This window comes from Salmo salar, chromosome ssa17, assembly GCF_905237065.1.
Source record: "Salmo salar chromosome ssa17, Ssal_v3.1, whole genome shotgun sequence".
Taxonomy (NCBI): domain Eukaryota; kingdom Metazoa; phylum Chordata; class Actinopteri; order Salmoniformes; family Salmonidae; genus Salmo; species Salmo salar.
Window position 1 is genome coordinate 51,793,464 of NC_059458.1, and position 70,606 is coordinate 51,864,069.

The window sequence follows — 70,606 nt, forward strand, 5'->3', positions numbered from 1 at the left end:
ACTGTTTGTATACTTTCTGTGAATTACTTAGTTTAGTAAATAAATGATTTTAAGACAATTGATGTATGGATGATTTTAGTAAAGACTGGGTTTGTGCAGATACAACAATTTACGACGTTTGGAATGAGACTGGACACGAGGTAAAATACACCATTTAAACCAGAAGATAATCGGCCTATACTATAATAGAATATAATATATAAGGTTATAATGTAGGAAAGTTATATTAGGAAAATTATAACTTTGTAATCTGAATATTTTCCTTGGTGCCCCGATCTCCTAGTTAATTACAATTAAACGATTAATCAGTTTAATCGCGTGATAATAATTACAGGGAGTTAATTGATAAACATGTCTTCAGTTTAATGGTACCCCAAAGACATGACATTAGTTTGTTGGTGATGTAGACACCAAGGAACTTGAAGCTCTCAACCTGCTCCACTGCAGCCCCGTCGATGAGAATGGGGGCGTGCTCGGTCCTCCATTTCCTGTAGTCCACAATCATCTCCTTTGACTTGATCACGTTGAGGGAGAGGTTGTTATCCTGGCACCACACTGCCAGGTCTCTGACGACCTCCCCTATAGGCTGTCTCATCTTTGTTGGTGATCAGGCCTACCACTGTTGTGTCGTCGGCAAACTTAATGATGGTGTTGGAGTCGTGCCTGGCCATGAAGTCATGAGTGAACAGGGAGTACATGAGGGGACTGGGCATGCACCCCTGAGGGGCCCCTATGTTGAGGATCAGTGTGGCAGATTTGTTGTTACCTACCCTTACCATCTGGGAATGGCCCGTCAGGAAGTCCAGGATCCAGTTGCAGAGGGAGGTGTTTAGTCCCAGGGTCCTTAGCTTAGTGATGAGCTTTGAGGGCACTATGGTTTTCAATGCTAAGCTGTAGTCAATGAATAGCATTCTCACATAGGTGTTCCTTTTGTCAAGGTGGGAAAGGGCAGTGTGGAGTGCAATAGAGATTGTATCATCTGTGGATCTGTTGGGGTGGTATGCAAATTGGAGTGGGTCTAGGGTTTCTGGGATAATGGTGTTGATGTGAGCTATGACCAGCCTTTCAAAGCACTTCATGGCTACAGATGTAGTCATTTAGGCAGGTTACCTTAGTGTTCTTGGGCACAGGGACTATGGTGGTCTGCTAGAAACATGTTGGTATTACAGATTCATTCAGGGACAGGTTGAAAATGTCAGTGAAGACAAAACAGTTCTGTAGCTAAGCATCTGCGTTGTCTGACCACTGCTTTATTGACTGAGCCACTGGTGCTTCCTGCTTTAGTTTTTGCTTGTGAGCAGGAATCAGGAGGATAGAATTATGGTCAGATTTGCCAAATGGAGGCTGCATTTCTGTGTGTGGAATAAAGATAGTCTAGAGTTTTTTCCCTCTGGTTGCACATTTAACATGCTGGTAGAAATGAGACAAAACGGAATTAAGTTTCCCTGCATTAAAAGTCCCCCGGCGACTAGGAGCACCGCCACTGGGTGAGCGTTTTCCTGTTTGCTTATGGCCGTATACAGCTCATTGAGTGCGGTCTTAGTGCCAGCATCGGTTTGTGGTGGTAAATAGACAGCTACCTACGAATAATATAGATGATAAACTCTCTTGGTAAATAGTGTGGTCTACAGCTTATCATGAGATGCTCTACCTCAGGCGAGCAAAACCTCGGGACTTCCTTACTATTAGATTTCGTGCACCAGCTGTTGTTAACAAATATACACAGACCGCCAACCCTTGTCTTACCAGAGGTTGCTGTTCTATGTTGCCGATGCAGCGTAAACCCCGTCAGCCGTATGCTATTCATGTCGTCGTTCAGCCACTACTCGGTGAAACATAAGATATTACAGTTTTTAATGTCCGGTTGTTAGGATATTCGTGATCGTAGTTAATCTATTTTGTTATCCTATGATTGTAAGTTGTCCACTATATCTCTGTCTCTTTCTCATGTGAATCACAGGGATTTGGGTTGACTTGTCAGAGAAAAAATCTTTGTACAGTACCAAGTGAGTAATCTTTGTCCTGATATCTAGAAGCTCTTTTCAGTCATAAGAGACAGTGGCAGAAACATTATGTACAAAATAAGTTACAAATAACGCGAAAAAACACACAATAGCACAATTGGTTAGGAGACCATAAAAAGACAGCCATCTCCTCCGGCGCCATTATACATGCCATTATATTTGCCATCTCAATGTGACCTATTTCACCTGTACATATTATGTCTGAGATTGTAGGACATTATGCTGTAAAGATATGGAATATATAACGCGATCTGGCATGGGACTATATGTTTTCATATGTCACAAGAGCTCCACGCCTAAACCTAGGCTTATACCAGTTATTCTAAACATGTACATACAGAGAGTTTCCTTCAATAACGGATGTTTATATTAGACTTAGTTTACATATCAAGTACATATTCAACAGGGAGGGAGAGACAGAGAGAGATTGGGTGTATGCTTGTGACATTAAGAGCAGGTATAATCCATACACAGCCATGTTACAGTACCAGGCTGACTATGTATTGATATCACATTCAGTGGACTCTGCACCTTTATCTCTTAGATTTTATTCTCCCCTACCAACCCACACACTCACTCTGTCCATTACTATCCCCCGCTATCCTCAAACACGCAAGCTCTCCTGTCCATCAACTTGCCTTGTGCATCAGGAGCTGGACGTCTACTATATGGGAAGTTATGGCTGGGACACTGCTAATTATAACGTTATGGCTGGTAATGTTATCTACCAACAATTTTGCACCAAACCTAAATGTTTTAATGGTGTTTATTATGTTACTTCGTGCAATGCAATGTTTTTCACATTGTTTACCCTGAATGATGGTAAAACCGAATTCCCGATCAGTGATTGTGCTGTTACGCACCACAGATATGTTATACAGAAGTTGTAGTAGTTGGTACTGACTTGTTTGGCCTCCAGGACAGGATAGAGCTCCTGGTCAACTGGTAGGTCCTCAGGAGATTCCCCCTTTCAATGTACTACACTTGTCACGGATCCCTCTGGAAATTTCATTGCGCACCCCTGCCCCTATTCCCACTGATTGTATTTGTATATATGTGCCCTTTGGTCACCATAGTGCTGTCGATTATTGTTACAATGTCCGTCGGTGCGTGTCAGTACCTGTGCTGTGTGTTTTAGCTTTCGTGCCAAGATTGCCAGATGATTACTAGTCTCGTCCCGTGGGTTAATCATTGTGCGTGTGTGTCATTTATTTGAGGTACTCCTCGTTCTTTTGCTTGGGTTTCAACCCTGTGTTTTTTTTACGTGTTTGTTTGGTCTTCGTCCCTGTGCCCTTACATGGCGTGCCATAATTTGGGGTATGATTAACAAAAACGATTACGCATTCCGGTCTGTCTGAGTCTGTCTCCCGAATCATTGTTACCAATGTGACAACACTGAACAAAAATATTAACCTAACATGCAACAACTTCAAAGTTGAGAGAAGTCTGCTGCTCTGCAGGATGTTTCAAGGATGGGGTCTAACAACGCAGCAAGAGAGGCAATCAGTGTGCGGGAGATCTTCACCTCCTACTTATTTGAAGATGATGCTGTTCCCTGGCAACACCATAGACTACACTATGCACAACAAAGGCTCTTTTAACCTCTTTGGGCTAGGGGGCAGTATTTTGATGTCCGGATGAAAAAGCATGCCCAGAGTAAACTGCCCGCTACTCCGGCCCAGAAGCTAAGATGTGCATAGTATTAGTATATTTGGATAGAAAACACTCTGAAGTTTCTAAAACTGTTTGAATTATGTCTGTGAGTATAACAGAACTCATATGGCAGGCGAAAACCTGAGCCAAATCCAACCAGGAAGTGGGAAATCTGAGGTTTGTAGTTTTTCAAGTGATTGCCTATCCAATATACAGTGTAAATGGGGTCATATTGCACTTCCTAAGGCTTCCACTAGATGTCAACAGTCTTTAGAACGTTGTATCTTGCTTCTACTGTGAATGGGAAGAGAATAAGAGCTATTGGAATCAGGTGTCTGGAAAATTTCCATGAGCTCAGTCATGCGCACGGCCGTGAGAGCGAGCTGAGTTCCTTTTCATTTCTTACGACATAGGAATTGTCCGGTTGGAATATTGAAGATTTATGATAAAAAACATCCTAAAGATTGGTTCTATAAATCGTTTGACATGTTTCTACGAACTGTAATTGAACTTTTTTTACTTTTGTCGCCACTCACTATCTGGAGCGAGCAGTCGCGACCACGCTTCGCTCCACAGGTAATATTACACTTCACTACATTACAACGGCTTGATTTGTTTGATCTGAGCAATTCTTCTTAGCTAGCTACATAGCCGTCTTTGTATCAAAGATAATTGTGTAGTTTAGAGTAATTGAGTAATTATCGAGGCTAGCTATCTTCGTCCTCCTAACGTAGTCAACACTGCTAGCTGCTAGCTGCTAGCTAGCTAGCTAGTCATCACTGCTAGCTAGCCAACTTCTACCGACTAGCAGCACTGCAGAAACTATTACATTACAACGTAACGACTTGATTAGTGTGGTGTTAGTGTGTTAGTTAGCCAGCTACATAGTTGTCTTTGCTGTCTCTGTATCTAAGATAATTGTGTAGTTTGAGTAATTATCGAGGTGAGCTAGCCAGCGCGACGCGGCGCCAGACTTAGTCAACACACCTAGTCATCATTAATCCACTGCCAGCTAGCCAACCGTTACCGACTAGCAGCGCTGTACTAATACTTTACAACGGAACGATTTGACTAGTGCAGTGTTACCTAGCTAGCTACTTAGTTGTCTTTGTCATAGCTTGATAATTGTTAGCTAGCCAGCCATCGAGGTTAGCTAGCCAGCTATTTCCGTCCCCCACGACGCCATTTTTCCTAACCCAGCCAACTATTACCGACGAGCAGCATTGTAGAAACTAAATACATTACAAGGAACGTCTTGATTAGTGTTATGTTAGCTAGCTAGCTACAAAGTTGCTTTGTATCATGACAAGGTGTAGTACTGAAACTATCGAGGTTACCTAGCCAGCTACACGTTCAAAGTCAACAACGCAGCCACTGCTAGCTAGCCTACTCCACCAGCCAGCAGTACTATCATTTTAGTCAATAAGATTTTTGCAACGTAAGCTTAACTTCCTGAACATTCGAGACGTGTAGTCCACTTGTCATTCCAATCTCCTATGCATTAGCGTAGCCTCTTCTGTAGCTTGTCTACTATGTGTCTGTCTATCCCTGTTCTCTCTCCTCTGCACAGGCCATACAAACGCTCCACACCGCGTGGCCGCTGCCACTTTAACCTGGTGGTCCCAGCGCGCACGACCCACGTGGAGTTCCAGGTCTCCGGCAGCCTCTGGAACTGCCAGTCTGTGGCCAACAAGGCTGAGTTCATCTCAGCCTATGCTACCCTCCAGTCCCTAGACTTCCTGGCGCTGACGGAAACATGGATTACCACAGATAACACTGCTACTCCTACTGCTCTCTCCTCGTCTGACTACGTGTTCTCGCATACCCCTAGAGCATCGAGCCAGCGGGGTGGTGGCACTGGAATCCTCATCTCTCCCAAGTGGACATTCTCTCTTTCTCCCCTGACCCATCTGTCTATCTCCCTCATTTGAATTCCATGCTGTCACAGTTACCAGCCCTTTCAAGCTTAACATCCTTATCATTTATCGCCCTCCAGGTTGCCTTGGAGAGTTCATCAATGAGCTTGACGCCTTGATAAGTTCCTTTCCTGAGGATGGCTCACCTCTCACAGTTCTGGGTGACTTTAACCTCCCCACGTCTACCTTCGACTCATTCCTCTCTGCCTCCTTCTTTCCACTCCTCTCCTCTTTCGACCTCACCCTCTCACCTTCCCCCCCTACTCACAAGGCAGGCAATACGCTTGACCTCATCTTTACTAGATGCTGTTCTTCCACTAATCTCATTGCAACTCCCCTCCAAGTCTCCGACCACTACCTTGTATCCTTTTCCCTCTCGCTCTCATCCAACACTTCTCACTCTGCCCCTACTCGGATGGTATTGCGCCGTCCCAACCTTCGCTCTCTCTCTCCCGCTACTCTCTCCTCTTCCATCCTATCATCTCTTCCCTCTGCTCAAACCTTCTCCAACCTATCTCCTGATTCTGCCTCCTCAACCCTCCTCTCCTCCCTCTCTGCATCCTTTGATTTCCTCTGTCCCCTATCCTCCAGGCCGGCTCGGTCCTCCCCTCCTGCTCCGTGGCTCGACGACTCACTGCGAGCTCACAGAACAGGGCTCCGGGCAGCCGAGCGGAAATGGAGGAAAACTCGCCTCCCCTGCGGACCTGGCATCCTTTCACTCCCTCCTCTCTACATTTTCCTCTTCTGTCTCTGCTGCTAAAGCCACTTTCTACCACTCTAAACTCCAAGCATCTGCCTCTAACCCTAGGAAGCTCTTTGCTACCTTCTCCTCCCTCCTGAATCCTCCCCCCCTCCCTCTCTGCGGATGACTTCGTCAACCATTTTGAAAAGAAGGTTGACGACATCCGATCCTCGTTGCTAAGTCAAACGACACTGCTGGTCCTGCTCACACTGCCCTACCCTGTGCTTTGACCTCTTTCTCCCCTCTCTCTCCAGATGAAATCTCGCGTCTTGTGACGGCAGGCCGCCCAACAACCTGCCCACTTGACCCTATCCCCTCCTCTCTTCTCCAGACCATTTCCGGAGACCTTCTCCCCTACCTCACCTCGCTCATCAACTCATCCTTGACCGCTGGCTACGTCCCTTCCGTCTTCAAGAGAGCGAGAGTTGCACCCCTTCTGAAAAAAACCTACACTCGATCCCTCCGATGTCAACAACTACAGACCAGTATCCCTTCTTTCCTTTCTCTCCAAAACTCTTGAACGTGCCGTCCTTGGCCAGCTCTCTTGCTATCTCTCTCAGAATGACCTTCTTGATCCTAATCAGTCAGGTTTCAAGACTGGGCATTCAACTGAGACTGCTCTTCTCTGTGTCACGGAGGCTCTCCGCACTGCTAAAGCTAACTCTCTCTCCTCTGCTCTCATCCTTCTAGACCTATCTGCTGCCTTTGATACCGTGAACCATCAGATCCTCCTCTCCACCCTCTCCGAGCTGGGCATCTCCCGGCGCGGCCCACGATTGGATTGCGTCCTACCTGACAGGTCGCTCCTACCAGGTGGCGTGGCGAGAATCTGTCTCCGCACCACGTGCTCTCACCACTGGTGTCCCCCAGGGCTCTGTTCTTGGCCCACTCCTATTCTCGCTATACACCAAGTCACTTGGCTCTGTCATATCCTCACATGGTCTCTCATATCATTGCTATGCAGATGACACACAATTAATCTTCTCCTTTCCCCCTTCTGACAACCAGGTGGCGAATCGCATCTCTGCATGTCTGGCAGACATATCAGTGTGGATGACGGATCACCACCTCAAGCTGAACCTCGGCAAGACGGAGCTGCTCTTCCTCCCGGGGAAGGACTGCCCGTTCCATTTTCTCGCCATCACGGTTGACAACTCCCTTGTGTCCTCCTCCCAGAGTGCTAAGAGCCTTGGCGTGACCCCTGGACAACACCCTGTCGTTCTCCACCAACATCAAGGCGGTGACCCGATCCTGTAGGTTCATGCTCTACAACATTCGCAGAGTACGACCCTGCCTCACACAGGAAGCGGCGCAGGTCCTAATCCAGGCACTTGTCATCTCCCGTCTGGATTATTGCAACTCGCTGTTGGCTGGGCTCCCTGCCTGTGCCATTAAACCCCTACAACTCATCCAGAACGCCGCAGCCCGTCTGGTGTTCAACCTTCCCAAGTTCTCTCACGTCACCCCGCTCCTCCGCTCTCTCCACTGGCTTCCAGTCGAAGCTCGCATCCGCTACAAGACCATGGTGCTTGCCTACGGAGCTGTGAGGGGAACGGCACCTCCGTACCTTCAGGCTCTGATCAGGCCCTACACCCAAACAAGGGCACTCCGTTCATCCACCTCTGGCCTGCTCGCCTCCCTACCTCTGAGGAAGCACAGTTCCCGCTCAGCTCAGTCAAAACTGTTCACTGCTCTGGCACCCCAATGGTGGAACAAGCTCCCCTCACGACGCCAGGACAGCGGAGTCAATCACCACCTTCCGGAGACACCTGAAACCCCACCTCTTTAAGGAATACCTGGGATAGGATAAAGTAATCCTTCCAACCCCCCCCTTAAAAGATTTAGATGCACTATTGTAAAGTGGTTGTTCCACTGGATATTATAAGGTGAATGCACCAATTTGTAAGTCGCTCTGGATAAGAGCGTCTGCTAAATGACTTAAATGTAAATGTAATGTAAATGTCTGAACTTAGTGCTCGCGCATTTTGCATTTGGACTGAACGCCGAACAAAAGGGAGGTATTTGGACATAAATATGAACTTTATCGAACAAAACAAACATTTATTGTGGAACTGGGATTCCTGGGAGTGCATTCCGATGAAGATCAAAGGTAAGTGAATATTTATAATGCTATTTCTGACTTTTGTTGACTCCATAACGGGTATCTGTATGGCTTGTTTTGGTGCCTGAGCGCTGTACTCAGATTATTGCATGGTGTGCTTTTGCCGTAAAGCTTTTTTGAAATCTGACACAGTGGTTGCATGAAGGAGAAGTGTATCTTTAATTCTTTGTAAAACACCTATCTTGTATCAACTTTTAGGAGTATTTCTGTAAATTGATAAGGCTCTCTGCAAAATCAAAGGATTTTGGAGGCAAAACATTACTGAACATAACGCGCCAATGTAAACTGAGATTTTTGGATATTAATATGAACTTTATCGAACAAAACATACATGTATTAGTGATTAATTGAACGTTTCATTATTTATTTGAGGCTAAATAGATTTTATTGGTGTATTATATTAAGTTAAAATAAAAGTGTTCATTCAGAATTGTTGTAATTGTCATTATTACAAATAAATAAAAATAAATTTAAAACATTTTTAAAAAATCGGCCGATTAATCGATATTGGCTTTTTTGGTCCTCCAATAATCAATATCAGCGTTGAAAAATCATAATCAGTCGACCTCTACTAGAGACACTTATGTAATTGTGATGAACTGAGAGAATATATGGGTAACACTGATTCATTAGTCATATGCTGCCTTCCCTGCTCCTATATTCTTACCTCTTTCCCTTTCTGTCTTTTACACCTCTCTCGCCACCTCCTCTTTCTTCCTCTGTTTTTATAATGCCCCCCAAAGATGTGTATTGAGGTACAGATTGAACTTCTATTTATAATATTACAATTATAATATGTATAATGCATGTATTTATAACACTTGGATAATGAACTTCTTTCAATAAAGCATTTCACATTCTCTACTGGTTGAAATTAAGTCTCTCATTTGATGAAATACTACACCTATCCTGTGTTTATCAGATCAATGCATTATATAGACGTTGTTAATGACAACTTACATCAGCCTCGTATACTGTGGAAAACTTTAAAGGACATTGGCTTGAAAACTCCCCATAAGGTAAAATCCTGTAGTATTGGCCTGGATATTGATGATGTTTTATGTTATGACCAGACAAAGGTTGCAAATTATTTTAACACATTTTTTACCACTATAACCTCATCTCTGGTTAATAAGTTACCTAACTGCTCTGGACACTGGCCAGTCTTTCATTAACAACTTTTAACATAGCAAAAGTATCACAAATTATTTGTTTGAGCTGTGCATGGTAACAGAGGACAACGTTAACAATCTACTATGCTTAATGAGCACAAACAAAGCAACTGGGCTGGATAACCTTCCTGAACGATTCATAAGGATAGTGCTTGTGTCACTGCTAAAATGATGAAACATATTGTAAACCTTTCTATTAGTAGTGGTACATTTCCCAAGGATCTCAAAACAGTCCAAATGTAGGAAGCTACAGGCCTGTGTCAATCCACAGCACCTTATCCAAAGTTGTTGAGAGATTAGTTTTTAATCAACTTGAGGGATACCTTCTTGAGCACAAACTTCTTTATGAACTACAATCTAGCTTTAGAACAGCTCATTCCACTGTTACTTGCCTTATCCACCTTTTTGAACACATTAAGCAGGAAAGTGAGAAGGGGAACTATACAGGTATGGTCATATTGGACTTGCAGAAAGCTTTTGACACTGTAGACCACGATATTCTCCTGATGAAACTGAAATGCATGGGTCTAAATTATGTAGCAGTGAATTGGTTTAGGTCTTGGAACAGAACATAGATTGCTTAGGGCTGACAAGATAACAGTAAACTGTGCAGGCAAGGAGATTGAATCTAAAACAAGTGTAACTTATCTTGGTGTGTCCCTAGATCAATCCCTTTCTGGAGACCTGATTGCTGCTAAAATTATTTTTAAAATGGCAAACAAATTGACATTTTTATATCGTTACACTAGATATTTTATCATTAAAGTTAATAAACGGCTTGTCTCAACCTTGATTCAGTGTCATTTTGATGATGCCTGCTCTGCTTAGTATAGTGGGCTATCAAAAAAGCTGAAAAAGAGAACGCAGGTCATGCAAAATAATGTTATCAGGTGTATGCTGAATGTCCCCCCTAGGACCCACATAGGAGTTCTGGGAGGTTTGCTTGTTACCTTTGGAGTCCAGAGTGGAGCAACTTAAACTTAATCATATGTTTGACATCTTAAAAAAACACATTGATATGGTCTATAACCAACACAGCACGTATTTCCTTGCCAGGCATTTTTCTGTGGAATAGCCTTCCCTTGGAGATCAAGCAAATAAAAAGTAAAAATAGCTTTAAAAAGCAGGCAAAGTTTTTCATTTGGCAAGGTTGTCTAAGTAAGGGAAACCACTCCATTGCCCCTTGTGCCCCTTCTGCCTGTCAGGTGTATTTATTTGAAGGATTGGTATGATGTGCAATTAATAGATTGTTTAAATGTGAAATTAATATGGTTGATTTAAGGTTAGGGAGAAATGCAGTGAATAGTGCCACTTTTTAGGATGTCAATATAAATGAATGTATTTATGGTTGTTTGTTATTTTGTCTTGTCGTTTAATCATGTGTTATTGTTTTTACCATTGAGGACCACTTTGGAAATAAGTGTTTTAATTCATACTTTCAAGTGATATCCTCTGGGTCCACATTGTGCATATGTATGTTGCCCAAAATAAATTCAAGGGCATTAGATATTGAGATGAACTGGTTTTAGGGTATTTGCATAGGAAGTGTAGTGTACTGTTTTTTAAATTTTATTTCTCTATATATGAATTACAAATCAGCCTTTAACTAGTTAAATCCTGTTTCTAGTCTATTAGTTAAAATATGTAACCATTGATGTCCCAGGACCAAGATTGGTAAACACTGTTGAAGTGTATAATTGTAATACATACAGTTGAAGTCGGAAGTTTACATACACCTTAGACAAATACATTTAAACTCAGTTTTTCACAATTCCTGACATTTAATCCAAGTACAAATTCCCTGTTTTAGGTCAGTTAGGATCATCACTTTATTTTAAGAATGTGAAATGTCAGAATAATAGTGAGAATTATTTCAGCTTTTATTTAATTCATCACATTCCCTGTGGGTCAGAAGTTTACATTCACTCAATTAGTATTTGGTAGCATTGCCTTTAAATTGTTTCACTTGGGTCAAACGTTTCGGGTAGCCTTCCACAAGCTTCCCACAATAAATTGGGTGAATTTTGGCCCATTCCTCCTGACAGAGGAGGAGGTTTGTAGGTTTGTCAGGTTTGTAGGCCTCCTTGCTCGCACACGCTTTTTCAGTTCTGCCCACAAATTTTCTATAGGATTGAGGTCAGGGCTTTGTGATGGCCACTCCAATAGCTTGACTGTGTTGTCCTTAAGCCATTTTGCCACAACTTTGGAAGTATGCTTGGGGTCATTGTCCATTTGGAAGACCCATGTGTGACCAAGCTTTAACTTCCTGACTGATGTCTTGATGTTGCTTCAATATATCCACATAATTTTCTATCCTCATGATGCCATCTAGTTTGTGAAGTGCACCAGTCCCTCCTGCAGAAAAGCACACCCACAACATGATGCTGCCACCCCCGTGCTTCACGGTTGGGATGGGGTTCTTCGGCTTGCAAGCCTCACCCTTTTTCCTCCAAACATAATGATGGTCATTATGGCCAAACAGTCCTATTTTTGTTTCATCAGACATGGGGACATTTCTCCAAAAAGTCCAATATTTTTCCCCATGTGCAGTTGCAAACCGTAATCTGGCTTTTTTATGGAGGTTTTGGAGCAATGGCTTCTTTCTTGCTGAGCAGTCTTTCAGGTTATGTCGATATAGGACTCGTTTTACTGTGGATATAGATACGTTTGTACCCGTTTCCTCCAGCATTTTCACAAGGTCCTTTGCTGTTGTACTGGGATTGATTTGCACTTTTCGCACCAAAGTACGTTCATATCTAGGAGACAGAAGGCGTCTCCTTCCTGAGCGGAATGACGGCTGTGTGGTCCCATGGTGTTTATACTTGCGTACTATTTTTGTACAGCTGAACGTGGTACCTTCAGGCGTTTGGAAATTGCTCCCAAGGATGAACCAGACTTGTGGAGGTCTACAAATATTTTTCTGAGGTCTTGGCTGATTTATTTGGATTTTCCCATGATGTCAAGCAAAGAGGAACTGAGTTTGAAGGTAGGCCTTGAAATACATCCACAAGTACACCTCCTATTGACTCAAATGATGTCAATTAGCCTATCAGAAGCTTCTAAAGCCATGACATCATTTTCTGGAATGTTCCAAGCTGTTTAAAGGCACAGTCAACTTTGTGTATGTAAACTTCTGACCCACAGGAATTGTGAAACAGTGAATTATAAGTGAAATAATCTGTCTGTAAACAGTTATTGGAAAACTTACTTGTGTCATGCACAAAGTAGATGTCCTAACCGACTTGACAAAACTATAGTTTGATAACAACAAATTTGGGGAGTGGTTGAAAAACATGTTTTAATGACTCCAACCTAAGTGTATGTAAACTTCCGACTTCAATTGTACATGCAAGGACAGCATCACTCAAAGACTGGAATTTGATACTCCTGGTATTGGATTTGACTGAAAAATAATCTCAAAGACATTCATACCTAAACTGCACCTTTATTTGCCAAGGTAGAGTACATGATCAGTGAATATATTAAATGTACAGGCTACAATGTGGGGATCTCATGCATGGTAATAACTACATGTACATACAACTTGCATCCTTGACACAAAGTTATATTATATTCTACTCAATCCATAGCCTTCATTAATGTAATTCAGACTGTTTTCAAGTTGATACAACTGGCTATGATAGCTGAGGTTCATAGCTAGGTTCTGAACTAATATGTATACCACGTTTGGGTCTATACACAGATCGCTAGATAGCTAGCTACACATCCATAGGCATACAGGTATTTTTATCCTCCACTGTACAATAAGCAAGAACATAGCTAGCAACATTATTTCATCTATCTGCATTGCATGGCAAATATCAGCAAGGCAAGCCTACAAAAAAGTACATTCAATTTGCAGTAAATGCTTTAGCTAGCTAGATTCTTTACATCCACTGTTTCACAAGACGATAGCCTGGTTTGCTGGTTGTTTCAGGAGTCCCTAAAACATGAAACAACCAGAATTACAATTTCATACTCATGTCACAACACCCATAAAGCTAGTCAGCTAGCTTGCTAAATAGCGTTTTTTGTAAATTAACTTTATAATAAAAAAATATGTATAATCGTTTGTCGCTACATTAACTAACATATTTATGTCAACTGTAAAAGTTTTGCATGATTCGTTATGACGTTATAATCACTTACATTTGCTTCGATCCTAGGGTGACAAAAATACTATCTTTGCTGAGGAAAGTCTCCAGCCCTGGGTTGCATAGCATCAAATTCATAATGGGAACCACTCGATATGACTTTTATATTACGTGAGGTACTGTTATTTTGAAAATGTCCGAAATTCAGAGACCTGGACGTACGCTGATTAAGCAGATCCTCTTAACAAACAGTACATAAGCCCCTTCATTGTGTGGATTTCATCAACGTAGCCTACGGTCTATGTTGACATTATTAACCGGTGAAGTAAGTAATTGTCCTTTGAGAAAAATGTTGCGGTCTTTATGAAGGTGAATCCTGCAAAGGCCTACAGTTCACCGCTATGGGTTTCTAGTTGCTGTAACTTTGTGGGCAGTGCAGCACGGACTTTGTACTTTCATGCACGAGTAAACTTGTCTAATCGCACCTAGCTATATAAAGCGGTTGCCTATGTCAGCATAGGCAACCGATAATGCCTTTGTCATTATCAAACATTATCAAACTCAGTGTAAGTCATTATCAAACTCAGTGTAAGTACATTTGGACACGAAGTTTGAAGCGAATGGGACTCGTAGGCAATTTGTTCTGTCGCCAACCAGTTTTCACAGGTTAAAGCCAGGACAAATGGAATGTTTATCCCACCATCTTTATCAGTGTTCGGTTGTTTCTGTCTTGTCTTTTTCTACAGGTGTTTGTCCACCATGGTTGGGACTTTCCCGCTTCTGTCAGTGCAGCCAACACGGGGGCTCGTGGATGAGAAGATCCAGGTAGTTGTGAGGAATTTACCTCCAGCGCTCTCAGTGACGCTACATTCCCTTCATCGCTCTGAGGATAAGGACCTTTGGGAGGCGTTCGGCCATTACACCAGCGACGGCCAAAGCACGGTGACGGGTAAGGTTTGTGACCGCCGACCGGGCTTACAGACCGTGTTCTTGGATGTAGCCTTGGCCTAACTTCTGTATGAAATCCCATATATACTATTGTTTAATTCAATTACACGTTGTCCCGGTGGTCGCCAATAAGATCAGCATGCGCTGAACCATGAGATGCTGGCGGCTGGCCAATGTTTTTGCCTGCTAGTTTGCCCTCTATTGCTATCAAGTTAGTATAATATCACTGTACAACACAGCAAACCTTGAGTAAAGGATAGCAAATGAGATGTTATTAAAACCAATATGGCTGTTGTAAAGGTCATTGTAACTCCCTCCATAACCACGAGCACGACAGTGCCTTGATTTTAACTGGTGGTTTTATTCTGTAGTTTGTCATAATTATCACCTTCCGTGAGAACTATAAAGTAAATGAATATACAGTTAAGCACACTCTTACAACCCTCTTGTCTTACGAGTGACTTATTAGCTTGATACAACTCTGAAGTGCTTACATACATAAAAACAGTTTAGCCAGAGATAACAGTATCAGATTAAACACATAAACAAAGGAAAAATACCTCGTTGGCTGCTTATTATAGAAGGGAGGAAATCCCAAACTTCACAATTCTTATTCCTGGCATGAATTCAAGCTTCATCCTTAATTATTATAACGTTACCATCCTAACATACACGCTTCAACCGTTACGAACTACCCCCGAACACAGTGTGGGATTGCCTCACCCCAAAAATGTCGGTTGCTAAGATAATACTCCCGTTAGAACAGTTCTTAGCCACGTAGTTCCGCATGGTTTACAATTTCCCCCGCATAGCGAACACGTAAACAATTCAAACAAAAAACAACGACATAGACTGACAGGTTAATTGTCAGTTACAGTCATGCTGTGGTCGCAAGTAGTATAATTGTTCAAATGCAACACACTTTGAAAGGCGTGACCAAAGTTGATCAACATCTTGACAAAAGTGTTCAACTGGAACACGCTCAAGCAAATGAATACCAAGTTAAAAACACCTGGGAACTTTGATTTTGGAAATATTCGATTTCAGCGTGTTCAAGGCAAGTGGGATGAGCTCCGACTAGGACAAACCGTTTTAAACTGTCAATCAACTTGGAATTCCAAGTTAGGAACTCGGCCTCTTTCTAAAGCTCTGACTTTCATACCTAACAACTACCTCATAACAACTACCTCTTCCCCTACTGTATTTATTTATTTTATTTACTTTTGATCCTTTGCACCCCATTATTTATTTCTACTTTGCACTTTCTTCTACTACAAATCTACCATTCCAGTGTTTTAATTGCTATATTGTATTTACTTTGCCACCATGGCCTTTTTTGCCTTTACCTCTCTTATCTCACCTCATTTGCTCACATTGTATATAGACTTATTTTGTTTTTACTCCATGTGTAACTCTGTTGTTGTATGTTGTCGAACTGCTTTGCTTTATCTTGGCCAGGTCGCAATTGTAAATGAGAACTTGTTCTCAACTTGCCTACCTGGTGAAATAAAAAATAAATAAAAAAATACCTGAAGTTCACTAACATCATTAATTGATTAATAATTAGTTCCCAGTTGTTTTGAAAGCACCATTCAGTGTGTTTTAGAATAAAAAAAAATTAAATAATATTCTTTGTTCTTTACTGACTTGCCTAGTTAAATAAGTTCTTGTTTACAATGACGGCCTACACCGACAAAACCCTGACGGCACTGGGCCAATTGTGCACTGCCCTATGGGATTCCAATCACAGCTGGTTGTGATGTAGCCTGGAATTGAACCAGAGTGTCTGTAGTGATGCCTCTAGCACTGAGATGCAGTGCCTTAGACTGCTGCTCCACTGGGGAGCCCCAGTCAACAGACAACTGACAACTCTGAAAAAACAAGCTCTGATTACAAAAAATACAGAAACCCAAGCCTCTTTCTCTTTTTTGTTGTTGATGTAGTTGCTAAGGATGCCAGTCTTGGAGGAACATATGAAGGAGCAGAGCCCATGGGTCTACTGTGGAGCATGCAGCCTGTTCCAGGCAGTCGGACAGGCCTCAGGTAACACACCAATGCAATTCAATATTTGGGTTCAATTCTACATAGGATAACCAGATAATTTAGGGTGACCAGGCCCGGCTGGACAAGTCAAATAAACTCTCTCTGTCTCTCAGGTTGAGAAAGATGGATGTCCTCACTCCTATGGTGGTACACATCTCTGTGTACAGTGGGCACATGACTGAGGGCTTCAGCAAGCAGTCTCCCTTAGCGACCGTTGTCTCAGAACGATGGTACATGGCACCGGGTGTGTGCAGAATTGACATCAGGGAACATGGAATCCGAGGGACCCTCTTTTTACCCCCAGGTCCTGGACCCTTCCCTGGGGTGTTGGATATGTGGGGAGGGGGTGGGGGGCTGGTGGAGTACCGCTCCTGCCTCCTGGCGTCACAGGGTTTTGTTTCCATGGCGCTAGAGTACCTTTCCCATGACAAGAACAGAACCTCAGACATCGACTTTAAAACCTACTTTGAGGTGATTCTCATACTGTGTGTGTGCCTACAAGGTTGTGCATGTCTTAATGTTCAGAAATGGCCCTGAGAGGGCATAGTCCTGCTGTGACCATTTACCCAGACTCACTGTTATATTACATCACTTCACATTATATTACATCACATTGCATCTGCTACATTGGATCCTACATTGTATCCTTATCACTTGAACTTGAGTTCTATCTCTCTTGTTATGTAGAAAGCGTTCAGGATTGTGCAGGAGCACCCCCTGGTGATGAAGGACAGAGTTGCTCTGTTTGGGCTCTCCTTTGGGGTGTCAGTCGCCCTCACCTTGGTAGCCTACTCCAAAGTCATCAGCGTGAGTCTCGCTCCCACTCTCCTCTTTTTCCTCCAGTTTGGAGCTTTGTATTTATAGAGTGAATTCAGATTCAGAAAGCTATTGTCCCAACACTGACCATGTGTATAAGCTTATGAGTTTGTTCAGTGTGTAACAATAAATCCTGTTTATTCCAGCCCAGATGCTGTGTGTGTATCAGTGGGAGTCACGTCAACCCGGTCAACAAGGCTATCGGTGAAGTGTTTAGAAAGATGAAGGAGTGAGTGGGATGTGGCTGAAAAATAAACCCAAATCTCTTCAAAGTGAAGGTGTAAGGTACCGTGATTATGAAGCTTGTGACATACAGTTCGAATAAAGAAATATAGACTAAAAACATAATTATTTATTGCCAGGGATGGGTATAAGACCCAATTTGATGAAGAGGGCCGTGTGGTCTGGAGAGACATCATTCTGCCCATCCCAACCGACCTTGGAGAGAAAGTGGATGTAAGTCAACACAAACACAGTGGGTTTGTTTACTCATTGCCCTGTCTTCTGACAGATGGGGAGGATAAAGTGTCCATTGATGTTGGTCGTCGGGGAGGATGATCAGAACTTGGCGACAGTGGAGTCTGCCAAGGACGTGAGTACACACACACACAAACACGATTACAAGCTTCCTATGAAATCCATCATTTTCAATGACGCTGAATGTGACCTCTGACCTGCAGATGACCCAGATGATGCGGGTAACGAGCACCTACTGACCATTCTACAATACCCTGATGCTGGACACCTCATTGAGCCGCCCTACACACCCCACTTCAGAGCCAGCAACTTCATAGTGCCTCAAACACGACAGAAAGGTTCTGTACACACACAAAGCTCACACCTATAGTATACACACCTGAACTAAGATATATGTATAACCAATTCTTTACTCCCAATGTAACTAATGATTGTGTGTTGTAGTGATCATGTTGTGGGGAGGGTACCCCAAGCCGCATGCCGATGCTCAGGAAGACTGTTGGGAAAAGAGCCTTAGCTTCCTACGGCAACACCTGTACCCCAGCCCTGACTCTGTCCCTAAGGCCAAGCTGTGATGTCACACCCGAGGAGCATCAAGGACCTAGTATGATTCACTAAGCTATAACTGTTAAAATACATTAACACTTAAAATATAAAAAATACTAAGCTAACATGGAATTGTTTTGGTCATACCATAGATAATTTAACTATTTCATTTAGAATTGTACGACTCCTTTAAGCCAGGTGTATGTTACACGATTTTGGCCCCCATTTAGCTGTCCCAGACAAGTTTTTGAAATTGTCGTTGCCTACTCGAGGCGTTTGGCCGTCACAACGCTCATTTAATGTGAGCAGGTCAGATACGCAATCTGAGGGCAATCAATGTTTGATTTTATCGGCACAATCTGCAGTGCCAGTGAGATTATGATATTTCTCATATCCCAGAATGTGAGCTACTACTACTACTACTACTACTACTACTACTACTACAACAACTACTCCTAGTATGAGTTTTTACTTGCCTTTAACCAAAGTGTCAAATCGGTGCAACTCTGAAGTTCACAAGCAATGTTATTCAATTCAAAATGTTTGCTAGATATTTCGAGTCAGTATGGCAAGCGTGAGTGTCTGACTGAAAACGTTTGAGGCTGCTTTGAGCCACAGCTCGTTGTAGCTATGTTAACAATCTAATCACATAATTATTTTCGCGAGACAGCGTGGTATTGAGAATCCTAACGACCAAGTGAAGAATCTTGTAGTGAGTGACCCCTGTCTTTGCCATGTCGTTTAGTGTGCGCACCACTACATTGTCAAGACAAAAAACGTCAGGAAAGATGGTTGTTTAATGTGAGAGGCTCAGCGATGTTAGGATTTGGAAAGTTGTGTAGTGTACATCTGGTTTTAGGTATTATTTAAAAAATGTATTACTTAAAATATTGAGTTTGGCCTTTACTACTATAACCCATAGAAACGCATTGAATAACACATTCATAAATGGCAAAAAAGACAGTCCAAAAATGTATCATAAGGAATACGATTTTTTTGTGAGAAGACCAATTTTCGAGATGTCTCGGCCTGACAAACGCCTCAGATGTGGAATGTCTGTCACGTCCTGACCAGTAGAGGGAGTATTTGTTATTGTAGTTTGGTCAGGACGTGGCAGAGGGTATTTGTTTTATGTGGTCCGGGGGTTGTGTGTATTGTAGAGGGGTGTTTTATTTATGTGTTCCAGGGTTTTGGGTGTATGTTCTAGTTATTGGTATTCTACGGTTTTCTGGTTTGTGTATTTCTTTTGTCTGTGTGGCTCTCGATCAGGAACAGCTGTACTTCGTTGTTCCTGATTGAGAGTCATATATAAGGAGCTTGTTTTCACCTGGGGTTTAGTGGGTAGTTGTATTTCGCACTGCTGTGAGTATTATCCTGTGAAACTGTCGGTCTGTCTTGTTCTTCGGTGTTCACATTTAGTTAATAAAATATAATGATTCACATGCAACCCACTGTGCCTTGGTCCTCTCTACCCAACGACACCCGTGACAATGTCGACATAGGCGGGTGCGGTGGATTGAGACACAGCCTATGAAAAAAAAAAATAACATATTTAATCTTAAACTGACAGGATTTTGGTGGAGATTATTATTATGTTACTTAGATTGACGCACGGGTGCATCAATATACTCTTAAGGATTAATATGTGTGAAAAGACAGTCATCAGACCAGTGGACACAGCTGTACAACATAAATTGAGGGCTGATGAGTGTCCACAGTAATGGGTCGGAGTCTCTCATTCACTGAACTGCATGAGTTTCAACCTGCCAATAGTGTTAACACCTGTGCCTGAAACCTAACTGCCATAGTACACAGATGATTGATTCTATTTTTTGATTCATTAGGAAATGTGTTGTCTATGATGTTTATAATAAATCAGAAGAAGAATATGAACAATATCTGTTATTGAGCGCATGAGAGAGCTATTTGGTCATTCTTTTGCAGTTCTTCAATATATCACACGAGGATGATGAATGCACATAGCACGTGTAGTGGTGGGCAACGGATGAGTCCTGGGCCTGTATTCCAACATCTGAGTAGGACTGTTGATCTTGGACAAGGATGTCCCTGTCCATGTTATCTTATTCATTATGATCAGAAAGCCAGAACTGATTCCTTTTTGCAATATGGAGGGAGAAGGAGGGATGGAAGGAGAGAGAGATAGTGTGGAGGGATGGAAGGAGAGAGAGAGATAGTGTGGAGGGATGGAAGGAGAGAGAGAGATAGTGTGGAGGGATGGAAGGAGAGTGTGGAGGGATGGAAGGAGAGTGTGGAGGGATGGAAGGAGGGATGGAAGGAGAGAGGGATAGTGTGGAGGGTCTGTTTGTCATCTGGATTGTATTGCTCTTTACCGCTCAACCCTTTGACCCTTCCATTTCTACCTCTGATTCATGTTCAAAGGGGAATAGGAAATAGGGAAGTTCAATGCTGACATAAGACCAGTGTATTGCCTATATTCCCTTCACTGTACATCAATTGAAAATTGTTATCTGACCAATTGTGGTACTGTTACAGAGGGTTACTATAGTGTGTGGTTATGGTATGTGTGTAGGCCGAAGGCCAGGCCATATAGAGGATTTGGCTTTGACAGAGAGCAGGGCCGATCTGTTTGCACAGATTTAGTGCTTAACAGCTCACCTGACTAACAGCTACCAGCTCCTCCATGAGCTAATGCAGTCTCGCTCTAAATTCAAAAGTCACTAAAAAGCCATGCAATAAAACAAACACGAGAGCGCGGGTGCACACACACAAACACAGACATTGTTCTAGAGTGATGATAAACTTAATTGGGGCCATACTTGCGAACATTAAACAGTTTAAATTGAAAGTTTCTCCGTCTCAAAATGCACATTAGCCTATTTAAGTATTTGATTAACTTGCACGTGATAGAACGCTACATTGTAGCTGGTCCCATCAGATAACCTGGCACACGTTAGCCCTATGCTAACCTCCACCAGATGAGTGATTATTTCCTGTAACAATGTTCCCATCAGGCTGTCAAAGATCTTAGACTTCATATCCACCGACCAATGGCATTTCTTAAAATAAGTCAACCATGGTCACTAGTGGGATATTTTTAAAAGGTCCAATGAAGCTGTTTATATCGCTATCAAAAAATGTCTGCTGAATAATTTAGTACCTTACTGTGATTGTTTTCAATTAAAATCAGTGTTGTGGATTTATGGACGCCAAGGGAAGCTAGTCTTCCCCAAATATTTGACTTATACATTTTTTTTAAATATCTTTCGTCTCTGTATTTTCATAGTTTTTCGTCAATTCATAAGTGGCTGAATCACACTGGAGAAATCATCAGAGCGAGGGAAACCGCGCCCCTCTGTCTTAGTATGTGTAGCCCATGTATCTGCTGCTATCTGGACCAAAAGCCACTGTCTGTTCACCCCGCTACCATCCAGAAGGCAAGCTCAGTATAGGTGCACCAAAGCTGGGACCGAGAGACTGAAAACAGCTTTTATCTCAAGGGCATCAGACTGTTAAACAACCATCATTACCACAGAGGCTGCTGCCTGCATACAGACTTGAAATCATTGGCCACTTTAATAAATGGATCACTAGTCACTTTAATAATGCCACTTTAATAACGTTTACATATCTTGCATTACTCATCTCATATGTTTATACTGTATTTTATACCATCTATTGCATCTTGCCTATGCCGCTCGGTCATCGCTCAACCATATTTTTATATGTATATATTCTTATTCCATCCCTTTACTTAGATTTGAGTGTATTAGGTAGTTGTGGAATTGTTAGATTACTTGTTAGATATTACTGCACTGTCAGAACTGGAAGCACAAGTATTTCGCAACACTCGCAATAACAACTGCTAACCATGTGTAAGTGACCAATACAATTGAATTTGATTTTACTCCCCAGCAGAACATCTCAAAGAACAACCTGTTCTCTCTACAGACCACTGGGCAATGTTGAGGCAACATGGAGACTCTTCTCTCTCATTGTTCTCACAAAAACACATGAATTAAAATATTTTTAAAAATATATGTTTTTACTTCCTTCCCGGAACAGTGGTTCAAACATAGTTACTTCTGGGTTTGTTTTCAGTTCAGACTCAGGAGCTCTATTGTATAGAACCCACAAAACGTTTTTTTGTGGATAAGTGGAATGCAGTATTCATCTTCCTGAGCTTTTAGGGTTTTTAATGATTGTTTTGGTTGAATAGGCTTGTATATCAGCTCTCTATGTAGCTAACCTATTCCTTCCCCCCAGACAATCTCACTCCGCTATTGTTCAGTGGATTCTGAGCCAAACAACAACACTCACTATAGCTTCATATTGCTTTGGTCTGACAGACCCAGACCTCTCTGCTAAACACACGCACACACAACCCCATACACACACACACCCCCTGTAGCCTGTATATATTTATCTGGCCCTGCTCGATTCAACAGTCTTCCACAGGGCTGTCCTCACTCACACAAAGGCCGGTAATTTTCTTGACACTGGTGGCCACTTAGAGATAAATATGTTGAGGCAGAGACCATACCAAACAATGTGTGTCATATGTCGCCAACCCATATCAAACACATATCATGAGCCAAATTACACCAAACACGCCTCCAACACAATCATCAAGTTTGCAGATGACACAACAGGGGTAGGCCTGATTACCAAAATCGACGAGACAGCCTACATGGAGGAAGTGAGGGCCCCGGCAGAGTGGTGCCAGGACTGTGCGCAAAGAGCGAGTTTATGTAGACGATAGACTCTAAGACATTGCTTAAATTTAAAGCTAGCTGGCAGCAGGTGATCGTGGGCGCGGATTGGTTCAGGACAGTCATGCACTTCTCCGGAGACGCACTCTTCCCTTCAGAGAGCTCACTCAACATCATGGAAGAAAATGTGAACATAGGCTTCGACCCCACCGGCAAGCCGGGGATGATGGAGGACCCTGGGAACGACACCGGCACTCTTGAGAACTCCAGCGACCCGTTTGGCCGGAACGAGGAGGTTGCTAAGATCGAGATCACGGTGCTTAGCGTGACATTCGTCGTGGCTGTGGTGGGGAACCTGAGCGTGCTGCTGGCCATGTACATGAGCCGACGGAAGCCCTTGCGCATGCACCTGTTCATGAAACACCTGAGCCTCGCGGACTTGGTTGTGGCCTTTTTCCAGGTGCTGCCGCAGCTCTGTTGGGAGATCACCTTCCGCTTCTACGGGCCTGACTTCCTGTGTCGCATCGTCAAGCACCTGCAGGTGCTAGGGATGTTCGCGCCCACCTACATGATGGTGATGATGACGCTGGACCGCTACATCGCCATCTGTCACCCGATGCAGACCATTCACCAGCCCACGCAGCGCGCCTATATGATGATCGGGGCCACCTGGGTGTGTAGTCTTGCCCTGAGCATGCCCCAGTATTTTATCTTCTCACTGAGCGAGGTCCACCCGGGCTCGGCCGTGTATGACTGCTGGGGACACTTTATCCAGCCGTGGGGTGTGCGCGCCTACATCAACTGGATCACCGTGGGCATCTTCCTTGTGCCCGTGGCCGTGCTCATGCTCTGCTACGGCTTCATCTGCCGATCCATCTGGTTGAACATAAAGTACAAGACCCAGAAGAGCACGATTGCGATGGCACTTGTGAGCAAGAATGGGCTGATCGGGAAGACTTCAGTCAGCAGCTTCACCACCATTACGCGCGCCAAACTGCGCACAGTGAAGATTACTTTCGTGATCTTGCTGGCATACGTGGTGTGCTGGGCTCCGTTTTTCACCGTACAGATGTGGTCGGTGTGGGATGAGAGCTTCTCGTGGGATGGTACGTGTTGTATTTGGGCTCTGAGCCGTAAGTTAGTGGCAGCGCGCGCTGGTGCCATGTCTCCGTTCATTGTGTTTTTAAACATTCCATTATTGCTTAGGTCTACTTCCTCAATAATACGTTGGCAATAGTGCACAGCTTCAGCATATATTTCATGCATCACCCAAGGGGCTTCCCTAAAATCTGCTTCACTGCTCTCCAAATTTAGATAGCTTTTACGCAACAGTTTACCACGGACATAGTGAGACAAAAACTGTATAACTCCTCAGATACATAGACCAAACTGAAACAAATAGACTATACAGACAGTCAAGACGTATTACTTAGGCTATAGGCTGTGCAAACTGGAGACCTGGGGTACATTATTGTGACCTCAATGGAATAACCGCGCACAAAAACCTCTTACTGGAAGTCATTTCATTATCATTTCTGTGCATGTGAGTTAACTCATAACCCATTGCCTTGATGAGGTCTGTATGTAGCGGATGTTATTCCTCCTGCTGTAGCTTGAATTATCGGACCGTGCGCAATATAGAAAAACAGCAGAACCACCTAAAGGGCATACATAAAGTGTTAAACACGTGCCATTTAACGCAACCGTTGTGCAGGTGTGACAGACAGTTGTGAAAACGACCACCGGTCTTAGTTAGTGCATTCATCTTAGACGCAATCATCAGTTGTACATCCATTTTTAGACTTATAAGTGACGAATACGTACCCACTGATTCTTGAAGAATATAACTCATAAATGCCTTATGAGCTTAGTTAAACTGTCGTACCACATTAGAACCGAAAACATATGATTGTTTTACGCCAATGTTGGTAAACAATGTAAATGTAAACAAACACTGTATAGCCTAAAAATATGGTTAAAAACTACAGTGCCTTCGGAAAGTATTCAGACCCCTTGACTTATTCCAGGAGAGATGGATGCACTGACTCTGATCTCTCCTGGAGAACTCCAAATGTTAATTAAATATTTTGCTGGCGAGTCAGTGACCCTTCAGACCTAGTGGCTTGCTGAGACTCCCTCGAGAATACGCATAAATAGTGTGCGTCACTGCTAGTAGATAAACAGAACAAGCTTGAATGTTTTCTCCTTCACTGACTGGCCGACACCTATTCCCTGTTTCTCTCTCTCCAGACTCTGAAAACACCACAGTCACCATCTCGGCTCTGCTGGCCAGTCTGAATAGCTGCTGTAACCCGTGGATCTACATGATCTTCAGTGGCCACCTCCTCTGACATGGTCCACGGTCTGCCGTGCTGCCGGAGGCTGTTCCACATGTTCGGCCATCAGGACTCGAACAGCAGCATCTGCCGCACCACACTCCTGACCCGGGGACCACCCCTGTCCCTACCCCGGTGGAGCTCAGAGAAAAGCTCTTGCAAAGATTGCATTCACCACTCCCACAGGAACTGTCAATCAATCCCGGTGGAGTCTTGACCGCGCGCTCACAGTAAACACTGTCCATATGGTTCAGTTTACGCGCCACAGCGACGACGACTGTCGTACGTTTAGGGGGAGGCTTAATGGAACCAATGTGAACAGAGTCAGTGCATCCATCTGTCCTGGAGATTGTGTTTCTGCTCAGAGAGGTATTCAACACTCATCAATCCGTCAGTGGAAATGTGGCAGGCAATAACTAGGACATCCTGTCTCTTCTTGCTAAATGTGAACTGACACAGTCAGGAGGCATCTAAAACCCAGGCGGTACTAATATGTATGTTCTTACAGGCTCTTATGGGCCCAGACTCTTGCAGCGATCAGAATCGTTGCCATTAACCAGTCATTTCAAATGAACCGAGAGGTCAGGCCTGTGTTGTTCAGTAACTCATCATATGCCTAATATATGGTAATTGCCATTTTTAAATGACTGGTTGACTGTGACTTGGTGATTATGTTTAGGTTTACTGTACATTGTCCCCATTAAATAGTTAAACTGTTTTTAAAAGGTTTAATAAAAAACAATAATATACTGGCACACACCACTCTTCTTTCTCCCTTCATCACTCTCCCCCAACGGACCGCTCTCTACCCCTCTCCCCATCAAGCCCTTCACTCCATCTTTGTGAAGTATGTTGTTGTTTCCTTCATTGACTCTTCATCATCCCTTAGGGGTTTCCAGTCTGTGAGAGATGGAAGGTTCTAGAAGGTTTACCACCCCAAGATATTCCTGAACAACGTCTATTTGCGCCCCTACTGGATGGAAATTACAAGTGTAATGGCTGTGCTCAATGCAATGCCACTTATAAATGTAGATCCTTCAAACACCCACAAACAGGGAAATCGATCCCAATCAAAGGTGTTATTACGTGCTCCACTAAGGCAGTTATTTATCTTAGAACTTGTCCTTGTGGTAAAAATGATGTGGGTAAAACAAAGCGTGAATTAAAAGTACGTATCTCAGAGCATCGTAGCACCATTAGGTGCAAAAACTTGACTTACCCAGTTGAGGCCCACTTTTTGGAAGCAAACCACTCGATTTCGTCTCTGCTTTATATTGGCATCGAACATGTCACCCTCCCGAGGAGAGGGGGTGACCTTGTTAATTTATTGTGAAAACGAGAGGCTGCCTGGATCTTTAACTTAAAGACCCTTGCTCCCTTCGGTCTCAACATAGACTTTGATCTTAAGCCATTCTTGTGATTATTGTGACTTTGCCATTGTAATTGTTTGTAAGCTTGTGTAGTCTAAAATGAATCTATGATCGTATGCTATCCATTTGTATGCTGTTCTTTGTATGCCATTTTTATATTTGAGAATTAACCAATGATATTAGGCCACACTTGGCCATGATTACAGACACCTGTGTGTCTTTTGACACTATATAAATTAGTCATCTCTCAGTGTTTGTGATCATACCCTGATGAAGACAGCTTGGCTGTCGAAACGTTGGACATTACATTTTTGTGTCTGAGCTCCTAGAGTGTGCGGCTTTCCCTTACTTTCAAGAGATGGAAGGTTGAAGTGAGTCAGTTCGGTCTTGAGTATTCTGTGGGGAGTGTTGAGGAAGGAGACTGGCACCTGGGTTCCATTCCATTCTAAATCCATTTAGATAAAAGCCACGCATCGACGTTTGATATTATTGTAATTATATGACATATATGAAATGTACAGTGTATACTAAATGAAATATCACTATTTCAAGTCAAATCAAATGTTATGTCATATGCGCCGAATACAACAGGTGCAGATCTTACAGTGAAATGCTTACTTACAAGTCCTTAACACTTTTTTTTCTTAAAACTGCATTGTTGGTTTGTAACGGCCGTCGTCAGATTGAGACCAAGGTGCAGCGGAGGATGTGTTCATATTAAGGATTTTAATAAACGAATGAACACTATACAAAAAGAAAACACGACAAGGAATGACAGCCAAACAGTCCTGTCAGGATTAACAAACCTAGACAGAAAACATTCACTCACAAACCCCAAAGGAAAAACAGGCTGCCTATGTATGACTCTCAATCAGCAACAACGATCTACACCTGTTCCTGATTGAGAGCCATACACGGCCGAAACAAAGAAAACCACCAACATAGAAAAAGAAACCTAGAACGCCCACCCATGTCACACCCTGGCCTAACCAAAAATAGAGAACAAAAAAACCCTCTCTATGGCCAGGGCGTTACATGGTAAAAATAGATAGGTAAAAAATAATTAAAGAGCAGCAGTAAAATAACAGTAGTGTGGGGGCACAGGTTAGTCGAGGTAATGGAGGTAATATGAACATGTAGGTACAGGTAAAGTGATGTCACGTCCTGACCAGCAGAGGGCGTATTGCTTAGTCTAGGTCAGGATGTGGCAGGGGGTTTGTGTTTGTTAAATGTTGGGTTGATGATTGGGACTTCCAATTGAAGGCAGGTGTGTATAGTTGCCTTTGATTGGAAGTCCTATATAGGTGTGTGTTTGTCTTTGGGGTTGTGGGGAATTGTTCTGTGTGTAGCCTTGGGCCTTACCAGACTGTTTTTGTCGATCGTAATTAAGTTTGTTATTTTGGGTGTTCATTTTGATAGTTAATAAAAGTCAAGATGAGCCTGCACATACCTGCTGCGTTTTGGTCCTCCTCTTCTCTCCAGTACGACATTTTTAAGGATGAGTACGACTTATTCTATGACAAGTGACTATGCATAGATAATAAACAGAGAGTAGCAGCAGCATAAAAGAGGGGGCTGGGGACAATGCAAATAGTCTGGGTAGTCATTTGTCCTGGAGTGGCTTGGGGGTAGAAACTGTTAAGAAGCATTTTGGACCAAGACTTGGCACTCTGGTACCGCTTGCCGCGCGGTAGCAGAAAGAACAGTTTATGACTAGGGTGGCTGGAGTCTTTGACAAGTGCTAGGGCCTTCCTCTAACATGGCCTGGTATAGAGGTCCTGGATGGAAGAAAGCTTGGCCCCAGTGATGTACTGGGCCGTATGCACAACCCTCTGTAGTGCCTTGCAGTTGGAGGCCGAGAAGTTGCCATACCAGGCAGTGATGCAACCAGTCAGGATGCTCTTGATGGTGCAGCTGTAGAACTTTTTGAGGATCTGAGGACCCATGCCAAATCTTTTCAGTCTCCTGAGGGGGAATAGGCTTTGTCGTGCCCTCTTCACGACTGTCTTGGAGTGTTTGGACCATGTTAGTGTCATGACGTTGGCCTCTTTGAGTACAGGGAGGACAGTTGACCCCCTCCCCCCTTGCACCATCCCCCAACCTACCTTCCGCCACCCAGTCCCTGTGTGAAGGAGTGGTAAAATTCCAGGAGAATCTCTTGCCACATGGCCCATAGAGAGACACAGGAAATTCTTCCAACTCACAGAATTGGGGAGCCAAGCGACATTTGTGTTCTGGAGAAGGTATGGAAGACTGGTGAAGAATCCAGCTACGAACTGGTCCGCTTGGTTCAATTTTGTGATACTCAGAAGAGACAATATAGCCATATTACCATAAAACTGTTTATATAATAGCCTCAGCGATGAGACTTGCATCCACATGGTTGTATAGAATGTATTAATAAGGATAAAGCTATTTGTAATACATTGAGATGCTATGTACTGATGTTAATGTGATAGAATTGTATTTCTGTACCAAGCTTAACTCAGTCATCGGCACGCCCCCAGGGACACAGACAGGACCAGGCGTCATTTGACAAGCCTGTTCTATGGTCACTATAAAACCCCACCCTGATCTACTTTCTGCAGACCAGGCCTCCACTCCATTGCAAGTTGGCCAATAGGTTTAACCATCCAAGTACTCTACTGAAAGTGAACTATACCACGTGGTTAACTTTTAGACTATTGATACCGACAGAATAAGAACAAGTCTTTGATATTAATTAATAGTCTGCAGCTAGAAATTATATAATTGAACGCGAAGACCAACGAAACATCCATTCTATAACGACATTAATGAATGTCGCTTTGAAAGATCCATTCTAACCGAGAGAGAGAGAGAGAGAGAGAACTCTCCAACAGAACGACGCTCCAACAAGGATCCCGACGACACACTGAGCGTAAATATATATTGTTTGCTATTGTTCTCGAATGAGTGAGCGTTCATGTGCAAAGGATTAGCATATCAATTGTTAATATTAATGAACTCTGTGTACCTCCTCAGCTGAACTTTTATGACCCATTGTTGAACAAGACACCAGCCACGCCTGTTTTAGCCCACTAGGGCACATTACTCTACCAATTCTTTGTGATGATAATTACTGTTTGTATACTTTCTGTGAATTACTTAGTTTAGTAAATAAATGATTTTAAGACAATTGATGTATGGATGATTTTAGTAAAGACTGGGTTTGTGCAGATACAACAATTTACGACGTTTGGAATGAGACTGGACACGAGGTAAAATACACCATTTAAACCAGAAGATAATCGGCCTATACTATAATAGAATATAATATATAAGGTTATAATGTAGGAAAGTTATATTAGGAAAATTATAACTTTGTAATCTGAATATTTTCCTTGGTGCCCCGATCTCCTAGTTAATTACAATTAAACGATTAATCAGTTTAATCGCGTGATAATAATTACAGGGAGTTAATTGATAAACATGTCTTCAGTTTAATGGTACCCCAAAGACATGACATTAGTTTGTTGGTGATGTAGACACCAAGGAACTTGAAGCTCTCAACCTGCTCCACTGCAGCCCCGTCGATGAGAATGGGGGCGTGCTCGGTCCTCCATTTCCTGTAGTCCACAATCATCTCCTTTGACTTGATCACGTTGAGGGAGAGGTTGTTATCCTGGCACCACACTGCCAGGTCTCTGACGACCTCCCTATAGGCTGTCTCATCTTTGTTGGTGATCAGGCCTACCACTGTTGTGTCGTCGGCAAACTTAATGATGGTGTTGGAGTCGTGCCTGGCCATGAAGTCATGAGTGAACAGGGAGTACATGAGGGGACTGGGCATGCACCCCTGAGGGGCCCCTATGTTGAGGATCAGTGTGGCAGATTTGTTGTTACCTACCCTTACCATCTGGGAATGGCCCGTCAGGAAGTCCAGGATCCAGTTGCAGAGGGAGGTGTTTAGTCCCAGGGTCCTTAGCTTAGTGATGAGCTTTGAGGGCACTATGGTTTTCAATGCTAAGCTGTAGTCAATGAATAGCATTCTCACATAGGTGTTCCTTTTGTCAAGGTGGGAAAGGGCAGTGTGGAGTGCAATAGAGATTGTATCATCTGTGGATCTGTTGGGGTGGTATGCAAATTGGAGTGGGTCTAGGGTTTCTGGGATAATGGTGTTGATGTGAGCTATGACCAGCCTTTCAAAGCACTTCATGGCTACAGATGTAGTCATTTAGGCAGGTTACCTTAGTGTTCTTGGGCACAGGGACTATGGTGGTCTGCTAGAAACATGTTGGTATTACAGATTCATTCAGGGACAGGTTGAAAATGTCAGTGAAGACAAAACAGTTCTGTAGCTAAGCATCTGCGTTGTCTGACCACTGCTTTATTGACTGAGCCACTGGTGCTTCCTGCTTTAGTTTTTGCTTGTGAGCAGGAATCAGGAGGATAGAATTATGGTCAGATTTGCCAAATGGAGGCTGCATTTCTGTGTGTGGAATAAAGATAGTCTAGAGTTTTTTTCCCTCTGGTTGCACATTTAACATGCTGGTAGAAATGAGACAAAACGGAATTAAGTTTCCCTGCATTAAAAGTCCCCGGCGACTAGGAGCACCGCCACTGGGTGAGCGTTTTCCTGTTTGCTTATGGCCGTATACAGCTCATTGAGTGCGGTCTTAGTGCCAGCATCGGTTTGTGGTGGTAAATAGACAGCTACCTACGAATAATATAGATGATAAACTCTCTTGGTAAATAGTGTGGTCTACAGCTTATCATGAGATGCTCTACCTCAGGCGAGCAAAACCTCGGGACTTCCTTACTATTAGATTTCGTGCACCAGCTGTTGTTAACAAATATACACAGACCGCCAACCCTTGTCTTACCAGAGGTTGCTGTTCTATGTTGCCGATGCAGCGTAAACCCCGTCAGCCGTATGCTATTCATGTCGTCGTTCAGCCACTACTCGGTGAAACATAAGATATTACAGTTTTTAATGTCCGGTTGTTAGGATATTCGTGATCGTAGTTAATCTATTTTGTTATCCTATGATTGTAAGTTGTCCACTATATCTCTGTCTCTTTCTCATGTGAATCACAGGGATTTGGGTTGACTTGTCAGAGAAAAAAATCTTTGTACAGTACCAAGTGAGTAATCTTTGTCCTGATATCTAGAAGCTCTTTTCAGTCATAAGAGACAGTGGCAGAAACATTATGTACAAAATAAGTTACAAATAACGCGAAAAAACACACAATAGCACAATTGGTTAGGAGACCATAAAAAGACAGCCATCTCCTCCGGCGCCATTATACATGCCATTATATTTGCCATCTCAATGTGACCTATTTCACCTGTACATATTATGTCTGAGATTGTAGGACATTATGCTGTAAAGATATGGAATATATAACGCGATCTGGCATGGGACTATATGTTTTCATATGTCACAAGAGCTCCACGCCTAAACCTAGGCTTATACCAGTTATTCTAAACATGTACATACAGAGAGTTTCCTTCAATAACGGATGTTTATATTAGACTTAGTTTACATATCAAGTACATATTCAACAGGGAGGGAGAGACAGAGAGAGATTGGGTGTATGCTTGTGACATTAAGAGCAGGTATAATCCATACACAGCCATGTTACAGTACCAGGCTGACTATGTATTGATATCACATTCAGTGGACTCTGCACCTTTATCTCTTAGATTTTATTCTCCCCTACCAACCCACACACTCACTCTGTCCATTACTATCCCCCGCTATCCTCAAACACGCAAGCTCTCCTGTCCATCAACTTGCCTTGTGCATCAGGAGCTGGACGTCTACTATATGGGAAGTTATGGCTGGGACACTGCTAATTATAACGTTATGGCTGGTAATGTTATCTACCAACAATTTTGCACCAAACCTAAATGTTTTAATGGTGTTTATTATGTTACTTCGTGCAATGCAATGTTTTTCACATTGTTTACCCTGAATGATGGTAAAACCGAATTCCCGATCAGTGATTGTGCTGTTACGCACCACAGATATGTTATACAGAAGTTGTAGTAGTTGGTACTGACTTGTTTGGCCTCCAGGACAGGATAGAGCTCCTGGTCAACTGGTAGGTCCTCAGGAGATTCCCCCTTTCAATGTACTACACTTGTCACGGATCCCTCTGGAAATTTCATTGCGCACCCCTGCCCCTATTCCCACTGATTGTATTTGTATATATGTGCCCTTTGGTCACCATAGTGCTGTCGATTATTGTTACAATGTCCGTCGGTGCGTGTCAGTACCTGTGCTGTGTGTTTTAGCTTTCGTGCCAAGATTGCCAGATGATTACTAGTCTCGTCCCGTGGGTTAATCATTGTGCGTGTGTGTCATTTATTTGAGGTACTCCTCGTTCTTTTGCTTGGGTTTCAACCCTGTGTTTTTTTTACGTGTTTGTTTGGTCTTCGTCCCTGTGCCCTTACATGGCGTGCCATAATTTGGGGTATGATTAACAAAAACGATTACGCATTCCGGTCTGTCTGAGTCTGTCTCCCGAATCATTGTTACCAATGTGACAACACTGAACAAAAATATTAACCTAACATGCAACAACTTCAAAGTTGAGAGAAGTCTGCTGCTCTGCAGGATGTTTCAAGGATGGGGTCTAACAACGCAGCAAGAGAGGCAATCAGTGTGCGGGAGATCTTCACCTCCTACTTATTTGAAGATGATGCTGTTCCCTGGCAACACCATAGACTACACTATGCACAACAAAGGCTCTTTTAACCTCTTTGGGCTAGGGGGCAGTATTTTGATGTCCGGATGAAAAGCATGCCCAGAGTAAACTGCCCGCTACTCCGGCCCAGAAGCTAAGATGTGCATAGTATTAGTATATTTGGATAGAAAACACTCTGAAGTTTCTAAAACTGTTTGAATTATGTCTGTGAGTATAACAGAACTCATATGGCAGGCGAAAACCTGAGCCAAATCCAACCAGGAAGTGGGAAATCTGAGGTTTGTAGTTTTTCAAGTGATTGCCTATCCAATATACAGTGTAAATGGGGTCATATTGCACTTCCTAAGGCTTCCACTAGATGTCAACAGTCTTTAGAACGTTGTATCTTGCTTCTACTGTGAATGGGAAGAGAATAAGAGCTATTGGAATCAGGTGTCTGGAAAATTTCCATGAGCTCAGTCATGCGCACGGCCGTGAGAGCGAGCTGAGTTCCTTTTCATTTCTTACGACATAGGAATTGTCCGGTTGGAATATTGAAGATTTATGATAAAAAACATCCTAAAGATTGGTTCTATAAATCGTTTGACATGTTTCTACGAACTGTAATTGAACTTTTTTTACTTTTGTCGCCACTCACTATCTGGAGCGAGCAGTCGCACCACGCTTCGCTCCACAGGTAATATTACACTTCACTACATTACAACGGCTTGATTTGTTTGATCTGAGCAATTCTTCTTAGCTAGCTACATAGCCGTCTTTGTATCAAAGATAATTGTGTAGTTTAGAGTAATTGAGTAATTATCGAGGCTAGCTATCTTCGTCCTCCTAACGTAGTCAACACTGCTAGCTGCTAGCTGCTAGCTAGCTAGCTAGTCATCACTGCTAGCTAGCCAACTTCTACCGACTAGCAGCACTGCAGAAACTATTACATTACAACGTAACGACTTGATTAGTGTGGTGTTAGTGTGTTAGTTAGCCAGCTACATAGTTGTCTTTGCTGTCTCTGTATCTAAGATAATTGTGTAGTTTGAGTAATTATCGAGGTGAGCTAGCCAGCCGCGACGCGGCGCCAGACTTAGTCAACACACCTAGTCATCATTAATCCACTGCCAGCTAGCCAACCGTTACCGACTAGCAGCGCTGTACTAATACTTTACAACGGAACGATTTGACTAGTGCAGTGTTACCTAGCTAGCTACTTAGTTGTCTTTGTCATAGCTTGATAATTGTTAGCTAGCCAGCCATCGAGGTTAGCTAGCCAGCTATTTCCGTCCCCCACGACGCCATTTTTCCTAACCCAGCCAACTATTACCGACGAGCAGCATTGTAGAAACTAAATACATTACAAGGAACGTCTTGATTAGTGTTATGTTAGCTAGCTAGCTACAAAGTTGCTTTGTATCATGACAAGGTGTAGTACTGAAACTATCGAGGTTACCTAGCCAGCTACACGTTCAAAGTCAACAACGCAGCCACTGCTAGCTAGCCTACTCCACCAGCCAGCAGTACTATCATTTTAGTCAATAAGATTTTTGCAACGTAAGCTTAACTTCCTGAACATTCGAGACGTGTAGTCCACTTGTCATTCCAATCTCCTATGCATTAGCGTAGCCTCTTCTGTAGCTTGTCTACTATGTGTCTGTCTATCCCTGTTCTCTCTCCTCTGCACAGGCCATACAAACGCTCCACACCGCGTGGCCGCTGCCACTTTAACCTGGTGGTCCCAGCGCGCACGACCCACGTGGAGTTCCAGGTCTCCGGCAGCCTCTGGAACTGCCAGTCTGTGGCCAACAAGGCTGAGTTCATCTCAGCCTATGCTACCCTCCAGTCCCTAGACTTCCTGGCGCTGACGGAAACATGGATTACCACAGATAACACTGCTACTCCTACTGCTCTCTCCTCGTCTGACTACGTGTTCTCGCATACCCCTAGAGCATCGAGCCAGCGGGGTGGTGGCACTGGAATCCTCATCTCTCCCAAGTGGACATTCTCTCTTTCTCCCCTGACCCATCTGTCTATCTCCTCATTTGAATTCCATGCTGTCACAGTTACCAGCCCTTTCAAGCTTAACATCCTTATCATTTATCGCCCTCCAGGTTGCCTTGGAGAGTTCATCAATGAGCTTGACGCCTTGATAAGTTCCTTTCCTGAGGATGGCTCACCTCTCACAGTTCTGGGTGACTTTAACCTCCCCACGTCTACCTTCGACTCATTCCTCTCTGCCTCCTTCTTTCCACTCCTCTCCTCTTTCGACCTCACCCTCTCACCTTCCCCCCCTACTCACAAGGCAGGCAATACGCTTGACCTCATCTTTACTAGATGCTGTTCTTCCACTAATCTCATTGCAACTCCCCTCCAAGTCTCCGACCACTACCTTGTATCCTTTTCCCTCTCGCTCTCATCCAACACTTCTCACTCTGCCCCTACTCGGATGGTATTGCGCCGTCCCAACCTTCGCTCTCTCTCTCCCGCTACTCTCTCCTCTTCCATCCTATCATCTCTTCCCTCTGCTCAAACCTTCTCCAACCTATCTCCTGATTCTGCCTCCTCAACCCTCCTCTCCTCCCTCTCTGCATCCTTTGATTTCCTCTGTCCCCTATCCTCCAGGCCGGCTCGGTCCTCCCCTCCTGCTCCGTGGCTCGACGACTCACTGCGAGCTCACAGAACAGGGCTCCGGGCAGCCGAGCGGAAATGGAGGAAAACTCGCCTCCCCTGCGGACCTGGCATCCTTTCACTCCCTCCTCTCTACATTTTCCTCTTCTGTCTCTGCTGCTAAAGCCACTTTCTACCACTCTAAACTCCAAGCATCTGCCTCTAACCCTAGGAAGCTCTTTGCTACCTTCTCCTCCCTCCTGAATCCTCCCCCCCCTCCCTCTCTGCGGATGACTTCGTCAACCATTTTGAAAAGAAGGTTGACGACATCCGATCCTCGTTTGCTAAGTCAAACGACACTGCTGGTCCTGCTCACACTGCCCTACCCTGTGCTTTGACCTCTTTCTCCCCTCTCTCTCCAGATGAAATCTCGCGTCTTGTGACGGCAGGCCGCCCAACAACCTGCCCACTTGACCCTATCCCCTCCTCTCTTCTCCAGACCATTTCCGGAGACCTTCTCCCCTACCTCACCTCGCTCATCAACTCATCCTTGACCGCTGGCTACGTCCCTTCCGTCTTCAAGAGAGCGAGAGTTGCACCCCTTCTGAAAAAACCTACACTCGATCCCTCCGATGTCAACAACTACAGACCAGTATCCCTTCTTTCCTTTCTCTCCAAAACTCTTGAACGTGCCGTCCTTGGCCAGCTCTCTTGCTATCTCTCTCAGAATGACCTTCTTGATCCTAATCAGTCAGGTTTCAAGACTGGGCATTCAACTGAGACTGCTCTTCTCTGTGTCACGGAGGCTCTCCGCACTGCTAAAGCTAACTCTCTCTCCTCTGCTCTCATCCTTCTAGACCTATCTGCTGCCTTTGATACCGTGAACCATCAGATCCTCCTCTCCACCCTCTCCGAGCTGGGCATCTCCGGCGCGGCCCACGATTGGATTGCGTCCTACCTGACAGGTCGCTCCTACCAGGTGGCGTGGCGAGAATCTGTCTCCGCACCACGTGCTCTCACCACTGGTGTCCCCCAGGGCTCTGTTCTTGGCCCACTCCTATTCTCGCTATACACCAAGTCACTTGGCTCTGTCATATCCTCACATGGTCTCTCATATCATTGCTATGCAGATGACACACAATTAATCTTCTCCTTTCCCCCTTCTGACAACCAGGTGGCGAATCGCATCTCTGCATGTCTGGCAGACATATCAGTGTGGATGACGGATCACCACCTCAAGCTGAACCTCGGCAAGACGGAGCTGCTCTTCCTCCCGGGGAAGGACTGCCCGTTCCATTTTCTCGCCATCACGGTTGACAACTCCCTTGTGTCCTCCTCCCAGAGTGCTAAGAGCCTTGGCGTGACCCTGGACAACACCCTGTCGTTCTCCACCAACATCAAGGCGGTGACCCGATCCTGTAGGTTCATGCTCTACAACATTCGCAGAGTACGACCCTGCCTCACACAGGAAGCGGCGCAGGTCCTAATCCAGGCACTTGTCATCTCCCGTCTGGATTATTGCAACTCGCTGTTGGCTGGGCTCCCTGCCTGTGCCATTAAACCCCTACAACTCATCCAGAACGCCGCAGCCCGTCTGGTGTTCAACCTTCCCAAGTTCTCTCACGTCACCCCGCTCCTCCGCTCTCTCCACTGGCTTCCAGTCGAAGCTCGCATCCGCTACAAGACCATGGTGCTTGCCTACGGAGCTGTGAGGGGAACGGCACCTCCGTACCTTCAGGCTCTGATCAGGCCCTACACCCAAACAAGGGCACTCCGTTCATCCACCTCTGGCCTGCTCGCCTCCCTACCTCTGAGGAAGCACAGTTCCCGCTCAGCTCAGTCAAAACTGTTCACTGCTCTGGCACCCCAATGGTGGAACAAGCTCCCTCACGACGCCAGGACAGCGGAGTCAATCACCACCTTCCGGAGACACCTGAAACCCCACCTCTTTAAGGAATACCTGGGATAGGATAAAGTAATCCTTCCAACCCCCCCCCCCTTAAAAGATTTAGATGCACTATTGTAAAGTGGTTGTTCCACTGGATATTATAAGGTGAATGCACCAATTTGTAAGTCGCTCTGGATAAGAGCGTCTGCTAAATGACTTAAATGTAAATGTAATGTAAATGTCTGAACTTAGTGCTCGCGCATTTTGCATTTGGACTGAACGCGCGAACAAAAGGGAGGTATTTGGACATAAATATGAACTTTATCGAACAAAACAAACATTTATTGTGGAACTGGGATTCCTGGGAGTGCATTCCGATGAAGATCAAAGGTAAGTGAATATTTATAATGCTATTTCTGACTTTTGTTGACTCCATAACGGGTATCTGTATGGCTTGTTTTGGTGCCTGAGCGCTGTACTCAGATTATTGCATGGTGTGCTTTTGCCGTAAAGCTTTTTTGAAATCTGACACAGTGGTTGCATGAAGGAGAAGTGTATCTTTAATTCTTTGTAAAACACCTATCTTGTATCAACTTTTAGGAGTATTTCTGTAAATTGATAAGGCTCTCTGCAAAATCAAAGGATTTTGGAGGCAAAACATTACTGAACATAACGCGCCAATGTAAACTGAGATTTTTGGATATTAATATGAACTTTATCGAACAAAACATACATGTATTAGTGATTAATTGAACATGTTTCATTATTTATTTGAGGCTAAATTGATTTTATTGGTGTATTATATTAAGTTAAAATAAGTGTTCATTCAGTATTGTTGTCATTGTCATTATTACAAATAAATATCGGCCGATTAATCGGTATTGGCTTTTTTTGGTCCTCCAATAATCGTTATCTGCTTTGAAAAATCATAATCGGTCGACCTCTACTAGAGACACTTATGTAATTGTATGAACTGAGAGAATTTATGGGTAACACTGATTCATTAGTCATATGCTGCCTTCCCTGCTCCTATGTTCTTACCTCTTTCCCTTTCTGTCTTTTACACCTCTCTCGCCACCTCCTCTTTCTTCCTCTGTTTTTATAATGCCCCCAAAAAATGTGTATTGAGGTACAGATTGAACTTCTATTTATAATATGTATAATGCATGTATTTATAACACTTGGATAATGAACTTCTTGCAATAAAGCGTTTCACATTCTCTACTGGTTGAAATTAAGTCTCTCATTTGATGAAATACTACACATATCCTGTGTTTATCAGATCAATGCGTTATAATGACATTATATAGACGTCGTTAATGACAACTTACATCAGCCTCGTAAACTGTGGAAAACTTTAAAGGACATTGGTTTGAAAACTCCCCATAAGGTAAAATCCTGTAGTATTGGCCTGGATATTGATGATGTTTTATGTTATGACAAGGCAAAGGTTGCAAATTATTTACCACTATAACCTCATCTCTAGTTAATAAGTTACCTAACTGCTCTGGACACTGGCTAGTCTTTCATTAACAACTTTTACCATAGCAAAGGTATCACAAATTATTTGTTTGAGCTGTGAATGGTAACAGAGGGCAACGTTACCAATCTACTTGTCACGGTTGTCGTATGAAAGAGACCAAGGTGCAGCGTGCGTATCGTTCCACATCTTTATTTATATGTGAAACTATGCAAGACAGACAATAAACTATAACCAAAAACAACAAACTGTGACGAAGAGGTGCTACATGCATAAACTCGAAATAATCTCCCACAAACACTAGTGGGAAAAACAACAACTTAAATATGATCCCCAATTAAAGACAACGATGACCAGCTGCCTCTAATTGGGAATCATACGAAAACCCCAACCTAGAAAAAAAGAACCTAGAACACAACATATAACATTTTAACTCGACAAAAACCCCAACATAGAAAAAAGAAATTAGAACCAAACAGAAATAAATAAACTAGACAACCCCCCCAGTCACACCCTGACCTACTCTACCATAGAAAAATACGAGCTCTCTATGGTCAGGACGTGACACTACTATGCTTAATGAGCACAAACAAAGCAACTGGGCTGGATAACCTTCCTGCGAGATTCATAAGGATAGTGCTTGCGTCACTGCTAAAATGATGAAACATATTGTAGACCTTTCTATTAGTAGTGGTACATTTCCCAAGGATCTCAAAACAGCCCAGGTGGTTCCACTCCACAAGAAGAGCATTAAAACAAATGTAGGAAGGTACGGGCCTGTGTCAATCCACAGCACCTTATCCACAGTTGTTGAGAGATTTGTTTTTAATCAACTTGAGGGATACATTACCTTCTTGAGCACAAACTTCTTTATGAACTACAATCTAGTTATAGAACAGCTCATTCCACTGTTACTTGCCTTATCCACCTTTTTGAACACATTAAGCAGGAAAGTGAGAAGGGGAACAATACAGGTATGGTCATATTGGACTTGCAGAAAGCTTTTGACACTGTAGACCACGATATTATCCTGATGAAACTGAAATGCATGGGTCTAAATTATGTAGCAGTGAATTGGTTTAGGTCTTGGAACAGAACATAGATTGCTTAGGGCTGACAAGATAACAGTAAACTGTGCAGGCAAGGAGATTGAATCTAAAACAAGTGTAACTTATCTTGGTGTGTCCCTAGATCAATCCCTTTCTGGAGACCTGATTGCTGCTAAAATTATTTTTAAAATGGCAAACAAATTGACATTTTTATATCGTTACACTAGATATTTTATCATTAAAGTTAATAAACGGCTTGTCTCAACCTTGATTCAGTGTCATTTTGATGATGCCTGCTCTGCTTAGTATAGTGGGCTATCAAAAAAGCTGAAAAAGAGAACGCAGGTCATGCAAAATAATGTTATCAGGTGTATGCTGAATGTCCCCCCTAGGACCCACATAGGAGTTCTGGGAGGTTTGCTTGTTACCTTTGGAGTCCAGAGTGGAGCAACTTAAACTTAATCATATGTTTGACATCTTAAATGACTGCGCCCCAGGTTACATGAAAAATCACATTGATATGGTCTTGTAACGCCCTGGCCATAGAGAGGGGTTTTTTGTTCTTTATTTTGGTTAGGCCAGGGTGTTACATTGGGTGGGCGTTCTATGTTCCTTTTTCTATGTTTTGGTATTTCTTTGTTTTGGGCCATGTGTGTGGCTCCCAATCAGGCACAGCTGAAGCTCGTTGCTGCTGATTGGGAGTCACACATAAGGAGCATGTTTTTCCTTTGGGTTTTGTGGGTAATTGTTTCTGTTTTGAGTATTTTCCTAACAGGACTGTTTGCTGTCGTTTTTGTTCATTTTGTAGTGTTCTCTTGTTTATTTGAATTAAAATTCTAATGATGAACACATCCTCTGCTGCACCTTGGTTCCCTCTTCCAGACAGCCGTTACAGGTCTATAACCAACACAGCACGTATTTCCTTGCCAGGCATTTTTCTGTGGAATAGCCTTCCCTTGGAGATCAAGCAAATAAAAAGTAAAAATAGCTTTAAAAAGCAGGCAAAGTTTTTCATTTGGCAAGGTTGTCTAAGTAAGGGAAACCACTCCATTGCCCCTTGTGCCCCTTCTGCCTGTCAGGTTTATTTATTTGAAGGATCGGTATGATGTACAATTAATAGATTGTTTAAATGTGAAATTAATATGGTTGATTTAAGGTTAGGGAGAAGTGCAGCGAATAGTGCCACTTTTTAGGATGTCAATATAAATTAATGAATTTATGGTTGTTTGTAATTTTGGCTTGTCTTTTAACCATGTGTTATTGTTTTTACCATCGAGGACCACTTTGGAAATAAGTGTTTTAATTCATACTTTCAAGTGATATCCTCTGGGTCCACATTGTGCATTTTGTTGTATATGTATGTTGCCCAAAATAAATTCAATTCAAGGACATTGGATATTGAGATGAACTGGTTTTAGAGTATTTACATGATGCATAGGAAGTGTAGAGTACTGTTTTTAAGTTCTTTTTCTCTAAAAATGAATTACAAACCAGCCTTTAACTAGTTAAATCCTGTTTCTAGTCTATTAGTTACAATGTGTAACCATTGATGTCCCAGGACCAAGCTTGGTGAACACTTTTAAAGTGTATAATTGTAACACATACAGTTGAAGTCGGAAGTTTACATACACCTTGGACAAAAACATTTAAACTCAGTTTTTCACAATTCCTGACATTTAATCCTAATACAAATTCCCTGTCTTAGGTCAGTTAGGATCACCATTTTATTTCAGAATGTGAAATGTCAGAATAATAGTAGAGAATTATTTCTTTCAGCTTTTATTTCTTTCATCACATTCCCAGTGGGTCAGAAGTTTACATTCACTCAATTAGTATTTGGTAGCATTGCTTTTAAATTGTGTAACTTGGGTCAAACGTTTCGGGTAGCCTTCCACAAGCTTCCCACAATAAGTTGGGTGAATTTTTGGCCCATTCCTCCTGACAGAGCAGGTGGTTTGTAGGTTTGTCAGGTTTGTAGGCCTCCTTGCTCGCACATGTTTTCTCAGTTCTGCCCTCAAATTTTCTATGGGATTGATGTCAGGGCTTTGTGATGGCCACTCCAATACCTTGACTTTGTTGTCCTTAAGCCATTTTGCCACAACTTTGGAAGTATGCTTGGGGTCATTGTCCATTTGGAAGACCCATTTGCGACCAAGCTTTAACTTCCTGACTGATGTCTTGAGATGTTGCTTCAATATATCCACATAATTTTCCATCCTCATGATGTCATCTAGTTTGTGAAGTGCACCAGTCCCTCCTGCAGAAAAGCACACCCACAACATGATGCTGCCAGCCCCGTGCTTCACGGTTGGGATGGGATTCTTCGGCTTGCAAGCCTCAACCTTTGTCCTCCAAACATAATGATGGTCAATATGGCCAAACAGTTCTATTTTTGGTTCATCACACCAGAGGACATTTCTCCAAAAAGTCCAATCTTTGTCCCCATGTGCAGTTGCAAACCGTAATCTGGCTTTTTTATGGCGGTTTTGGAGCAATGGCTTCTTTCTTGTTGAGCAGCCTTTCAGGTTATGTCGATATAGGACTTGTTTTACTGTGGATATAGATACGTTTGTACCCGTCTCCTCCAGCATCTTCACAAAGGTCCTTTGCTGTTGTTCTGGGATTAATTTGCACTTTTCGCAACAAAGTACGTTCTTATCTAGGAGACAGAAGGCATCTCCTTCCTGAGCAGAATGATGGCTGCGTGGTCCCATGGTGTTTATACTTGCGTACTATTTTTGTACAGATGAACGTGGTACCTTCAGGCGTTTGGAAATTGCTCCCAAGGATGAACCAGACTTGTGGAGGTCTACAATTATTTTTCTGAGGTCTTGGCTGATTTATTTTGATTTTCCCATGATGTCAAGCAAAGAGGCACTGAGTTTGAAGGTAGGCCTTGAAAAACATCCACAGGTACATCTCCAATTGACTTAAATGATGTCAATTAGCCTATCAGAAGCCTCTAAAGCCATGCCATCATTTTCTGGAATGTTCTAAGCTGTTTAAAGGGACAGTCAACTTAGTGTATGTAAACTTCTGACCCACTGGAATTGTGATACAGTGAATTATAAGTGAAATAATCTGTCTATAAACAATTATTGGAAAAATTACTTGTGTCATGCACAAAGTAGATGTCCTAACCGACTTGACAAAACTATAGTTGGTTAACAAGAAATTTGTGGAGTGGTTGAAAAACAAGTTTTAATGACTCCAACCGAAGTCTTCCGACTTCAATTGTACATGCAGACACAGCATCATTCAAAGACTGGAATTTGATACTCCTGGTATTGGATTTGACTGAAAAATCATCTCAAAGACATTCATACCTAAACTGCACCTTTATTTGCCAAGGTAGAGTACATGATCAGTGAATATATTAAATGTACAGGCTACAATGTGGGGATCTCATGCATGGTAATAACTACATGTACATACAACTTGCATCCTTGACACAAAGTTATATTATATTCTACTCAATCCATAGCCTTCATTAATGTAATTCAGACTGTTTTCAAGTTGATACAACTGGCTATGATAGCTGAGGTTCATAGCTAGGTTCTGAACTAATATGTATACCACGTTTGGGTCTATACACAGATCGGCTAGATAGCTAGCTACACATCCATAGGCATACAGGTATTTTTATCCTCCACTGTACAATAAGCAAGAACATAGCTAGCAACATTATTTCATCTATCTGCATTGCATGGCAAATATCAGCAAGGCAAGCCTACAAAAAAGTACATTCAATTTGCAGTAAATGCTTTAGCTAGCTAGATTCTTTACATCCACTGTTTCACAAGACGATAGCCTGGTTTGCTGGTTGTTTCAGGAGTCCCTAAAACATGAAACAACCAGAATTACAATTTCATACTCATGTCACAACACCCATAAAGCTAGTCAGCTAGCTTGCTAAATAGCGTTTTTTGTAAATTAACTTTATAATAAAAAAATATGTATAATCGTTTGTCGCTACATTAACTAACATATTTATGTCAACTGTAAAAGTTTTGCATGATTCGTTATGACGTTATAATCACTTACATTTGCTTCGATCCTAGGGTGACAAAAATACTATCTTTGCTGAGGAAAGTCTCCAGCCCTGGGTTGCATAGCATCAAATTCATAATGGGAACCACTCGATATGACTTTTATATTACGTGAGGTACTGTTATTTTGAAAATGTCCGAAATTCAGAGACCTGGACGTACGCTGATTAAGCAGATCCTCTTAACAAACAGTACATAAGCCCCTTCATTGTGTGGATTTCATCAACGTAGCCTACGGTCTATGTTGACATTATTAACCGGTGAAGTAAGTAATTGTCCTTTGAGAAAAATGTTGCGGTCTTTATGAAGGTGAATCCTGCAAAGGCCTACAGTTCACCGCTATGGGTTTCTAGTTGCTGTAACTTTGTGGGCAGTGCAGCACGGACTTTGTACTTTCATGCACGAGTAAACTTGTCTAATCGCACCTAGCTATATAAAGCGGTTGCCTATGTCAGCATGCCTCTGACTGTTGTCATTATCAAACATTATCAAACTCAGTGTAAGTCATTATCAAACTCAGTGTAAGTAAATGTGGACACGAAGTTTGAAGCGAATGTGACTCGTAGCCAATTTTGTTCTGTCGCCAACCAGTTTTCACAGGTTATTAAAGCCAGGACAAATGGGATGTCAATCCCACCATCTTTACCAGTGTTCGGTTGTTTCTGTCTTGTCTTTTTCTACAGGTGTTTGTCCACCATGGTTGGGACTTTCCCGCTTCTGTCAGTGCAGCCAACACGGGGGCTCGTGGATGAGAAGATCCAGGTAGTTGTGAGGAATTTACCTCCAGCGCTCTCAGTGACGCTACATTCCCTTCATCGCTCTGAGGATAAGGACCTTTGGGAGGCGTTCGGCCATTACACCAGCGACGGCCAAGGCACGGTGACGGGTAAGGTTTGTGACCGCCGACCGGGCTTACAGACCGTGTTCTTGGATGTAGCCTTGGCCTAACTTCTGTATGAAATCCCATATATACTCTTGTTTAATTCAATTACACGTTGTCCCGGTGGTCGCCAATAAGATCAGCATGCGCTGAACCATGAGATGCTGGCGGCTGGCCAATGTTTTTGCCTGCTAGTTTGCCCTCTATTGCTATCAAGTTAGTATAATATCACTGTACAACACAGCAAACCTTGAGTAAAGGATAGCAAATGAGATGTTATTAAAACCAATATGGCTGTTGTAAAGGTCATTGTAACTCCCTCCATAACCACGAGCACGACAGTGCCTTGATTTTAACTGGTGGTTTTATTCTGTAGTTTGTCATAATTATCACCTTCCGTGAGAACTATAAAGTAAATGAATATACAGTTAAGCACACTCTTACAACCCTCTTGTCTTACGAGTGACTTATTAGCTTGATACAACTCTGAAGTGCTTACATACATAAAAACAGTTTAGCCAGAGATAACAGTATCAGATTAAACACATAAACAAAGGAAAAATACCTCGTTGGCTGCTTATTATAGAAGGGAGGAAATCCCAAACTTCACAATTCTTATTCCTGGCATGAATTCAAGCTTCATTCTTAATTATTATAACGTTACCATCCTAACATACACGCTTCAACCGTTACGAACTACCCCCGAACACAGTGTGGGATTGCCTCACCCCAAAAATGTCGGTTGCTAAGATAATACTCCCGTTAGAACAGTTCTTAGCCACGTAGTTCCGCATGGTTTACAATTTCCCCCGCATAGCGAACACGTAAACAATTCAAACAAAAAACAACGACATAGACTGACAGGTTAATTGTCAGTTACAGTCATGCTGTGGTCGCAAGTAGTATAATTGTTCAAATGCAACACACTTTGAAAGGCGTGACCAAAGTTGATCAACATCTTGACAAAAGTGTTCAACTGGAACACGCTCAAGCAAATGAATACCAAGTTAAAAACACCTGGGAACTTTGATTTTGGAAATATTCGATTTCAGCGTGTTCAAGGCAAGTGGGATGAGCTCCGACTAGGACAAACCGTTTTAAACTGTCAATCAACTTGGAATTCCAAGTTAGGAACTCGGCCTCTTTCTAAAGCTCTGACTTTCATACCTAACAACTACCTCATAACAACTACCTCTTCCCCTACTGTATTTATTTATTTTATTTACTTTCGATCCTTTGCACCCCATTATTTATTTCTACTTTGCACTTTCTTCTACTACAAATCTACCATTCCAGTGTTTTAATTGCTATATTGTATTTACTTTGCCACCATGGCCTTTTTTGCCTTTACCTCTCTTATCTCACCTCATTTGCTCACATTGTATATAGACTTATTTTGTTTTTACTCCATGTGTAACTCTGTTGTTGTATGTTGTCGAACTGCTTTGCTTTATCTTGGCCAGGTCGCAATTGTAAATGAGAACTTGTTCTCAACTTGCCTACCTGGTGAAATAAAAAATAAATAAAAAAATACCTGAAGTTCACTAACATCATTAATTGATTAATTAATTTTTTTTCAGAGTTCCCAGTTGTTTTGAAAGCACCATTCAGTGTGTTTTAGAATTTAAAAAAAATATATATATATTCTTTGTTCTTTACTGACTTGCCTAGTTAAATAAGTTCTTGTTTACAATGACGGCCTACACCGACAAAACCCTGACGGCACTGGGCCAATTGTGCACTGCCCTATGGGATTCCAATCACAGCTGGTTGTGATGTAGCCTGGAATTGAACCAGAGTGTCTGTAGTGATGCCTCTAGCACTGAGATGCAGTGCCTTAGACTGCTGCTCCACTGGGGAGCCCCAGTCAACAGACAACTGACAACTCTGAAAAAACAAGCTCTGATTACAATAAATACAGAAACCCAAGCCTCTTTCTCTTTTTTGTTGTTGATGTAGTTGCTAAGGATGCCAGTCTTGGAGGAACATATGAAGGAGCAGAGCCCATGGGTCTCCTGTGGAGTATGCAGCCTGTTCCAGGCAGTCGGACAGGCCTCAGGTAACACACCAATGCAATTCAATATTTGGGTTCAATTCTACATAGGATAACCAGATAATTTAGGGTGACCAGGCCCGGCTGGACAAGTCAAATAAACTCTCTCTGTCTCTCAGGTTGAGAAAGATGGATGTCCTCACTCCTATGGTGGTACACATCTCTGTGTACAGTGGGCACATGACTGAGGGCTTCAGCAAGCAGTCTCCCCTAGCGACCGTTTTCACAGAACGATGGTACATGGCACCGGGTGTGTGCAGAATTGACATCAGGGAACATGGAGTCCGAGGGACCCTCTTTTTACCCCCAGGTCCTGGACCCTTCCCTGGGGTGTTGGATATGTGGGGAGGGGGTGGGGGGCTGGTGGAGTACCGCTCCTGCCTCCTGGCGTCACAGGGTTTTGTTTCCATGGCGCTAGAGTACCTTTCCCATGACAAGAACAGAACCTCAGACATCGACTTTAAAACCTACTTTGAGGTGATTCTCATACTGTGTGTGTGCCTACAAGGTTGTGCATGTCTTAATGTTCAGAAATGGCCCTGAGAGGGCATAGTCCTGCTGTGACCATTTACCCAGACTCACTGTTATATTACATCACTTCACATTATATTACATCACATTGCATCTGCTACATTGGATCCTACATTGTATCCTTATCACTTGAACTTGAGTTCTATCTCTCTTGTTATGTAGAAAGCGTTCAGGATTGTGCAGGAGCACCCCCTGGTGATGAAGGACAGAGTTGCTCTGTTTGGGCTCTCCTTTGGGGTGTCAGTCGCCCTCACCTTGGTAGCCTACTCCAAAGTCATCAGCGTGAGTCTCGCTCCCACTCTCCTCTTTTTCCTCCAGTTTGGAGCTTTGTATTTATAGAGTGAATTCAGATTCAGAAAGCTATTGTCCCAACACTGACCATGTGTATAAGCTTATGAGTTTGTTCAGTGTGTAACAATAAATCCTGTTTATTCCAGCCCAGATGCTGTGTGTGTATCAGTGGGAGTCACGTCAACCCGGTCAACAAGGCTATCGGTGAAGTGTTTAGAAAGATGAAGGAGTGAGTGGGATGTGGCTGAAAAATAAACCCAAATCTCTTCAAAGTGAAGGTGTAAGGTACCGTGATTATGAAGCTTGTGACATACAGTTCGAATAAAGAAATATAGACTAAAAACATAATTATTTATTGCCAGGGATGGGTATAAGACCCAATTTGATGAAGAGGGCCGTGTGGTCTGGAGAGACATCATTCTGCCCATCCCAACCGACCTTGGAGAGAAAGTGGATGTAAGTCAACACACACACAAACACACACACAGTGGGTTTGTTTACTCATTGCCCTGTCTTCTGACAGATGGGGAGGATAAAGTGTCCATTGATGTTGGTCGTCGGGGAGGATGATCAGAACTGGGCCACAGTGGAGTCTGCCAAGGACGTGAGTACACACAAACATGATTACAACCTTCCTATGAAATCAATAATTGAGATTGACGCTGAATGTGACCTCTGACCTGCAGATGACCCAGATGATGCGTGCAGCGGGTAACGAGCACCTACTGACCATTCTACAATACCCTGATGCTGGACACCTCATTGAGCCGCCCTACACACCCCACTTCAGAGCCAGCAACTTCATAGTGCCTCAAACACAACAGAAAGGTTCTGTACACACACAAAGCTCACACCTATAGTATACACACCTGAACTAAGATATATGTATAACCAATTCTTTACTCCCAATGTAACTAATGATTGTGTGTTGTAGTGATCATGTTGTGGGGAGGGTACCCCAAGCCGCATGCCGATGCTCAGGAAGACTGTTGGGAAAAGAGCCTTAGCTTCCTACGGCAACACCTGTACCCCAGCCCTGACTCTGTCCCTAAGGCCAAGCTGTGATGTCACACCCGAGGAGCATCAAGGACCTAGTATGATTCACTAAGCTATAACTGTTAAAATACATTAACACTTAAAATATGATCAAGTCTAAGTCTTTGGGGGGGGGAGATGGGAGGGTTCTACTAAGCTAACATGGAATTGTTTTGGTCATACCATAGATAATTTAACTATTTGATTTAGAATTGTACGACTCCTTTAAGCCAGGTGTATGTTACACGATTTTGGCCCCGATTTAGCTGTCCCAGACAAGTTTTTGAAATTGTCGTTGCCTACTCGAGGCGTTTGGCCGTCACAACGCTCATTTAATGTGAGCAGGTCAGATACGCAATCTGAGGGCAATCAATGTTTGATTTTATCGGCACAATCTGCAGTGCCAGTGAGATGATGATATTTCTCATAACCCAGAATGTGAGCTACTACTACTACTACTACTACTACAACAACTACTCCTAGTATGAGTTTTTACTTGCCTTTAACCAAAGTGTCAAATCGGTGCAACTCTGAAGTTCACAAGCAATGTTATTCAATTCAAAATGTTTGCTAGATATTTCGAGTCAGTATGGCAAGCGTGAGTGTCTGACTGAAAACGTTTGAGGCTGCTTTGAGCCACAGCTCGTTGTAGCTATGTTAACAATCTAATCACATAATTATTTTCGCGAGACAGCGTGGTATTGAGAATCCTAACGACCAAGTGAAGAATCTTGTAGTGAGTGACCCCTGTCTTTGCCATGTCGTTTAGTGTGCGCACCACTACATTGTCAAGACAAAAAAACGTCAGGAAAGATGGTTGTTTAATGTGAGAGGCTCAGCGATGTTAGGATTTGGAAAGTTGTGTAGTGTACATCTGGTTTTAGGTATTATTTAAAAAATGTATTACTTAAAATATTGAGTTTGGCCTTTACTACTATAACCCATAGAAACGCATTGAATAACACATTCATAAATGGCAAAAAAGACAGTCCAAAAATGTATCATAAGGAATACGATTTTTTTGTGAGAAGACCAATTTTCGAGATGTCTCGGCCTGACAAACGCCTCAGATGTGGAATGTCTGTCACGTCCTGACCAGTAGAGGGAGTATTTGTTATTGTAGTTTGGTCAGGACGTGGCAGAGGGTATTTGTTTTATGTGGTCCGGGGGTTGTGTGTATTGTAGAGGGGTGTTTTATTTATGTGTTCCAGGGTTTTGGGTGTATGTTCTAGTTATTGGTATTCTACGGTTTTCTGGTTTGTGTATTTCTTTGTTGTCTGTGTGGCTCTCGATCAGGAACAGCTGTACTTCGTTGTTCCTGATTGAGAGTCATATATAAGGAGCTTGTTTTCACCTGGGGTTTTGTGGGTAGTTGTATTTCGCACTGCTGTGAGTATTAGCCTGTGAAACTGTCGGTCTGTCTTGTTCTTCGGTGTTCACATTTAGTTAATAAAATATAATGATTCACATGCAACCCACTGTGCCTTGGTCCTCTCTACCCAACGACACCCGTGACAATGTCGACATAGGCGGGTGCGGTGGATTGAGACACAGCCTATGAAAAAAAAAAATAACATATTTAATCTTAAACTGACAGGATTTTGGTGGAGATTATTATTATGTTACTTAGATTGACGCACGGGTGCATCAATATACTCTTAAGGATTAATATGTGTGAAAAGACAGTCATCAGACCAGTGGACACAGCTGTACAACATAAATTGAGGGCTGATGAGTGTCCACAGTAATGGGTCGGAGTCTCTCATTCACTGAACTGCATGAGTTTCAACCTGCCAATAGTGTTAACACCTGTGCCTGAAACCTAACTGCCATAGTACACAGATGATTGATTCTATTTTTTGATTCATTAGGAAATGTGTTGTCTATGATGTTTATAATAAATCAGAAGAAGAATATGAACAATATCTGTTATTGAGCGCATGAGAGAGCTATTTGGTCATTCTTTTGCAGTTCTTCAATATATCACACGAGGATGATGAATGCACATAGCACGTGTAGTGGTGGGCAACGGATGAGTCCTGGGCCTGTATTCCAACATCTGAGTAGGACTGTTGATCTTGGACAAGGATGTCCCTGTCCATGTTATCTTATTCATTATGATCAGAAAGCCAGAACTGATTCCTTTTTGCAATATGGAAGGAGAGAGAGGGATAGTGTGGAGGGATGGAAGGAGAGAGTGTGGAGGGATGGAAGGAGAGAGTGTGGAGTGAGAAGGAGGGATGGAAGGAGAGAGGGATAGTGTGGAGGGATGGAAGGAGAGAGGGATAGTGTGGAGGGATGGAAGGAGAGAGTGTGGAGGGATGGAAGGAGAGAGTGTGGAGGGAGAAGGAGGGATGGAAGGAGAGAGGGATTGTGTGGAGGGTCTGTTTGTCATCTGGATTGTTTTGCTCTTTACCGCTCAACCCTTTGACCCTTCCATTTCTACCTCTGATTCAGGTTCAAAGGGGAATAGGAAATAGGGAAGTTCAATGCTGACATAAGACCAGTGTATTGCCTATATTCCCTTCACTGTACATCAATTGAAAATTGTTATCTGACCAATTGTGGTACTGTTACAGAGGGTTACTATAGTGTGTGGTTATGGTATGTGTGTAGGCCGAAGGCCAGGCCATATAGAGGATTTGGCTTTGACAGAGAGCAGGGCCGATCTGTTTGCACAGATTTAGTGCTTAACAGCTCACCTGACTAACAGCTACCAGCTCCTCCATGAGCTAATACAGTCTCGCTCTAAATTCAAAAGTCACTAAAAAGCCATGCAATAAAACAAACACGAGAGCGCGGGTGCACACACACAAACACACACACACAGACATTGTTCCAGAGTGATGATAAACTTAATTGGGGCCATACTTGCGAACATTAAACAGTTTAAATTGAAAGTTTCTCCGTCTCAAAATGCACATTAGCCTATTTAAGTATTTGATTAACTTGCACGTGATAGAACGCTACATTGTAGCTGGTCCCATCAGATAACCTGGCACACGTTAGCCCTATGCTAACCTCCACCAGATGAGTGATTATTTCCTGTAACAATGTTCCCATCAGGCTGTCAAAGATCTTAGACTTCATATCCACCGACCAATGGCATTTCTTAAAATAAGTCAACCATGGTCACTAGTGGGATATTTTTAAAAGGTCCAATGAAGCTGTTTATATCGCTATCAAAAAATGTCTGCTGAATAATTTAGTACCTTACTGTGATTGTTTTCAATTAAAATCAGTGTTGTGGATTTATGGACGCCAAGGGAAGCTAGTCTTCCCCAAATATTTGACTTATACATTTTTTTTAAATATCTTTCGTCTCTGTATTTTCATAGTTTTTCGTCAATTCATAAGTGGCTGAATCACACTGGAGAAATCATCAGAGCGAGGGAAACCGCGCCCCTCTGTCTTAGTATGTGTAGCCCATGTATCTGCTGCTATCTGGACCAAAAGCCACTGTCTGTTCACCCCGCTACCATCCAGAAGGCAAGCTCAGTATAGGTGCACCAAAGCTGGGACCGAGAGACTGAAAACAGCTTTTATCTCAAGGGCATCAGACTGTTAAACAACCATCATTAGCACAGAGGCTGCTGCCTGCATACAGACTTGAAATCATTGGCCACTTTAATAAATGGATCACTAGTCACTTTAATAATGCCACTTTAATAACGTTTACATATCTTGCATTACTCATCTCATATGTTTATACTGTATTTTATACCATCTATTGCATCTTGCCTATGCCGCTCGGTCATCGCTCAACCATATTTTTATATGTATATATTCTTATTCCATCCCTTTACTTAGATTTGAGTGTATTAGGTAGTTGTTGTGGAATTGTTAGATTACTTGTTAGATATTACTGCACTGTCAGAACTGGAAGCACAAGTATTTCGCAACACTCGCAATAACAACTGCTAACCATGTGTATGTGACCAATACAATTGAATTTGATTTTACTCCCCAGCAGAACATCTCAAAGAACAACCTGTTCTCTCTACAGACCACTGGGCAATGTTGAGGCAACATGGAGACTCTTCTCTCTCATTGTTCTCACAAAAACACATGAATTAAAATATTTTTAAAAATATATGTTTTTACTTCCTTCCCGGAACAGTGGTTCAAACATAGTTACTTCTGGGTTTGTTTTCAGTTCAGACTCAGGAGCTCTATTGTATAGAACCCACAAAACGTTTTTTTGTGGATAAGTGGAATGCAGTATTCATCTTCCTGAGCTTTTAGGGTTTTTAATGATTGTTTTGGTTGAATAGGCTTGTATATCAGCTCTCTATGTAGCTAACCTATTCCTTCCCCCCAGACAATCTCACTCCGCTATTGTTCAGTGGATTCTGAGCCAAACAACAACACTCACTATAGCTTCATATTGCTTTGGTCTGACAGACCCAGACCTCTCTGCTAAACACACGCACACACAACCCCATACACACACACACCCCCTGTAGCCTGTATATATTTATCTGGCCCTGCTCGATTCAACAGTCTTCCACAGGGCTGTCCTCACTCACACAAAGGCCGGTAATTTTCTTGACACTGGTGGCCACTTAGAGATAAATATGTTGAGGCAGAGACCATACCAAACAATGTGTGTCATATGTCGCCAACCCATATCAAACACATATCATGAGCCAAATTACACCAAACACGCCTCCAACACAATCATCAAGTTTGCAGATGACACAACAGGGGTAGGCCTGATTACCAAAATCGACGAGACAGCCTACATGGAGGAGGTGAGGGCCCCGGCAGAGTGGTGCCAGGAAAATAACCTCTCCCTCAATGTCAACAAAACGAAGGAAATGATCATGGATTTCAGGAGACAGCAGAGGGAGCACACCCGTATCCACATCAACCGGGCCGCAGTGGAGAAGGTGAAAATCTTTAAGTTCCTCTGTGTACACATCACTGACAATCTGAAATGGTCCACCCACACAGACAATGTAGTGAAGAAAGCGCAACAGCCCCTCATCAACCTCAGGAGGCTGAAGAAATTCGACTTGGCCCCTAAGACCCTCACAAACTTTTACAGATGCACCTATGAGAGCATCCTGTTGGGCTGTATCACCGCCTGGTACGGCAACTGCATCATCCGCATCGATCCGCATCGATCCGCACCGATCAACTGCATCATCCACAACCACAGGGCTCTCCAGAGGGTTCTTCACTACATTGTCTGTGTGGGTGGACCATTTCAGATTGTCAGTGATGTGTTGTGCGGTCTGCCCATATTATCACCGGGGGCACACTTCCTGCCCTCCAGGACATCTACAGCACCCGTGACACAGGAAGGCCAAGAAGATCATGAAGGACCTCAGCCACCCAAGGTCAGTACAGGTGCATCAAAGCTGGGGCCGAGAGACTGAAAAACAGCTCCTATCTCAAGGCCCTGAACTTAGTCACTGTGAATAGCTGGCTACCAGCCGGTTACTCAAACCTGCACCTTAGAGGCTGCTGCCCTATGCACATAGACATGGAACACTGGTCACTTTAATAACGGAACACTGATACATTTTATAATGTTTACATACTGTTTTACCCATTTCACATATATATATACACTGTATTCTAGTCAAGGCCATCCTATTCAATTATTACTGTACAAATAGTATTCTATCCTAGGTATTCTACAGATATACTATATATTCTATCCACCCGGACAGCTGAAGAAACTGAGGAGTATTTCTCTCTGTAATAAAGCCCTTTTGTGGGGAAAGACTCATTCTGATTGTCTGAGCTTGGGTCCCCAGTGGGTGGGCCTTGCTCCCAAGTGGGTAGGCCTATGCCCTCCCAGGCCCACCCATGGCTGCGCCCCTGCCCAGCCATGTGAAATCCATAGATTTGGGCTAATTTATTTAAATATGAATTGTAACTCAGGAAAATCATTGGAAATTGTTGCATGTTGCGTTTATATTTTTGTTCAGTAAATATTTATACTCCGGACTCCGGCATTGCTTGTCCTTATATTTCTATATTTCTTAATTCCATTATTTTACTTTTAGATGTGTGTATTGTTGTGTATTGTTAGATATTAATGCACTGTTGGAGCTGGGAACACAAGCATTTCTAAATATGTGTATGTGACAATAACATTTGATTTGATTTTGATTTGATACATTGAGTTCAATGATGATGTATCACCGCCTGCAGTGAGAGTCTGACATGCCTAATGACTGGCCAGTTTCATGAATCCATATACTCTGACATTGCCATTACCCTCCATTGTTTGTAATGTAACAATACGTTACGTAACTCACCATCTGCAATCTGGCCTTCTCTCTCCGGTTCCAACTCTTTGACATGAGAAACACGTTCTTCCGTGAGAGCTGCATCACATTCCTCTCTGCTGGTTTTCACTCTCTGCATACAGACTGAACATTGGAATTGTTGTAAGGTTACAGGGACAATGTTGTAATTCAGATCAGAAGAGCTCAGTAAGTAGAGGAGTGTTTCACACAACCCACACATGTTGTATCTTACTTTAGAAGACAAGAGAGTTGGACGACCTGACCAGGGATCATTTTCAGCAGTAAGAGGGAGGCAGTGCCATGGGTAGGCAGGTAGAAAGATAGACTTTTCAATATCTGAGAGGAGATAAGAGGACACAATCTCCCCGCCCTGTGTCTCTACTGTAATGTGGAAACAATGCTCTTCTATTGCTCCACAAAAGTATATGAATTACATTTCCATTTGAATCATTTAGCAGACGCTCTTATTCAGAGCAACTTAGTTAGTGCATTCATCTTAGAGGCAATCATCAGTTGTACATCCATTTTTAGACTTATAAATGAAGAATATGTACCCATTGATTCTTGAGGAATATAACTCATAAATACCTTATGAGCTTAGTTAAACTGTCTTACCACATTAGAACCGAAAATATATGCTTGTTTTACTCCAATGTTGGTAAACAAAGTAAATGTAAACAAACACTGTATAGCCTAAAAATATGGTTAAACCTACAGTGCCTTTGGAAAGTATTCAGACCCCTTGACTTATTCCACATTTTGGCAAAAGAGAGAGAGTGATCTGAATCTATTGTGCATAAAACATGAAAAAGGTGATATGTCAGAATGTAATATAATAGAAAACCTTTATTGTCCACACAATGTGGGCGGCAGCGTAGCCTAGTGGATGGAGCATTGGACTAGTAATCGAAAGGTTGCAAGATCATATCCCCGAGCTGACATGGTAGAAATCTGTCGTTCTGCCCCGAACAAGGCAGTTAACCCACTGTTCCTAGGCTGTCATTGAAAATAAGAATTTGTTCTTAACTGACTTGCCTAGTAAAATAAAATGTGGAGAAGTTGCTTTGGCATCACAGTAATATGATAAACATCAGAACAAGATCATCTGAAAGACGAAAATGGGTCACCTTACAAGTTTTAAAAAATGGTTACCTTTTCAAAAAGGATTCTTAGCGGTATGATAAGTAAATGGATATGGATACTGACCAGCATTATGAATATTTACCCACTAATTGCACCATTCGTTATTAGGGTTAGCAGTAAAGAATCTGGAGACATTTACAGTTGAAAACATCAGTGTATTCCCTATTTAATTGCAAGTGGTAACGAGTCTTTCAGAGAAATTCCACCCATGCAAACAATACTGTTTTCCATACATGCTGTTTCTCTCTGCTGTTGTTTTTGTGTTCAAGGCTGTTTAGAGGCGGTTGGCGATGTGGGGGCGGTCTCTGGGGGTATACAATCATTTTAAAAGAGTTGGTGGAGACTGCGCACAGATACAGTTTCACACCATGAAGTGCTCCACATCTTTGCCAAGCCAACACATATGTCGGTCTGTGCGCAAAGAGCGAGTTTATGTAGACGATAGACTCTAAGACATTGCTTAAATTTAAAGCTAGCTGGCAGCAGGTGATCGTGGGCGCGGATTGGTTCAGGACAGTCATGCACTTCTCCGGAGACGCACTCTTCCCTTCAGAGAGCTCACTCAACATCATGGAAGAAAATGTGAACATAGGCTTCGACCCCACCGGCAAGCCGGGGATGATGGAGGACCCTGGGAACGACACCGGCACTCTTGAGAACTCCAGCGACCCGTTTGGCCGGAACGTGGAGGTTGCTAAGATCGAGATCACGGTGCTTAGCGTGACATTCGTCGTGGCTGTGGTGGGGAACCTGAGCGTGCTGCTGGCCATGTACATGAGCCGACGGAAGCCCTTGCGCATGCACCTGTTCATGAAACACCTGAGCCTCGCGGACTTGGTTGTGGCCTTTTTCCAGGTGCTGCCGCAGCTCTGTTGGGAGATCACCTTCCGCTTCTACGGGCCTGACTTCCTGTGTCGCATCGTCAAGCACCTGCAGGTGCTAGGGATGTTCGCGCCCACCTACATGATGGTGATGATGACGCTGGACCGCTACATCGCCATCTGTCACCCGATGCAGACCATTCACCAGCCCACCAAGCGCGCCTATATGATGATCGGGGCCACCTGGGTGTGTAGTCTTGCCCTGAGCATGCCCCAGTATTTTAACTTCTCACTGAGCGAGGTCCACCCGGGCTCGGCCGTGTATGACTGCTGGGGACACTTTATCCAGCCGTGGGGTGTGCGCGCCTACATCAACTGGATCACCGTGGGCATCTTCCTTGTGCCCGTGGCCGTGCTCATGCTCTGCTACGGCTTCATCTGCCGATCCATCTGGTTGAACATAAAGTACAAGACCCAGAAGAGCACGATTGCGATGGCACTTGTGAGCAAGAATGGGCTGATCGGTTAGAGTTCAGTCAGCAGCTTCACCACCATCACGCGCGCCAAACTGCGCACAGTGAAGATTACTTTCGTGATCTTGCTGGCATACGTGGTGTGCTGGGCTCCGTTTCTCACCGTACAGATGTGGTCGGTGTGGGATGAGAGCTTCTCGTGGGATGGTACGTGTTGTATTTGGGCTCTGAGCCGTAAGTTAGTGGCAGCGCGCGCTGGTGCCATGTCTCCGTTCATTGTGTTTTTAAACATTCCATTATTGCTTAGGTCTACTTCCTCAATAATACGTTGGCAATAGTGCACAGCTTCAGCACATATTTCATGCATCACCCAAGGGGCTTCCCTAAAATCTGCTTCACTGCTCTCCAAATTTAGATAGCTTTTACGCAACAGTTTACCACGGACATAGTGAGACAAAAACTGTATAACTCCTTCTCAGATACATAGACCAAACTGAAACAAATAGACTATACAGACAGTCAAGACGTATTACTTAGGCTATAGGCTGTGCAAACTGGAGACCTGGGGTACATTATTGTGACCTCAATGGAATAACCGCGCACAAAAACCTCTTACTGGAAGTCATTTCATTATCATTTCTGTGCATGTGAGTTAACTCATAACCCATTGCCTTGATGAGGTCTGTATGTAGCGGATGTTATTCCTCCTGCTGTAGCTTGAATTATCGGACCGTGCGCAATATAGAAAAACAGCAGAACCACCTAAAGGGCATACATAAAGTGTTAAACACGTGCCATTTAACGCAACCGTTGTGCAGGTGTGACAGACAGTTGTGAAAACGACCACCGGTCTTAGTTAGTGCATTCATCTTAGACGCAATCATCAGTTGTACATCCATTTTTAGACTTATAAGTGACGAATACGTACCCACTGATTCTTGAAGAATATAACTCATAAATGCCTTATGAGCTTAGTTAAACTGTCGTACCACATTAGAACCGAAAACATATGATTGTTTTACGCCAATGTTGGTAAACAATGTAAATGTAAACAAACACTGTATAGCCTAAAAATATGGTTAAAAACTACAGTGCCTTCGGAAAGTATTCAGACCCCTTGACTTATTCCAGGAGAGATGGATGCACTGACTCTGATCTCTCCTGGAGAACTCCAAATGTTAATTAAATATTTTGCTGGCGAGTCAGTGACCCTTCAGACCTAGTGGCTTGCTGAGACTCCCTCGAGAATACGCATAAATAGTGTGCGTCACTGCTAGTAGATAAACAGAACAAGCAGAACTAAGCTCTCTTTTGAAGAACATATCAAGACTGTTTCAAGGACAGCTTTTTTCCATCTACGTAACATTGCAAAAATCAGAAACTTTCTGTCCAAAAATGACGCAGAAAAATTAATCCATGCTTTTGTTACTTCTAGGCTGGACTACTGCAATGCTCTACTTTCCGGCTACCCGGATAAAGGACTAAACAAACTTCAGTTAGTGCTAAATACGGCTGCTAGAATCCTGACTAGAACCAAAAAATTGGATCATATTACTCCAGTGCTAGCCTCCCTACACTGGCTTCCTGTTAAGGCAAGGGCTGATTTCAAGGTTTTACTGCTAACCTACAAAGCATTACATGGGCCTGCTCCTACCTACCTTTCCGATTTGGTCCTGCCGTACATATCTACACGTACGCTACGGTCACAAGACGCAGGCCTCCTAATTGTCCCTAGAATTTCTAAGCAAATGGCTGGAGGTAGGGCTTTCTCCTATAGAGCTCCATTTTTATGGAATGGTCTGCCTACCAATGTGAGAGACGCAGACTCAGTCTCAACCTTTAAGTCTTTACTGAAGACTTATCTCTTCAGTAGGTACTATGATTAAGTATAGTCTGGCCCAGGAGTGTGAAGGTGAACGGAAAGGCTGGAGCAACGAACCGCCCTTGCTGTCTCTGCCTTGCCGGTTCCCCTCTTTCCACTGGGATTCTCTGCCTCTAACCCTTTTACAGGGGCTGAGTCACTGGCTTACTGGTGTTCTTCCATGCCGTCCATGGGAGGGGTGCGTCACTTGAGTGGGTTGAGTCACTGACGTGGTCTTCCTGTCTGGGTTGGCGCCCCCCTTGGGTTGTGCCATGGCGGAGATCGTTGTGGGCTATACTCGGCCTTGTCTTAGGACGGTAAGTTGGTGGTTGGAGACATCCCTCTAGTGGTGTGGGGGCTGTGCTTTGGCAAAGTGGGTGGGGTTATATCCTGCCTGTTTGGCCCTGTCCGGGGTATCATCGGATGGGGCCACAGTGTCTTCTGATCCCTCCTGTCTCAGCCTCCAGTATTTATGCTGCAGGAGTTTATGTGTCGGGGGCTAGGGTCAGTCTGTTACATCTGGAGTATTTCTCTTGTCTTATCCGGTGTCCTGTGTGAATTTAAATATGCTCTCTCTAATTCTCTCTTTCTCTCTTTCTGTCTTTCTCTCGGAGGACCTGAGCCCTAGGACCATGCCTCAGGACTACCTGGTATGATGACTCCTTGCTGTCCCCAGTCCACCTGGCCGTGCTGCTGCTCCAGCTTCAACTGTTCTGCCTGCGGCTATGGAACCCTGACCTGTTCACCGGACGTGCTTGTTGCACCCTCGACAACTACTATGATTATTATTATTTGACCATGCTGGTCATTTATGAACATTTTAACATCTTGACCATGTTCTGTTATAATATCCACCCTGCACAGCCAGAAGAGGACTGGCCACCCCTCATCGCCTGGTTCCTCTCTAGGTTTCTTCCTAGGTTTTTGGCCTTTCTAGGGAGTTTTTCCTAGGGAGTTTTTCCTAGCCACCGTGCTTCTTTCACATGCTTTGCTTGCTGTTTGGGGTTTTAGGCTGGGTTTCTGTACAGCACTTTGAGATATCAGCTGATGTACGAAGGGCTATATAAATAAATTTGATTTGATTTGATTTGCTTGAATGTTTTCTCCTTCACTGACTGGCCGACACCTATTCCCTGTTTCTCTCTCTCCAGACTCTGAAAACACCACAGTCACCATCTCGGCTCTGCTGGCCAGTCTGAATAGCTGCTGTAACCCGTGGATCTACATGATCTTCAGTGGCCACCTCCTCTGACATGGTCCACTGTCTGCCTTGCTGCCGGAGGCTGTTCCACATGTTCGGCCATCAGGACTCGAACAGCAGCATCCGCCGCACCACACTCCTGACCCGGGGACCACCCCTGTCCCTACCCCGGTGGAGCTCAGAGAAAAGCTCTTGCAAAGATTGCATTCACCACTCCCACAGGAACTGTCAATCAATCCCGGTGGAGTCTTGACCGCGCGCTCACAGTAAACACTGTCCACAGTTTACGCGCCACAGCGACGACGACTGTCGTACGTTTAGGGGGAGGCTTAATGGAACCAATGTGAACAGAGTCAGTGCATCCATCTGTCCTGGAGATTGTGTTTCTGCTCAGAGAGGTATTCAACACTCATCAATCCGTCAGTGGAAATGTGGCAGGCAATAACTAGGACATCCTGTCTCTTCTTGCTAAATGTGAACTGACACAGTCAGGAGGCATCTAAAACCCAGGCGGTACTAATATGTATGTTCTTACAGGCTCTTATGGGCCCAGACTCTTGCAGCGATCAGAATCGTTGCCATTAACCAGTCATTTCAAATGAACCGAGAGGTCAGGCCTGTGTTGTTCAGTAACTCATCATATGCCTAATATATGGTAATTGCCATTTTTAAATGACTGGTTGACTGTGACTTGGTGATTATGTTTAGGTTTACTGTACATTGTCCCCATTAAATAGTTAAACTGTTTTTAAAAGGTTTAATAAAAAACAATAATATACTGGCACACACCACTCTTCTTTCTCCCTTCATCACTCTCCCCCAACGGACCGCTCTCTACCCCTCTCCCCATCAAGCCCTTCACTCCATCTTTGTGAAGTATGTTGTTGTTTCCTTCATTGACTCTTCATCATCCCTTAGGGGTTTCCAGTCTGTGAGAGATGGAAGGTTCTAGAAGGTTTACCACCCCAAGATATTCCTGAACAACGTCTATTTGCGCCCCTACTGGATGGAAATTACAAGTGTAATGGCTGTGCTCAATGCAATGCCACTTATAAATGTAGATCCTTCAAACACCCACAAACAGGGAAATCGATCCCAATCAAAGGTGTTATTACGTGCTCCACTAAGGCAGTTATTTATCTTAGAACTTGTCCTTGTGGTAAAAATGATGTGGGTAAAACAAAGCGTGAATTAAAAGTACGTATCTCAGAGCATCGTAGCACCATTAGGTGCAAAAACTTGACTTACCCAGTTGAGGCCCACTTTTTGGAAGCAAACCACTCGATTTCGTCTCTGCTTTATATTGGCATCGAACATGTCACCCTCCCGAGGAGAGGGGGTGACCTTGTTAATTTATTGTGAAAACGAGAGGCTGCCTGGATCTTTAACTTAAAGACCCTTGCACCCTTCGGTCTCAACATAGACTTTGATCTTAAGCCATTCTTGTGATTATTGTGACTTTGCCATTGTAATTGTTTGTAAGCTTGTGTAGTCTAAAATGAATCTATGATCGTATGCTATCCATTTGTATGCTGTTCTTTGTATGCCATTTTTATATTTGAGAATTAACCAATGATATTAGGCCACACTTGGCCATGATTACAGACACCTGTGTGTCTTTTGACACTATATAAATTAGTCATCTCTCAGTGTTTGTGATCATACCCTGATGAAGACAGCTTGGCTGTCGAAACGTTGGACATTACATTTTTGTGTCTGAGCTCCTAGAGTGTGCGGCTCTCCCTTACTTTCAAGAGATGGAAGGTTGAAGTGAGTCAGTTCGGTCTTGAGTATTCTGTGGGGAGTGTTGAGGAAGGAGACTGGCACCTGGGTTCCATTCCATTCTAAATCCATTTAGATAAAAGCCACGCATCGACGTTTGATATTATTGTAATCATATGACATATGAAATGTACAGTGTATACTAAATGAAATATCACTATTTCAAGTCAAATCAAATGTTATGTCATATGCGCCGAATACAACAGGTGCAGATCTTACAGTGAAATGCTTACTTACAAGTCCTTAACACTTTTTTTTCTTAAAACTGCATTGTTGGTTTGTAACGGCCGTCGTCAGATTGAGACCAAGGTGCAGCGGAGGATGTGTTCATATTAAGGATTTTAATAAACGAATGAACACTATACAAAAAGAAAACACGACAAGGAATGACAGCCAAACAGTCCTGTCAGGATTAACAAACCTAGACAGAAAACATTCACTCACAAACCCCAAAGGAAAAACAGGCTGCCTATGTATGACTCTCAATCAGCAACAACGATCTACACCTGTTCCTGATTGAGAGCCATACACGGCCGAAACAAAGAAAACCACCAACATAGAAAAAGAAACCTAGAACGCCCACCCATGTCACACCCTGGCCTAACCAAAAATAGAGAACAAAAAACCCTCTCTATGGCCAGGGCGTTACATGGTAAAAAATAGATAGGTAAAAAATAATTAAAGAGCAGCAGTAAAATAACAGTAGTGAGGGTATATACAGGGGGTACCGGTACAGAGTCAATGTGTGGGGGCACAGGTTAGTCGAGGTAATGGAGGTAATATGAACATGTAGGTACAGGTAAAGTGATGTCACGTCCTGACCAGCAGAGGGCGTATTGCTTAGTCTAGGTCAGGATGTGGCAGGGGGTTTGTGTTTGTTAAATGTTGGGTTGATGATTGGGACTTCCAATTGAAGGCAGGTGTGTATAGTTGCCTTTGATTGGAAGTCCTATATAGGTGTGTGTTTGTCTTTGGGGTTGTGGAGAATTGTTCTGTGTGTAGCCTTGGGCCTTACCAGACTGTTTTTTGGCGATCGTAATTATGTTTGTTATTTTGGGTGTTCATTTTGATAGTTAATAAAAGTCAAGATGAGCCTGCACATACCTGCTGCGTTTTGGTCCTCCTCTTCTCTCCAGTATGACATTTTTAAGGATGAGTACGACTTATTGTATGACAGAATCACCCACCAACAAAGGACCAAGCAGCGGAAGAAGGCTGGCGAGGACTGGGAGACACAACGGGTAAGGGAGACCGAGAGGCACCCCCAATAATTTTTTAGGGGGGGGCACAAGGGCTGTTTGACGGGGCAAGAGCTGCCCGCCAGTCAACAGTCGTCAGAGCTGCCCGCCAGTCAACAGTCGTCGTCAGAGCTGCCCGCCAGTCAACAGTCGTCGTCAGAGCTGCCCGCCAGTCAACAGTCGTCGTCAGAGCTGCCCGCCAGTCAACAGTCGTCGTCAGAGCTGCCCGCCAGTCAACAGTCGTCGTCAGAGCTGCCCGCCAGTCAACAGTCGTCGTCAGAGCTGCCCGCCAGTCAACAGTCGTCGTCAGAGCTGCCCGCCAGTCAACAGTCGTCGTCAGAGCTGCCCGCCAGTCAACAGTCGTCGTCAGAGCTGCCCGCCAGTCAACAGTCGTCGTCAGAGCTGCCCGCCAGTCAACAGTCGTCGTCAGAGCTGCCCGCCAGTCAACAGTCGTCGTCAGAGAGGTCAGACTGCGCTGACCTGCCGGAGCTGCCAGACTGCCCCGACTGCCCCGAGCTGCCAGACTGCCCCGACTGCCCCGAGCTGCCAGACTGCCCCGAGCTGCCAGACTGCCCAGACTGTCCCGTGCTGCCAGAGTGGCCCGACTGCCTGGAACGGCCTGCACCTGAGCCACCTCCAGGATAGGTGGGTTGGGGAGGGAGGGTGTAGTACAGTGCCGTCGTTGACGGCAGCCACCCTCCCTTCCCTCCCTTATGGTTTAGGGGTTATTGTTTGTTGGGTTTTTGTTGGGGTATTGGGGATTTTCTTGTTTTTCTTTTTTAGGTGCATCCTGGAGTCTGCACCTTGAGGGGGGGGTACTGTCACGTCCTGACCAGCAGAGGGCGTATTGCTTAGTCTAGGTCAGGATGTGGCAGGGGGTTTGTGTTTGTTAAATGTTGGGTTGATGATTGGGACTTCCAATTGAAGGCAGGTGTGTATAGTTGCCTTTGATTGGAAGTCCTATATAGGTGTGTGTTTGTCTTTGGTTGTGGGGAATTGTTCTGTGTGTAGCCTTGGGCCTTACCAGACTGTTTTTGTCGATCGTAATTATGTTTGTTATTTTGGGTGTTCATTTTGATAGTTAATAAAAGTCAAGATGAGCCTGCACATACCTGCTGCGTTTTGGTCCTCCTCTTCTCTCCAGTACGACATTTTTAAGGATGAGTACGACTTATTCTATGACAAGTGACTATGCATAGATAATAAACAGAGAGTAGCAGCAGCATAAAAGAGGGGGCTGGGGACAATGCAAATAGTCTGGGTAGTCATTTGATTAGCTGTCCTGGAGTGGCTTGGGGGTAGACACTGTTAAGAAGCATTTTGGACCAAGACTTGGCACTCTGGTACCGCTTGCCGCGCGGTAGCAGAAAGAACAGTCTATGACTAGGGTGGCTGGAGTCTTTGACAAGTGCTAGGGCCTTACTCTAACATGGCCTGGTATAGAGGTCCTGGATGGAAGAAAGCTTGGCCCCAGTGATGTACTGGGCCGTATACACAACCCTCTGTAGTGCCTTGCAGTTGGAGGCCGAGAAGTTGCCATACCAGGCAGTGATGCAACCAGTCAGGATGCTCTTGATGGTGCAGCTGTAGAACTTTTTGAGGATCTGAGGACCCATGCCAAATCTTTTCAGTCTCCTGAGGGGGAATAGGCTTTGTCGTGCCCTCTTCACGACTGTCTTGGAGTGTTTGGACCATGTTAGTGTCATGACGTTGGCCTCTTTGAGTACAGGGAGGACAGTTGACCCCCTCCCCCCTTGCACCATCCCCCAACCTACCTTCCCCCACCCAGTCCCTGTGTGAAGGAGTGGTAAAATTCCAGGAGAATCTCTTGCCACATGGCCCATAGAGAGACACAGGAAATTCTTCCAACTCACAGAATTGGGGAGCCAAGCGACATTTGTGTTCTGGAGAAGGTATGGAAGACTGGTGAAGAATCCAGCTACGAACTGGTCCGCTTGGTTCAATTTTGTGATACTCAGAAGAGACAATATAGCCATATTACCATAAAACTGTTTATATAATAGCCTCAGCGATGAGACTTGCATCCACATGGTTGTATAGAATGTATTAATAAGGATAAAGCTATTTGTAATACATTGAGATGCTATGTACTGATGTTAATGTGATAGAATTGTATTTCTGTACCAAGCTTAACTCAGTCATCGGCACGCCCCCAGGGACACAGACAGGACCAGGCGTCATTTGACAAGCCTGTTCTATGGTCACTATAAAACCCCACCCTGATCTACTTTCTGCAGACCAGGCCTCCACTCCATTGCAAGTTGGCCAATAGGTTTAACCATCCAAGTACTCTACTGAAAGTGAACTATACCACGTGGTTAACTTTTAGACTATTGATACCGACAGAATAAGAACAAGTCTTTGATATTAATTAATAGTCTGCAGCTAGAAATTATATAATTGAACGCGAAGACCAACGAAACATCCATTCTATAACGACATTAATGAATGTCGCTTTGAAAGATCCATTCTAACCGAGAGAGAGAGAGAGAGAGAGAACTCTCCAACAGAACGACGCTCCAACAAGGATCCCGACGACACACTGAGCGTAAATATATATTGTTTGCTATTGTTCTCGAATGAGTGAGCGTTCATGTGCAAAGGATTAGCATATCAATTGTTAATATTAATGAACTCTGTGTACCTCCTCAGCTGAACTTTTATGACCCATTGTTGAACAAGACACCAGCCACGCCTGTTTTAGCCCACTAGGGCACATTACTCTACCAATTCTTTGTGATGATAATTACTGTTTGTATACTTTCTGTGAATTACTTAGTTTAGTAAATAAATGATTTTAAGACAATTGATGTATGGATGATTTTAGTAAAGACTGGGTTTGTGCAGATACAACAATTTACGACGTTTGGAATGAGACTGGACACGAGGTAAAATACACCATTTAAACCAGAAGATAATCGGCCTATACTATAATAGAATATAATATATAAGGTTATAATGTAGGAAAGTTATATTAGGAAAATTATAACTTTGTAATCTGAATATTTTCCTTGGTGCCCCGATCTCCTAGTTAATTACAATTAAACGATTAATCAGTTTAATCGCGTGATAATAATTACAGGGAGTTAATTGATAAACATGTCTTCAGTTTAATGGTACCCCAAAGACATGACATTAGTTTGTTGGTGATGTAGACACCAAGGAACTTGAAGCTCTCAACCTGCTCCACTGCAGCCCCGTCGATGAGAATGGGGGCGTGCTCGGTCCTCCATTTCCTGTAGTCCACAATCATCTCCTTTGACTTGATCACGTTGAGGGAGAGGTTGTTATCCTGGCACCACACTGCCAGGTCTCTGACGACCTCCCTATAGGCTGTCTCATCTTTGTTGGTGATCAGGCCTACCACTGTTGTGTCGTCGGCAAACTTAATGATGGTGTTGGAGTTGTGCCTGGCCATGAAGTCATGAGTGAACAGGGAGTACATGAGGGGACTGGGCATGCACCCCTGAGGGGCCCCTATGTTGAGGATCAGTGTGGCAGATTTGTTGTTACCTACCCTTACCATCTGGGAATGGCCCGTCAGGAAGTCCAGGATCCAGTTGCAGAGGGAGGTGTTTAGTCCCAGGGTCCTTAGCTTAGTGATGAGCTTTGAGGGCACTATGGTTTTCAATGCTAAGCTGTAGTCAATGAATAGCATTCTCACATAGGTGTTCCTTTTGTCAAGGTGGGAAAGGGCAGTGTGGAGTGCAATAGAGATTGTATCATCTGTGGATCTGTTGGGGTGGTATGCAAATTGGAGTGGGTCTAGGGTTTCTGGGATAATGGTGTTGATGTGAGCTATGACCAGCCTTTCAAAGCACTTCATGGCTACAGATGTAGTCATTTAGGCAGGTTACCTTAGTGTTCTTGGGCACAGGGACTATGGTGGTCTGCTAGAAACATGTTGGTATTACAGATTCATTCAGGGACAGGTTGAAAATGTCAGTGAAGACAAAACAGTTCTGTAGCTAAGCATCTGCGTTGTCTGACCACTGCTTTATTGACTGAGCCACTGGTGCTTCCTGCTTTAGTTTTTGCTTGTGAGCAGGAATCAGGAGGATAGAATTATGGTCAGATTTGCCAAATGGAGGCCGCATTTCTGTGTGTGGAATAAAGATAGTCTAGAGTTTTTTTCCCTCTGGTTGCACATTTAACATGCTGGTAGAAATGAGACAAAACGGAATTAAGTTTCCCTGCATTAAAAGTCCCCGGCGACTAGGAGCACCGCCACTGGGTGAGCGTTTTCCTGTTTGCTTATGGCCGTATACAGCTCATTGAGTGCGGTCTTAGTGCCAGCATCGGTTTGTGGTGGTAAATAGACAGCTACCTACGAATAATATAGATGATAAACTCTCTTGGTAAATAGTGTGGTCTACAGCTTATCATGAGATGCTCTACCTCAGGCGAGCAAAACCTCGGGACTTCCTTACTATTAGATTTCGTGCACCAGCTGTTGTTAACAAATATACACAGACCGCCAACCCTTGTCTTACCAGAGGTTGCTGTTCTATGTTGCCGATGTAGCGTAAACCCCGTCAGCCGTATGCTATTCATGTCGTCGTTCAGCCACTACTCGGTGAAACATAAGATATTACAGTTTTTAATGTCCGGTTGTTAGGATATTCGTGATCGTAGTTAATCTATTTTGTTATCCTATGATTGTAAGTTGTCCACTATATCTCTGTCTCTTTCTCATATGAATCACAGGGATTTGGGTTGACTTGTCAGAGAAAAAAATCTTTGTCCAGTACCAAGTGAGTAATCTTTGTCCTGATATCTAGAAGCTCTTTTCAGTCATAAGAGACAGTGGCAGAAACATTATGTACAAAATAAGTTACAAATAACGCGAAAAAACACACAATAGCACAATTGGTTAGGAGACCATAAAAAGACAGCCATCTCCTCCGGCGCCATTATACATGCCATTATATTTGCCATCTCAATGTGACCTATTTCACCTGTACATATTATGTCTGAGATTGTAGGACATTATGCTGTAAAGATATGGAATATATAACGCGATCTGGCATGGGACTATATGTTTTCATATGTCACAAGAGCTCCACGCCTAAACCTAGGCTTATACCAGTTATTCTAAACATGTACATACAGAGAGTTTCCTTCAATAACGGATGTTTATATTAGACTTAGTTTACATATCAAGTACATATTCAACAGGGAGGGAGAGACAGAGAGAGATTGTGTGTATGCTTGTGTGACATTAAGAGCAGGTACAATCCATACACAGCCATGTTACAGTACCAGGCTGACTATGTATTGATATCACATTCAGTGGACTCTGCACCTTTATCTCTTAGATCTTATTCTCCCCTACCAACCCACACACTCACTCTGTCCATTACTATCCCCCGCTATCCTCAAACACGCAAGCTCTCCTGTCCATCAACTTGCCTTGTGCATCAGGAGCTGGACGTCTACTATATGGGAAGTTATGGCTGGGACACTGCTAATTATAACGTTATGGCTGGTAATGTTATCTACCAACAATTTTGCACCAAACCTAAATGTTTTAATGGTGTTTATTATGTTACTTCGTGCAATGCAATGTTTTTCACATTGTTTACCCTGAATGATGGTAAAACCGAATTCCCGATCAGTGATTGTGCTGTTACGCACCACAGATATGTTATACAGAAGTTGTAGTAGTTGGTACTGACTTGTTTGGCCTCCAGGACAGGATAGTGCTCCTGGTCAACTGGTAGGTCCTCAGGAGATTCCCCCTTTCAATGTACTACACTTGTCACGGATCCCTCTGGAAATTTCATTGCGCACCCCTGCCCCTATTCCCACTGATTGTATTTGTATATATGTGCCCTTTGGTCCCCATAGTGCTGTCGATTATTGTTACAATGTCCGTCGGTGCGTGTCAGTACCTGTGCTGTGTGTTTTAGCTTTCGTGCCAAGATTGCCAGATGATTACTAGTCTCGTCCCGTGGGTTAATCATTGTGCGTGTGTGTCATTTATTTGAGGTACTCCTCGTTCTTTTGCTTGGGTTTCAACCCTGTGTTTTTGTTACGTGTTTGTTTGGTCTTCGTCCCTGTGCCCTTACATGGCGTGCCATAATTTGGGGTATGATTAACAAAAACGATTACGCATTCCGGTCTGTCTGAGTCTGTCTCCCGAATCATTGTTACCAATGTGACAACACTGAAGAAAAATATTAACCTAACATACAACAACTTCAAAGTTGAGAGAAGTCTGCTGCTCTGCAGGATGTTTCAAGGATGGGGTCTAACAACGCAGCAAGAGAGGCAATCAGTGTGCGGGAGATCTTCACCTCCTACTTATTTGAAGATGATGCTGTTC

At 43.4% G+C, this 70,606-nt stretch overlaps 1 protein-coding gene, 1 long non-coding RNA gene and 3 pseudogenes across 4 annotated transcripts; 4 read left to right on the forward strand and 1 right to left on the reverse strand.

Moving 5' to 3' along the window:
- Positions 1 to 13,058: 13,058 nt before the first annotated feature.
- On the reverse strand, positions 13,059 to 14,171 carry LOC123728221 (uncharacterized). Its single transcript, XR_006760103.1, has 2 exons — positions 13,779 to 14,171; positions 13,059 to 13,572 (listed from the first exon to the last, which is right to left on the reverse strand). It is a non-coding gene; the product is annotated as an uncharacterized lncRNA (long non-coding RNA).
- Positions 14,172 to 14,220: 49 nt separating this feature from the next.
- LOC123728219 (acyl-coenzyme A thioesterase 5-like) lies at positions 14,221 to 20,446 on the forward strand (annotated as a pseudogene).
- On the forward strand, positions 18,452 to 51,392 carry acot5 (Acyl-coenzyme A thioesterase 5). Of its 3 annotated transcripts, none has more exons than XM_045698460.1 (10): positions 18,452 to 18,611; positions 45,366 to 45,568; positions 47,522 to 47,621; positions 47,735 to 48,092; positions 48,309 to 48,428; positions 48,584 to 48,666; positions 48,800 to 48,893; positions 48,961 to 49,041; positions 49,124 to 49,265; positions 49,372 to 50,946. In XM_045698460.1, exons 2-10 carry the CDS (start codon positions 45,379 to 45,381, stop codon positions 49,500 to 49,502), a joined length of 1,299 nt encoding a protein of 432 aa, XP_045554416.1. In that variant the 5' UTR covers positions 18,452 to 18,611; positions 45,366 to 45,378; the 3' UTR covers positions 49,503 to 50,946.
- On the forward strand, positions 22,309 to 26,334 carry LOC123728220 (arg8-vasotocin receptor-like; annotated as a pseudogene).
- Positions 51,393 to 57,076: 5,684 nt separating the features above from the next.
- Positions 57,077 to 62,020, forward strand: LOC106576043 (arg8-vasotocin receptor-like; annotated as a pseudogene).
- The last annotated feature ends 8,586 nt before the right edge of the window (positions 62,021 to 70,606 follow it).

Excerpts from the sequence above, each read along its gene's own strand:
- acot5 (XM_045698458.1), top strand. The coding sequence starts at position 45,139 with ATGCCTCTGACTGTTGTCATTATCAAACATTATCAAACTCAGTGTAAG. Across the intron at positions 45,204-45,365 it reads AAGTCATTATCAAACTCAGT|GTGTTTGTCCACCATGGTTG; the intron begins GTAAGTAAATGT and ends CTTTTTCTACAG. Across the intron at positions 47,622-47,734 it reads GGCAGTCGGACAGGCCTCAG|GTTGAGAAAGATGGATGTCC; the intron begins GTAACACACCAA and ends TCTGTCTCTCAG.